At 41.7% G+C, this 72,089-nt stretch overlaps 3 protein-coding genes across 5 annotated transcripts; 2 read left to right on the top strand and 1 right to left on the bottom strand.

Moving 5' to 3' along the window:
- Positions 1–1,662: 1,662 nt before the first annotated feature.
- LOC117521166 (zinc finger protein OZF-like) lies at positions 1,663–3,178 on the top strand. The gene is made up of 2 exons (XM_034182519.1): positions 1,663–3,023; positions 3,093–3,178. The coding sequence occupies exons 1-2, from the start codon at positions 1,670–1,672 to the stop codon at positions 3,176–3,178; spliced, it is 1,440 nt and encodes a 479-aa protein (XP_034038410.1). The 5' UTR covers positions 1,663–1,669.
- An 11,041-nt stretch (positions 3,179–14,219) lies between these two features.
- Positions 14,220–45,537, bottom strand: LOC117521615 (gastrula zinc finger protein XlCGF57.1-like). Of its 3 annotated transcripts, XM_034182949.1 has the most exons (4): positions 40,868–40,995; positions 36,536–36,643; positions 15,858–16,266; positions 14,221–15,791 (listed from the first exon to the last, which is right to left on the bottom strand). In XM_034182949.1, exons 1-4 carry the CDS (start codon positions 40,878–40,880, stop codon positions 14,468–14,470), a joined length of 1,854 nt encoding a protein of 617 aa, XP_034038840.1. In that variant the 5' UTR covers positions 40,881–40,995; the 3' UTR covers positions 14,221–14,467. The 3 variants fall into 3 exon arrangements, with proteins under 3 accessions (XP_034038838.1, XP_034038841.1, XP_034038840.1); XM_034182947.1 differs by having other exon boundaries at positions 14,220–16,266; XM_034182950.1 differs by lacking the exons at positions 36,536–36,643; positions 40,868–40,995 and adding an exon at positions 45,417–45,537 and having other exon boundaries at positions 14,220–16,266.
- Positions 45,538–59,457: 13,920 nt separating this feature from the next.
- On the top strand, positions 59,458–64,059 carry LOC117521610 (zinc finger MYM-type protein 1-like). The gene is made up of 3 exons (XM_034182941.1): positions 59,458–60,940; positions 61,038–61,149; positions 62,393–64,059. The coding sequence occupies exons 1-3, from the start codon at positions 59,553–59,555 to the stop codon at positions 62,918–62,920; spliced, it is 2,028 nt and encodes a 675-aa protein (XP_034038832.1). The 5' UTR covers positions 59,458–59,552; the 3' UTR covers positions 62,921–64,059.
- Positions 64,060–72,089: the final 8,030 nt, after the last annotated feature.

The following is a 72,089-nucleotide window of genomic DNA, read 5'->3' as shown; positions in this document are numbered from 1 at the left end:
TAAATTGCACTTGTAGATATAGCAACAACTGTGTTAACTGACAATGGTTTTCTGAAGTGTTCCTGAGCCCACGCGGTAAGATCCTTTCCACAATGATGTCAGTTTTTAATGCAGTGCCACCTGAGAGATCGAAGGTCACGGGCATTCAGTGTTGGTTTTCAGCCTTGCCGCTTATGTGTAGAAAGTTCTCCAGATTCTATGAATGTTCTGATGATATTATGGACTGTAGATGATGGAATCCCTAAATTCCTTGCACTTGAACATTGAGAAACATTGTTCTTAAACTGTTAGACTATTTTTGACGCAGTTGTTCACAAAGTGGTGATTCTCCACTCATCTTTGCTTGTGAATGGCTGAGCCTTTTGGGGATGTTCCTTTTATACCCAGTCATGACACTCACCTGTTTCCAATTAGGTGTTCTTTGAGCATTCATCAACTTTCCCAGTCTTTTGTTGCTCCGTCCCCATTTTTTGAAATGTCTTGCAGGCATCCATTTCAAAATAAGCAAATATTTGCACAAAAACAAAAAAGTCTATCCGTTAGAACATGAAATATCTTCTCTTTGTGGTGTATTCAGTTGAAGAGGGTTTACAAATCTTTGTATTCTGCTTATATTTACATTTCACACAACGTCCCAACTTCACTGGAATTGGGGTTGTAAATAAATGAATTGGATTTGTTTTATAAATACAATAAGTTGTGTTAAGTTACGTGTTCTGTTCCATGCATTTCTGGGTGATTCTTAGACTACGGGCACTTATGTCCTTTGATCATATTGTATGAAAAACAGAAAAAAGGGGAAATTTCACACTTTTATAGTTATCTTTACAATGAAAGTGTGTTAAGAAATTTGTTCTAGTAGTCTATGATGACTTTTTCCACCTTTTTTTTTCAGCATCATTATATGCAAATATTGCCATTTTGTGCTTGTCCCACACCCAGACTTTTGATCTTCAGTGATAAAAATGAATGGTAAAGAAATGTTTTTTCTAATGTTTTAAAATATCTCTGAATAAAATATCAGTAAAATAATCAAAACATAATTGGGGTATTCAATGTCATACAACTGTTGTGATTTTTTTTTAAACAAAATGTAGTTGTCCCACACTATTGCCGTAATTTCCACCACAACACTGTAATGTCCCTTTAAACAGTTTGTATGAAACATTGTTTGGGTAGTTTCTATGGAGATAAACAGTGACATCAGAGCACATGTATATAGCGCCAAATCACAACAAACAGTTGCCCCAAGGCGCTTTATATTGTAAGGCAATGGTGTGGTGGAAACTACATTTACAAGGCCAATAGTGCCCGTAGTTAAAGAATCACCCTTCCATGCATTTCAAAAAAGAAAGCGCTACCAGAACCTTTTACAGGAACTCAAGACTGCAGTCAGCTGCAATGTTCACATCATTTCTGTCCAGTTAGGTACTTACAAGGTGAATTGGAATCAGTTGGACAAAGCATCAGTTATAAAAAATTTTTTTGTTGCAGTCCAGTTCAAGAATGTGTGAAATCAAAACTATGCAGTTGTGATATACACTTCCATCAGCACAGTAGCTGACTGTAGTCAGGTCATGCTCACCTTTCTGCTGTTTTATTTTTGTTGTGATAAGTGTTGTTCTTAATTTATGATTTAGCTTATTACTTCTTTACAGACCTGCCGAAGATGTTAGTAACTAAAGATGAAATGCTCCCTGAACAGCAGGACTTGAATCTGATTGTTGACCAGAAGGTTATTAAAGAGGAACAAGAGGAACTCTGGACAAGACAAGAGGGACAGCAGCTTTACCAAGTGGAAGAAGCTGATATCACCAAGTTACCTTTCACTGTCTTTGTGAAGAGTGAAAATGGTGACCAAAGCCAAACGGAGAACACTGAGGCAGAACCTCTAACAAGCACCTCAAACATAGCACATAGAACACTGACAGCAAAAGCTGATGCAGAGGACTATAGAGGATCACAACCAGGCAGTAACTCTGGTTTGTATAGATGTTTACAATCAGATACTCAGTGCAAATATTCAGACAGTTCTGGAACTGAGGCTAATGATAATTGTGATGTGAAGCACACCAGAAAACTTTGTTCAGGTGTTAACTGCCTGAAAAACTGTGATACCTTTTTTGATGACATCAGGTGTAATTTCTCAAAATTTGGAAAAGCACCGATTCACGTCACCTTTTCAAAACAACAGAGGACAATTCAAGCAAGTGAGAAACATATTAGCCATTCTGATTGGGATAAAAGATTGAGAAGGAAGGGCTGTTTGACCAAAAAAAGGAAATGTTTGAAAGGAAAAGGACTGAAAATGTTTGACTGCTTTCAGTGTGGTAAAAGATGTCGTGTAAAAACCCATTTTAACACCCACATGAAAAGTAATACAGGAGCGAAACAATTTGGCTGTTCTGAGTGTGGTAAAACATTTATACAAAAAATTCATTTGTACACCCACATGAGAATTCATACAGGAGAAAAACCATTTAGCTGTTCTTTGTGTGGTAAAAGATTTCAGCAAAAAGCCAATCTAAGTAGACACATGATAACTCATACAGGAGAGAAACTATTTGGCTGCTCTGAGTGTGGTAAAAGATACAGTCAAAAAGGCAGTTTGACCAGACACATGAGAGTTCATACAGGAGAGAAACTGTTTGGCTGTCCCGGGTGTGGTAAACGATTTAGTCAAAAATGGCTTTTGGGCAGCCACATGAGAATTCATACAGGAGAGAAATCATTTAGCTGTTCTGAATGTGGGAAAAGATATCAAAATAAAACATATCTGAACATTCACATGAGAATTCATACGGGAGACAAACCATTTGTCTGTTCTGAGTGTAGTAAAAGATTTAGAGAAAAAGCCCATTTGGACAGCCACATGAGAATTCACACAGGAGACAAACCATTTGTCTGTTCTGAGTGTAGTAAAAGATTTAGAGAAAAAGCTTATTTAAGCAGCCACATGAGAATTCATACAGGAGAGAAACCATTTGGCTGTTCTGAGTGTAGTAAAACATTCGGAGAAAGACGCAATCTGAATAGACACATGAGAATTCATACTGGAGAGAAACCATTTGTGTGTTATGTGTGTGGTAAAGGATTTGGAGATAAAAGCAGTCTGAATAGACACATGAGAATACATGGAGAAGAGAAAGAGGAAGCTATATCACAGGAGGTGCAATAAAACCGGATATTGTCATTTGGAATAAGCAAAAAAAAAAAAAAAAAAAAAAGCCAAAATGATCAATATGACAGTCCCCAATGACTATGGCCTCAATACAACTAAAGGGGTGGGGGGGATCACAAAATACCATCATCTGAAAGAAATAGACACAATGCCAGTTGTGGTGGGAGCCACAAGGCTTAGGAAGAAAAACCTGAACCTTGAGGTACCCCCAAATGCCCATGAGGTGCAGTTATCAGCAGTTAAGGAAGCAGTCACTATGTTGAAGACTGATCTCTGATACGATGCCTGCAATATTCAGGGTGCAACTATAGACACATAGTCTGGGGCACATTGTATTCTGTTAAAAAGAAATCCAAGTATAAATGAAAAAAAGACACCATTTGGCTTAAAAATCTGAAAATACAACTCAATCACACATAGTCTGTTTGAGGTGCCTAAGAGAGTGGACTTGCACTTGTTGCAGAAAGCAGTCCAACCATCTATCTGGGTGATTCTTAGACTACGGGCACTTATTATGTCCTTTGTTCATATTGTATGAAAAACAGAAAAAGGGGAAATTTCACACTTTTATAGTTATCTTTACAATGAAAGTGTGTTAAGAAATTTGTTCTAGTAGTCTATGATGACTTTTTCACCTTTTTTCAGCATCATTATATGCAAATATTGCCGTTTTGTGCTTGTCCCACACCCAGACTTTTGATCTTCAATGATAAAAATGAATGATAAACATTTTTTCTAATGTTTTAAAATATCTCTGAATAAAATATCAGTAAAATAATCAAAACATAATTGGGGTATTCAATGTTGTGTCTGTTGTGATTTTTTTAAACAAAATGTAGTTGTCCCACACTATTGCCGTAATTTCCACCACAACACTGTAATGTCCCTTTAAACAGTTGGTATGAAAGATTGTTTGGGTAATTTCTATGGAGATAAACAGTGACATCAGAGCACATGTATATAGCGTCAAATCACAACAAACAGTTGCCCTAAGGCGCTTTATATTGTAAGGCAATGGTGTAGTGGAAATTACATTTACAAGGGCAATAGTGCCCGTAGTTAAAGAATCACCCATCTATGTGAAATTATCCACATATTAATTTATCACTGTCATCAGAAATATGTTTTAAGTGGTCATGAGATGCATAAAAGCTACAAGGGCATAATTTTTAAGGTTGGCAACAATGATTTGCTTTTATTTAGGGCTTGACTGCTGGGGCCTTATTAGTATTTGGAATCCATGTATAGTTTTTGTGACAAGTTTAATGGGATTTTTTTTTTTTTTTTTTTTTTTTTGCAATTTGATGCAGTTCTCAAAGACGAGCAAAGTTTAGAGCTTTTAATGTTCAACTGTGCTAAAGGTTGTGAAAAAGTGACATCATCCTTTAAAGTGCAAGTGACTGTTTTATCTTAAACTCAACTTTGCAAATACGTTAAAAAGGAATATGAATAATATACTAGAATAGATATGAATTGTACAGCTTAATTTTCATCTGTATTTAAGGTGAAACAGCCCTCTCATGCACTGCCTCTTTAAGCTACGTTTGTCCAGGGGGTGCACCTCGAATTTAAGATTTGGGGGGGGATATTGCTTATTTTCAAACTGTGGTGCACAGAGGCAAAACTACAAAAACTGCATCACTGTCTTAGTACTTGTGGACCTGACTGTACGCTTGAGGGGGTTTTGTTTCCCCCCATGTCAGTCAATTTCTGCTGAATTGTGATTGAAGAATATTATATTATGTAATTTCACAAATACTACCTCCTCTTTCAGCCAGATTTAGTCAGCAAAAGTTACATTCAGTTCTTAGTGACAGTGAAATAAAAAAAGTTTTCTCTGAAATATCTAATTTAAAGAAAAATGAATGAGTTATGTTGTACAGAAATATCAGTGCCCAAGCTTGGTTATGCTATCATTCCAACATTATTGAGCAAAGAATTTATTTTGTTTGCCTAATCAAATAAATGTTACTGTATGTCATATTTCATGGTGTCCACACCCTCAGTTTGATTTGGCCCATCACTTTGCCCAGCATGAACTTTAATCACGAAAGAGGTATTCTGCTCCAACAGTGTACCCTGCCTCATATCCTATGACTGCTGGGATTGGCTCCAGCCACTAAGTGGGTGTAGAAAATGGATGGATTCCCCAACGGTGGCCTTGTAAGGCTTGTTGCAATTCCGTGTCTGAGCAGTTTTACATGTACAAATTGTATGTTGCTGTGGAGTTTCTGTGATGGTCAACTTCATGATTTTTGTTGGTTTGGGGGATGGGGCGAACACTGCCATCTAGTGGGCTCACTGAAAAACGAGCATGTTTTCCAATAACTGCATATTTGAAAAATGTTCTGCATGGTCTGTAGGGGCATTTTGTAATGTGTTTAAAAAAAACCACGCTGACTGCTGTTTCTGTACACTCTATTATTCAACGCCAAGTGACGCCGCTAGACACATTTCTACCAGACCATGATTCAGCAAAGTGTACCAAAGGTTACTTTTTTACCTGTGGAAATTTTCAAATGTTGCTTATCATCCTGTCAGCATCACATTTACGTTTGTACAGTACAAGTAAAAAAAAAAAAAAAGGGTTATAAAGTTTCTTTTGTCTGTGATGCATTTTGTGATAAAATATGCAGGAAATGGCACCTAAAAATTTTAATAATTTCCTCATTCACAAATACACCACCGTCACCACCATTACAAAATCCTGGATCTATCCCTGGTATCCAGTACATATGTTACTGTTGTTAAACTGATCTGAAAATGCATTTTTGTGTGACATGTGGGTGCAGCAACACGCTGACAAAGTATAGTGGAGTGAGCTTTCATAAGTATGTATTATATGTAATACTGACATGGAGAATTGACTAAAACTGCTGAATCAAGGTTAGAAAATGATTTTGTGTGTGTTCTGTATTCTGATTCGATTAGAAGTCTCTGTTTCTGCCTCATTCACCTTAAGGACTCCTAGACGTGAACGTCACATGATGTGATCTAAAATAGCATGGGGAAAGAATGGATTCAGCAGAGGCAAAAAAAGAAAATAAAAATTAACTGTCTCGGAAAGTCATTTCCAGTTTGCTTCTGCATCAGTTAGTGTCCGCTTCATCCACCTAAAGCACCCCTAGAAGTGAAGATCACGTGATGTGATCTGAAATAGTATGGGGGAAGAAATCATTTTTGCAGCGGCAAAAAAAAAAAAAAAAAATTGGTTGTGGAACATCACTTCCGGTTTGCTTCCGTGTCAGGTTAGTGTTGTCCTCATTCACCTAAAGCGTCCGTGTAACCGAAGGTCACATGATGTGATCTAAAATACTGTGGGGGAAGAATTGAGATTAGCGTCGTCACTTCCTGTTTGCGTCAGCATCTTTATTCGTTTATTTTTTTCTTTATTAAATTGAATACGAGCTTTGTGAGATTTGAATCTGAACCATGGACTCCAAAGTTCTATCATTGTGTAAATGACCGTATTTTATGCTAAAAAATGAGGTTCAGGTTGTTAAACGTGGCGTTTCTCTTTTAATTCGGGCTCGTGTGTGTGTATATATATATATAACGTGAAGACTGAAATACAGTTAATTTACGCCTCTGCTCTATAAAACCTGTGTAACCGCTTAATTTTTCTCTGAGTGACACCAGGATCATGCATTTCACTTAAAAATACACATGCCAGTGTTTCAGCTGCCCTCAAAAGTATTGGAACACTTGGTATTTCACACATTTTAATTTGTTTATGCTATTTCAAATAAATAAAGCTAAATTTATCTTCCTTAAACTCAAACTGAAAGCAAATGTCCACCTTCATAAAAATTCATTAAAAATGTAAAATACAACTTCCTGATGAAGTGGCGTAGAGGAGGATTGTCGGGGTGAAGCGTGTCAGCTCCTCTCTGTAACTATGAGCCATCACTTTCGAACGGCAGCCTGGAAGCTGTTTTCGGATGGAGCAGGTTCATTACCCTATGTCAGTCAGTCATCGGGATGTTTCTGTTTTGCTAATAATTGCATCACACACTGAAAAATGCAGAGAATTGCAGAGAGACTTTTCCAGAAATGTACCTGTTAACGCTCAGAGTGAGAGGAATAAAATACATCAGCGATCACGAATTATTAGCACGTGTGCAGAGAGACTTACAATCATGAGTACTTTTATGTTGTCTTGCTAACTGGGATGTTAAAAACCGTGCAACATGCCCTTTAACCAAGGTGATATGAGTTGACCAAGCATGTGCTATGAGTTGGTATGCTGGAAGTTGGTAGGTGATACGAGTTGACCTGATACCATTCTGATGCCGCTCTTTGCTTTAAGAGGAGTAAAATGAAACAGTGCTTCAATTCACCATTTTCAAAATATAGATGTGAAAGCTGTTAATAAGGCTCATACAGTGGTTTACAAAACGGTAATTGCACAATCAGGTGTACCACTAGTGTTTCACTTTTGGCGAAAAATGAAATTCAGTATAATGCTTAATAGTTTGTTTCACAATGATAACATCCCAAGGGATCTTCATGCAGAATTTCATGAGCAAATACCATTTAGATTTTTTTCAGTGACAGACTGAGTGCTTGATCCTTGTGAACAAAAACAGGTACTAGGGAGACTACATTAGGTTTGTGAAGAACTTTTATTTCTGTGTCCTATAATGTGAGTCAAAAGACTGGACCAAAATTTTTGCTGTAAAACCTCCATCATAGTTTTACAAGTGCTTCCAGTATAGAGCTACTACTACGGCGACTACAAGGCTCTATGGAGACTACATTTGGCACAAATTGTCATTCTTGAGGTACAAAAAATATCACTTCCAATTTCTAGATTATGGTTGAGACAAAGACACTCTAGTGAAATATATTGGTATCATTCCTGCACCTAGTGTTGCCTCTCTTGCTACTACGGAGACTACAATATTTTTGGGGGACATCCACACCCCTGATTATGTGAATTTCCCAGAAGTTCCAGCAATAAAACTGAAACAATTACTAGCACTGTTTTGTAGGGGATCCATTTAGGTGTCAAATCTAATAAACAGGAATTATGAAATCAAAGGATTTGTGTTTAGAACGGAGTGTTTTCTCAAATAATGAGCAAATTTCACATGAAACGAGGTAACATGCAAAAAAAAAAAATTGCATTTTTTCACCATATATTCACCATTTTTGAGGTTTTTTTTTATGCATTTACAAACTGTAAAAAGCAGGGCACAGATAAAGGTATGCCCAAGGGTCCTTAGCAATAGCTTCTAATGTCCCTAATGGCATTATTTTATGAGATATAGGTTGGTAACATTTCATTATTAAAATGGTAAAACCTGATTGTGCACTTACCAAAAAGTATTCAGCCCCTTGGTATATCACATATTTTAATTTGATTATGACATTTCAAATACAAAAAGTAAATCAGGCTTCTAAATATAAAAATTTCTAAAATTATCGGCCTTAGACTCAAACTGCAAGTAAATCTCTACAACTTCAGAAAAATTAATTAAAAATATAAAAGCCAAGATGATGGGATGCATACATAATGACCCCCTTTAATACTTGTAAATAATCAATTTAATTGCCAGTTTTGTTCAGACAAATGGAATGGATACAGTAGTGTTCAGAATAATAGTGCTACGTGACTAAAAAGATTTATCCAGGTTTTGAGTATATTTGTTATTGTTACATGGGAAACAAGGTACCAGTAGATTCAGTAGATTCTCACAAATCCAACAAGACCAAGCATTCATGATATGCACACTCTTAAGGCTATGAAATTGGGCTATTAGTAAAAAAAAAAAAGTAGAAAAGGGGGGTGTTCACAATAATAGTGTGGCATTCAGTCAGTGAGTTCATCAATTTTGTGGAACAAACAGGTGTGAATCAGGTGTCCCCTATGTAAGGATGAAGCCAGCACTTGAACATGCTTTTCTCTTTGAAAGCCTGAGGCAAATGGGACGTTCAAGACATTGTTCAGAAGAACAGCGTAGTTTGATTAAAGAGGGGGAAACTTACAACCCCTGGCAATAATTATGGAATCACCGGCCTCGGAGGATGTTCATTCAGTTGTTTAATTTTGTAGAAAAAAAGCAGATCACAGACATGACACAAAACTAAAGTCATTTCAAATGGCAACTTTCTGGCTTTAAGAAACACTGTAAGAAATCAGGAAAAAAAAAATTGTGGCAGTCAGTAACGGTTACTTTTTTAGACCAAGCAGAGGGAAAAAAATATGGAATCACTCAATTCTGAGGAAAAAATTATGGAATCATGAAAAACAAAAGAACGCTCCAACACATCACTAGTATTTTGTTGCACCACCTCTGGCTTTTATAACAGCTTGCAGTCTCTGAGGCATGGACTTAATGAGTGACAAACAGTACTCTTCATCAATCTGGTTCCAACTTTCTCTGATTGCTGTTGCCAGATCAGCTTTGCAGGTTGGAGCCTTGTCATGGACCATTTTCTTCAACTTCCACCAAAAATTTTCAATTGGATTGAGATCCGGACTATTTGCAGGCCATGACATTGACCCTATGTGTCTTTTTGCAAGGAATGTTTTCACAGTTTTTGCTCTATGGCAAGATGCATTATCATCTTGAAAAATGATTTCATCATCCCCAAACATGCTTTCAATTGATGGGATAAGAAAAGTGTCCAAAATATCAACGTAAACTTGTGCATTTATTGATGATGTAATGACAGCCATCTCCCCAGTGCCTTTACCTGACATGCAGCCCCATATCATCAATGACTGTGGAAATTTACATGTTCTCTTCAGGCAGTCATCTTTATAAATCTCATTGGAACGGCACCAAACAAAAGTTCCAGCATCATCACCTTGCCCAATGCAGATTCAAGATTCATCACTGAATATGACTTTCATCCAGTCATCCACAGTCCACGATTGCTTTTCCTTAGCCCATTGTAACCTTGTTTTTTTCTGTTTAGGTATTAATGATGGCTTTCATTTAGCTTTTCTGTATGTAAATCCCATTTCCTTTAGGCGGTTTCTTACAGTTCGGTCACAGACGTTGACTCCAGTTTCCTCCCATTCGTTCATTTGTTTTGTTGTGCATTTTCGATTTTTGAGACATATTGCTTTAAGTTTTCTGTCTTGACGCTTTGATGTCTTCCTTGGTCTACCAGTATGTTTGCCTTTAACAACCTTCCCATGTTGTTTGTATTTGGTTCAGAGTTTAGACACAGCTGACTGTGAACAACCAACATCTTTTGCAACATTGCGTGATGATTTACCCTCTTGTAAGAGTTTGATAATCCTCTCCTTTGTTTCAACTGACATCTCTCGTGTTGGAGCCATGATTCATGTCAGTCCACTTGGTTCAACAGCTCTCCAAGGTGTGATCACTCCTTTTTAGATGCAGACTAACGAGCAGATCTGATTTGACGCAGGTGTTAGTTTTGGGGATGAAAATTTACAGGGTGATTCCATAATCTATTCCTCAGAATTGAGTGATTCCATATTTTTTTCCCTCTGCTTGGTCTAAAAAAGTAACTGTTACTGACTGCCACAATTTTTTTTCTTGATTTCTTATAGTGTTTCTTAAAGCCAGAAAGTTGCCTTTTGAAATGACTTTAGTTTTGTGTCATGTCTGTGATCTGATTTTTTTTTTCTACAAAATTAAACAACTGAATGAACATCCTCCGAGGCCGGTGATTCCATAATTTTTGCCAGGGGTTGTATACGCAGGTGCAAGAAATTATAGGCTGTTCATCTACAATGATCTCCAATGCTTTAAAATGGACAAAAAAAACAGACGTGTGGAAGAAAATGGAAAACAACCATCAAAATGGATAGAAGAATAAGCAGAATGGCAAAGGCTCACCCATTGATCAGCTCCAGGATGATCAAAGACAGTCTGGAGTTACCTGTAAGTCCTGTGACAGAAGACGCCTGTATGAAGCTAATTTATTTACAAGAATCCCCCTCTGTTAAATAACAGACGTGCAGAAGAGGTTACAATTTGCCAAAGAACACATCAACTGGCCTAAAGAGAAATGGAGGAATATTTTGTGGACTGATGAGAGTAAAATTGTTCTTTTTGGGTCCAAGGGCTGCAGACAGTTTGTGAGATGACCCCCAAACTCTGACTTCAAGCCACAGTTCACAGTGAAGACAGCGAAGCATGGTGGTGCAAGCATGATATGGGCATATTTCTCCTACTATGGTGTTGGGCATATATATATATATATATATATATATATATATATATATATATATATATATATATATATATATATATATATATATAATCAGGTATCATGTATCAGTTTGGATATGTCAAAATACTTGAAGAGGTCATGTTGCCTTATGCTGAAGAGGACATGCCCTTGAAATGGGTGTTTCAACAAGACAATGGCTCCAAGCATACTAGTAAACGAGCAAAATCTTGGTTCCAAAACAACAAAATTAATGCCTCGCAGATGTGAAGAAATCATGAAAAACTGTGATTATACAATAAATGCTAGTTTAGTGATTCACAGGATTGCTAAAAAAGCAGTTTGAACATAATAGTTTTGAGTTTGTAGCATCAACAGCAGATGCTATTATTGTGAACACCCCCTTTTCTACTTTTTTTTTTTACCAATAGCCCAATTTCATAGCTTTAAGAGTGTGCATATCATGAATGCTTGATCTTGTTGGATTTGTGAGAATCTACTGAATCTACTGGTACCTTGTTTCCCATGTAACAATAAGAAATATACCCAAAACCTAGATTAATCTTTTTAGTCACACAGCACTACTATTATTCTGAACACTGTTGTAAATGTGTTGAAAATTACTTGTTCTGTAAAAAACGAAAACAAAAACGTACTTGGGAAAATTTTTAAAGAAAACACTGTTTCATGGCAGGGGGCAGTAAATTTGTCCTCATCTGTACTTATGCAACCTGTCATTTTGGGTTTATTTTTTTTATTCAGCTGATATCACAGCATAGAATTTAATTTTCACAATGAGTTAGGGCACCCTTCTAGAAATTTGTATAAACAGTCCAAATTTTTTCTATTGGGTGTCAGTTCAACATTGAGGCTTGTCATCGCTCAAGATTTAAAACTTCTTGCCACTGCAAAAGTGGACAGCATGAACTATGACAAACTATGTTTTTAACAAAATAAATTATTTGTTGAGCAAAGGTGAAATGACAGCATGAGACAAGCATTGGAACTGATAATTTATATACAACTTAACTTGTTAAACAGGGTTTTCCATTAGACATCTCACAAGACATTTTTAATTTCAGTGTTGCTTTTGTAATAACTAACATTATACACCATATTACATCATCAAAATGTGATTGTCACTTTACTTAACAATTCAGCATTTTTCAGTGGGTATTCAGGGGAAAAATATAGTTCTTGTGGAACAACAGTCAGACAACTGGCAAAAAAAAAAACTTGGGCATGGCTCCCCATCTTTTGTATTCTGAGAAACCAACATTTCTTGAGAATGTGTAAAACTTTTGACCCACTGCGTGCAATGTTACAAGTCAAAACTTCTCAATCGCCTCCTGTACATTCAGGTAGGGGGGTGGCAAAAACCATAAACCATTTAGGAATCACAAGTTTTCTACATTGGTCCTCCATTTTCAGAAACCATAGGTATTTAAATCACTTTTTGCAGGCAGTTTTCATTTATCCATCTTTTTTTTAGGGTGCACAACCTGTCACAGCCAGTGCAACCTCTAGTCTTGACCAACAGAGCTTATAGACACAGCGCAGGGGGTCATTTCTCCTGAAATACTGATGAAAATTAAGCTGTACATCAATATTTATATTCTTTTTTTCATGTATTAGCAAAATTGTGTGTTTGAGAAAGCAGTTTTGTGTCACCTTCTTGCAACCTTAGTCCGAATAAAGTACGATCAAAATCTCTGCATATTCTAATTATCTTTGATCATTGTATCAGATGCAGAAAACCCCATTCTACAAAAACATGTCATGAAAAGTAAAGACTACTACTTAGAAAACACATTTCTGCCGAAAATAAAATTAAAATGCAGGCTATTTAAAGGCATAGTCACTAAGGGTTTTAAGATTTATGTCATAAAAATAATTTTCTTTGGCACTACTATAATTTTATTTATTAGCCTTTAAATAGGGTATTCATAATATGACAATGCCAATATGAGCAAAATTTGCAGTCTACAAAAAGTTAATAAATAGTCCCCCTAAAGGGGAAAATTTCAAAAGAACAGAGAGCCTTGAACTGGACATCAGCCATTTTCCGGCAGATTTCACTTTTAACAAGAGATTTTGTCATGGAAAGCCGCGCGTATTGACGAAGCCGCTGATGGAACGAGACAAAGAACACCTCCGTTTTGGAGTGTCAGAGGACAAGTTGGGACATGCCTATCTCGGCTTTCAGTGGCTTACCAGTCGAGTGAGTTTAAGAGAAATTGTGGAGAGCTGGGCATGTCCCAACTTGTCCTCTGACACTCCAAAACAGAGTCGTTCTTTGTCTCGCTCCATCAGCGGCTCCGTCATGACGCGCGAAGTCTCTGCGCAGCTTTCCATGACAAAATCTCTTGTTAAAAGTGAAATCTGCCGGAAAATGGCTGATGTCCAGCTCTTGTGATAACCAGAGGAATTGCACACGACGGTCCCGGATCGACACAGCCATCCATTTACAAATGATCTGGTGGTTTCTGCCTGTCGATCGCGGCTCGGAGCACGCCGTGCGCCATTGTGGGCCATCCTTAATGCGGTAGTAACACTCAATCTCTGTGAAGCCTATAAAATTTTCACCGAAAGCCATGTGAATTTTCCGAATGGTTTCCAGCTGCCTGTCTCTAACAGTTTCTGAAAAGGTTCTGATGGAACAAAGCCCAAATCATTCCGCCATTTCCTCGCAATGAAAAAACGACGAGAGGGGTGGACCAGTGCTCACTCAAAGCCTGCCCACAGGCGAATGACGCAACCGACAGGCGCAAAAAAACTCACGCATGCGCACGAAGGTTCAAGCTTGGCTGACATAAAAACATATGAATCAAATCCATATATTTTATGCATAAAATATAATGGTTGGATACTTTTCTCACAGACCTCGTATTTATTATGGAATTCCACCCAGGAAAAATGTTTTTATTCAAATAAGCTGTAATTTTGCAACACATTACAAAAATAAACATTCTAATGCTTGGATTTCAATAGAAACTACATTTTGGCAGTTTTGTGATATCTGAAAGGCTGAATAGCTATGCATAAGTACAGCTGGAGTGCATTCTGCCACAAGTGTAATTCACCCTTCCTCGCTATTTAAAATTGGACATGAATGGCTGAGTTGCATTTTCAGGTCTTAAAACCAAATTCGCTCTCTTGGATTTCTTTTTTATAGAATGCAATGGGCCCCAGACCTGGGGGCTGTTCTGTATGTGTTTGCATGTGTCTGTTCAGACCACGCTTATCTCCAAATCCTTTACTACACAGAGAACAGGCAAATGGTTTCTCTCCTGTATGAATTTTAACATGTCTGGTCACATCACCTTTTCTTCGAAATCTTTTTCCACAGACAGGACAGCCAAATGATTTCTCTCCTTTATGAATTCTCATGTGGTTATCCAGATGGCCTTTTTGACGAAATCTTTTATCACACACAAAACAGCCAAATGGTTTCTCCCCTGTATGAATTCTCATGTGTGTGTTCACTTCTCCTTTTCCTCCAAATCGCTTACCACACTCAGAACAACAAAATGGTTTCTCTCCGGTATGAATTATCATGTGTCTCATCAAACTGTCTTTTTCGCGAAAACATTTAATGCACTCAGAACAGCCAAATGGTTTCTCACCGGTATGAATTTTCAGGTGTCTGTCCAAATGGGCTTTTTCTCTAAAGGTTTTACTACACTCAGAGCAGCTAAATGGTTTCTCTCCTGTATGCATTCTCACGTGGCTGTCCAAGTAGGCTTTTTCTCGAAATCTTTTACTGCACTCAGAGCAGCTAAATGGTTTTTCACCTGTATGAATTCTCATATGTATCTTCAATTGGGCTTTTTCTCGAAATCTTCTACTACACTCAGAACAGACAAATGGTTTGTCTCCTGTGTGAATTCTCATGTGAATGTTGAGATATGCTTTATCTTGAAATCGTTTACCGCACTCAGCACAGGCATGTGGTTTCTCTCCTGTATGAATTCTGATGTGTTTGTTCAGATTGTTTTTATCTTGAAAGCTTTTACCACACTCAAAGCAGCTAAATGGAGTCTCTCCTGTATGAATTCTCATGTGGTTGTTCAAATTGCTTTTTACCCCAAATCTTTTACCACACTCACAGCAGCAAAATGGTTTTTCCCCAGTATGAATTCTCATGTGTACATTCACATTATTTTTATCTCGAAATCTTTTTCCACACTCAGGACAGCCAAATAGCTTCTCTCCTGTATGAATTCTCATATGTCTGTCCCGATCGCTTTTATCTCTGAATCTTTTACCACATTCAAAGCAACCAAACATTTTCGCTCCTGTATCACTTCTTTTTCTGGTCAGGTGGCCCTTTTGTCTCCACATTTCATCCCACTCAGGAGAGCCAAAATGTTTTACACTGGCTTGCATTCTCCCATGTTCCTTTGAAAAGTTCATGTGATGCAATGCTTTTTCACATTCAGAGGAATTATTCCTGATGTCACCAGAGATGTCACTGTTTTTCAGGCAGTTAAAACCTGAACAATGTTCTTTGATCTGCTTCCTTTCACAATTATCGGTCGTTTCAGAACTGTCTGAAGGCCTGAACTTAGTATTTGGTTGTAAACAACTATATGGACTCAAGTTAGTACTTGGTTGTGGTCCACTGTTGTCCACTTCATCAGCTTTTGCTGTCAGTGTTCTATCTGCATTTAAGCTACCAATTAGAGGCTCCGTCTTTGTGTTCTCAGTAAGTATGTGAAGAACCTTTGGTTTTTCTTCAACATTTTCACTCTTCATAAGGACAATAGTGAAAGGTAACTTTGTGTCAAGCTCCTCCAGTTGATGAACCTGATGTCCCTCTTGACTTGTCCACTGTTCCTCTTTAATGTCCTTCTGGTCAACGATCAGATTCAACTCCTCCTGTTCAAGGGGCATTTCTTCCTTATTCACCAACATCAGCCGCATGTCTGTAAAGAAATTCATACTCAAATCAGAAAAAACGGTATAAGGAAAATGCAAAACACATTTTTACACACAAACATACAGGAGTGTTCAGAATAATAGTAGTGCTATGTGACTAAGAAGATTAATCCAGGTTTTAAGTATATTTCTTACTGTTACATGGGAAACAAGGTACCAGTAGATTCAGTAGATTCTCACAAATCCAACAAGACCAAGCATTCATGATATGCACACTCTTAAGGCTATGAAATTGGGCTATTAGTAAAAAAGTAGAAAAGGGGGTGTTCACAATAATAGTAGTGTGGCATTCAGTCAGTGAGTTCGTCAATTTTGTGGAACAAAAAGGTGTGAATCAGGTGTCCCCTATGTAAGGATGAAGCCAGCACCTGTTGAACATGCTTTTCTCTTTGAAAGCCTGAGGAAAATGGGATGTTCAAGACATTGTTCAGAAGAACAGCATAGTTTGATTAAAAAGTTGATTGGAGAGGGGAAAACATATACACAGGTGCAAAACATTATAGGCTGTTCATCTACAATGATCTCCAATGCTTTAAAATGGACAAAAACAAACAGAGACGCATGGAAGAAAACCGAAAAGAACCATCAAAATGGATAGAAGAATAACCAGAACATTAGAAGAATAACCAGCCACATTTATGTCCCTTGGGGAAAAAAACCTGTACTTTAAAATTAACCCATTTTCCTACAATCCAGCACTCTAAATGCCACCTTAAAATGGATTTGGACCAATGTCACATGACATGGGAATGAACTTTGCCACTCACGATGAACTATGGGTCATGATGCATTTTTAGTTTCTGGTTACTTGCTTAAGTCATCTTGGTTTTTGCATGTTTGGCAATTCTTTGTTGTACTTTGTGTTGTTTTTAATCTTTGCTATTGTTAATATGGCCAAAAATGTTGATCACTACTGAGTCTGGTCTACTTTAAGTTTCTTCCTTTTCAACAAAGGGGGATGGGAACCCCATCTGCATATATGTAGGTTGCTCATGTGCAGGAGGTTGTAATACATGTACATGAAGTGGCCAATACAGTTTCACTGGTGCCCGGCCCTTGTCACATAAATACTGGCAGACTCACTCTGCATTTATTAACATGGGGGGAGAATCGGAAAATTAGCAGATTTGATATGTGCAAGTGGTTGTATTAAAAAAAAAAAAAAAATACTGGCACATCTCAAAAAAAATGGTCACATTTTGTACCATTTGGGGGCAGTCTTGAGCCCCGAGATTTCAAATTATTTTTTGTTGAACAACACCCATGCGCACTCTGGCTCACCTTACGAACATTACCAAAGCAGGCATAAGTTACAGGTTGAGCAGACCCAAAGTTAATCAAAATGGTGGCTATCATATGGATTGGCACACAACTGGAACACATTTAAATTTTGTATTCTTTAGAGATTGAATTAGGGATGTCTCAATTAGGTTTTTTTTTTGGGGGGGGGGGGGGGGGGGTTTTGCCTGCAATCACAGTAATTTGATACTATCTCTTGATCCAACGTGCTGATCAGAATATTGGGCCGGAATTGGATCGGAACATGCGGTGTGTATAAATTACCAATCTGAACCGGCAGTAAGGATTCAAAGAGTCACATTCAAAAACTTTGAATCATCAGGAATCTTCCGCACCGACGAACCCTTCATCACGGACATGCAGCAGCTGGAGGAGGGGAAAAAAAAAAGATTCTGAACCCACTCCAGATGAAGAGCGTTTATTAACATTATTAACAAGCGCAACAGCGAACTGTCTGTGCCTGCCAACTCTCCCCTCTGCAGTCAGTCTTTTATACTAGCGCGTAGCACCCTCTGCTGGTGACAATTCACTACACCTTTACCACTTTCAGATCCCACAGAATCACACTTCAGCTGGCCAAAACTATGGTGTGAATGCCATAGTATGATTTTAAGGTTTTTTGTTGTTTTTTTTTTAACTTATTAACTCATGGTTTCAAATAACTCTCAGCCTGATTTTGTGGGCTCCAACTTGTGGGAGTTAATGGGGCTCACCCGTAATATGTGCTAGTAATAACAAACAGACTTGGTGTGCCAACAGGCCATTATTTATGATGGAATCACCAGACAGTTGTATGTACAGGTTTGGGCACCCCTGATGATTTCAATGATTTTCCTTTATAAATCATTGGTTGTTTGGATCAGCAATTTCAGTTAAATATATCATATAGCAGACAAACACACTGATATTTGAGAAGTGAAATGAAGTTTATAGGATTTATAGAAAGTGTGCAATAATTATTTAAACAAAATTAGGCAGGTGCATAAATTTGGGCACCCCAACAGGAAAAAAAAAAAAAAGTCAATATTTAGTAGATCTCCTTTTGCAGAAATAACAGTCTCTAAACCAGAGGTGGGCAACTTGTTCCAGAAAGGGCCAAGAGGGTGCAGGTTTTCTTTGCAGCCAGTGACTCCACCAGGTGATTTCACTGATTAACTGATTCCATCTGCTCATAGTGATATTAATCAGTGAAATCACCTAGTGGAGTCAGTGGCTGCAAAGAAAACCTGCACCCTCTTGGCTCTTTCTGGAACAAGTTGCGCACCCCTGCTCTAAACGCTTCCTATAGCTTCCAATGAGTCTGGATTCTGGCTGAAGGTATTTTAGACCATTCTTCTTTGTTGTTTTTGGAGCATAGACAGCCCGCTTAAAATCACAAGACAGATTTGCAATAATATTAAGGTCTGGGGACTGAAATGGCCATTCCAAGAACGCTGTACTTGTTCCTCTGTATGAATGCCTTAGTAGATTTTGAGCAATGTTTAGGGTCGTTGTCTTGTTGAAAGATTCAGCCCCAATGCAACTTCAACTTTGTCACTGATTCATGAACATTATTCTCAAGAATCTGCTGATATTGACTTGAATCCATGTGACCCTCAACTTTAACAAGATTCCCAGTACCTGCACTGGCCACAGCATGATGGAACCACTTCCAAATTTTACTGCAGGTAGCAAGCGTTTTTCTTGGAATGCTGTGTTCTTTTTCAGTCATGCATACCGCCCCTTGTTATGTCCAAATAACTCAATTTTAGTTTCATCAGTCCACAGCACCTTATTCCAAAATAAATTGGCTTGTCCAAATGTACTTTAGCATACCTCAAGCGACTGTTTGTGGCATGTACACAGAAAAGGCTTCCTCTGCATTACAGCAGCTCTTTGTGCAAACTGCGCTGTACAGTTGAATGATGCACAGAGACACTATCTGCAGCAAGATCATGTTGTAGGTCTTTGGAGCAGGTCTGTGGGTTGACTATGACTGTTCTCATCATCCCTTGCTTCAGCTTATCTGAGATTTTTCTTGGCCTGCCACTTCGGGCCTTAACTAGTACTGTGCCTACGGTCTTCCATTTCCTCACTATCAATTCAATCAATTTTTTTTTTTTTATATAGCACCAAATCACAACAAACAGTTGCCCCAAGGCGCTTTATATTGTAAGGCAAGGCCATACAATAATTATGTAAAACCCCAACGGTCAAAACGACCCCCTGTGAGCAAGCACTTGGCTACAGTGGGAAGGAAAAACTCCCTTTTAACAGGAAGAAACCTCCAGCAGAACCAGGCTCAGGGAGGGGCAGTCTTCTGCTGGGACTGGTTGGGGCTGAGGGAGAGAACCAGGAAAAAGACATGCTGTGGAGGGGAGCAGAGATCGATCACTAATGATTAAATGCAGAGTGGTGCATACAGAGCAAAAAGAGAAAGAAACAGTGCATCATGGGAACCCCCCCAGCAGTCTACGTCTATAGCAGCATAACTAAGGGATGGTTCAGGGTCACCTGATCCAGCCCTAACTATAAGCTTTAGCAAAAAGGAAAGTTTTAAGCCTAATCTTAAAAGTAGAGAGGGTGTCTGTCTCCCTGATCTGAATTGGGAGCTGGTTCCACAGGAGAGGAGCCTGAAAGCTGAAGGCTCTGCCTCCCATTCTACTCTTACAAACCCTAGGAACTACAAGTAAGCCTGCAGTCTGAGAGCGAAGCGCTCTATTGGGGTGATATGGTACTACGAGGTCCCTAAGATAAGATGGGACCTGATTATTCAAAACCTTATAAGTAAGAAGAAGAATTTTAAATTCTATTCTAGAATTAACAGGAAGCCAATGAAGAGAGGCCAATATGGGTGAGATATGCTCTCTCCTTCTAGTCCCCGTCAGTACTCTAGCTGCAGCATTTTGAATTAACTGAAGGCTTTTTAGGGAACTTTTAGGACAACCTGATAATAATGAATTACAATAGTCCAGCCTAGAGGAAATAAATGCATGAATTAGTTTTTCAGCATCACTCTGAGACGAGACCTTTCTGAATTTAGAGATATTGCGTAAATGCAAAAAAGCAGTCCTACATATTTGTTTAATATGCGCTTTGAATGACATATCCTGATCAAAAATGACTCCAAGATTTCTCACAGTATTACTAGAGGTCAGGGTAATGCCATCCAGAGTAAGGATCTGGTTAGACACCATGTTTCTAAGATTTGTGGGGCCAAGTACAATAACTTCAGTTTTATCTGAGTTTAAAAGCAGGAAATTAGAGGTCATCCATGTCTTTATGTCTGTAAGACAATCCTGCAGTTTAGCTAATTGGTGTGTGTCCTCTAGCTTCATGGATAGATAAAGCTGGGTATCATCTGCGTAACAATGAAAATTTAAGCAATACCGTCTAATAATACTGCCTAAGGGAAGCATGTATAAAGTGAATAAAATTGGTCCTAGCACAGAACCTTGTGGAACTCCATAATTAACTTTAGTCTGTGAAGAAGATTCCCCATTTACATGAACAAATTGTAATCTATTAGACAAATATGATTCAAACCACCGCAGCGCAGTGCCTTTAATACCTATGGCATGCTCTAATCTCTGTAATAAAATTTTATGGTCAACAGTATCAAAAGCAGCACTGAGGTCTAACAGAACAAGCACAGAGATGAGTCCACTGTCCGAGGCCATAAGAAGATCATTTGTAACCTTCACTAATGCTGTTTCTGTACTATGATGAATTCTAAAACCTGACTGAAACTCTTCAAATAGACCATTCCTCTGCAGATGATCAGTTAGCTGTTTTACAACTACCCTTTCAAGAATTTTTGAGAGAAAAGGAAGGTTGGAGATTGGCCTATAGTTAGCTAAGATAGCTGGGTCAAGTGATGGCTTTTTAAGTAATGGTTTAATTACTGCCACCTTAAAAGCCTGTGGTACATAGCCAACTAACAAAGATAGATTGATCATATTTAAGATCGAAGCATTAAATAATGGTAAGGCTTCCTTGAGCAGCCTGGTAGGAATGGGGTCTAATAAACATGTTGATGGTTTGGATGAAGTAACTAATGAAAATAACTCAGACAGAACAATCGGAGAGAAAGAGTCTAACCAAATACCGGCATCACTGAAAGCAGCCAAAGATAACGATACGTCTTTGGGATGGTTATGAGTAATTTTTTCTCTAATAGTTAAAATTTTGTTAGCAAAGAAAGTCATGAAGTCATTACTAGTTAAAGTTAATGGAATACTGAGCTCAATAGAGCTCTGACTCTTTGTCAGCCTGGCTACAGTGCTGAAAAGAAACCTGGGGTTGTTCTTATTTTCTTCAATTAGTGATGAGTAGAAAGATGTCCTAGCTTTACGGAGGGCTTTTTTATAGAGCAACAGACTCTTTTTCCAGGCTAAGTGAAGATCTTCTAAGTTAGTGAGACGCCATTTCCTCTCCAACTTAAGGGTTATCTGCTTTAAGCTACGAGTTTGTGAGTTATACCACGGAGTCAGGCACTTCTGATTTAAAGCTCTCTTTTTTAGAGGAGCTACAGCATCCAAAGTTGTCTTCAATGAGGATGTAAAACTACTGACGAGATACTCTATCTCACTTACAGAGTTTAGGTAGCTACTCTGCACTGTGTTGGTAATAGCATTAGAGAACATAAAGAAGGAATCATATCCTTAAACCTAGTTACAGCGCTTTCTGAAAGACTTCTAGTGTAATGAAACTTATTCCCCACTGCTGGGTAGTCCATCAGAGTAAATGTAAATGTTATTAAGAAATGATCAGACAGAAGGGAGTTTTCAGGGAATACTGTTAAGTCTTCTATTTCCATACCATAAGTCAGAACAAGATCTAAGATATGATTAAAGTGGTGGGTGGACTCATTTACTTTTTGAACAAAGCCAATAGAGTCTAATAATAGATTAAATGCAGTGTTGAGGCTGTCATTCTCAGCATCTGTGTGGATGTTAAAATCGCCTACTATAATTATCTTATCTGAGCTAAGCACTAAGTCAGACAAAAGGTCTGAAAATTCACAGAGAAACTCACAGTAACGACCAGGTGGACGATAGATAATAACAAATAAAACTGGTTTTTGGGACTTCCAATTTGGATGGACAAGACTAAGAGTCAAGCTTTCAAATGAATTAAAGCTCTGTCTGGGTTTTTGATTAATTAATAAGCTGGAATGGAAGATTGCTGCTAATCCTCCGCCCCGGCCCGTGCTACGAGCATTCTGACAGTTAGTGTGACTCAGGGGTGTTGACTCATTTAAACTAACATATTCATCCTGCTGTAACCAGGTTTCTGTAAGGCAGAATAAATCAATATGTTGATCAATTATTATATCATTTACCAACAGGGACTTAGAAGAGAGAGACCTAATGTTTAATAGACCACATTTAACTGTTTTAGTCTGTGGTGCAGTTGAAGGTGCTATATTATTTTTTCTTTTTGAATTTTTATGCTTAAATAGATTTTTGCTGGTTATTGGTAGTCTGGGAGCAGGCACCGTCTCTACGGGGATGGGGTAATGAGGGGATGGCAGGGGGAGAGAAGCTGCAGAGAGGTGTGTAAGACTACAACTCTGCTTCCTGGTCCCAACCCTGGATAGTCACGGTTTGGAGGATTTAAGAAAATTGGCCAGATTTCTAGAAATGAGAGCTGCTCCATCCAAAGTGGGATGGATGCCGTCTCTCCTAACAAGACCAGGTTTTCCCCAGAAGCTTTGCCAATTATCTATGAAGCCCACCTCATTTTTTGGACACCACTCGGACAGCCAGCAATTCAAGGAGAACATGCGGCTAAACATGTCACTCCCGGTCCGATTTGGGAGGGGCCCAGAGAAAACTACAGAGTCCGACATAAGTTCCTCACAGTGGAAACTGACAACTGAAATCGCTGAGACAGCTTTTTGTATCCTTCCCCTAAACCATGATGTTGAATAATCTTTGTTTTCAGGTCATTTTAGAGTTGTTTACAGGGTCCCATGTTGCCACTCAGAAGAGATGCAAAGAGGGGAAACATTTGCACATGGCCACCTTACATGCCCGTTCTCATGATTGGATTCACCTGTGTAAGGACCAATTTTGTGTTTCAATAATTAGTGCTAAATGTATTCAAATCAATAAAATGACAAAGGTGCCCAAATTTATGCACCTGCCTAATTTTGTATAAATAATTACTGCACACTTTCTGTAAATACTAGAAACTTCATTTCTCAAATATCAGTGTGTTCATCTGCTATATGATATATTTAACTGAATTTTCTGATCCAGACAACCACTGATTTATAAAGGAAAATCATAAAAATTATCAGGGGTGCCCAAACTTTTGCATACAACTGTATTTGGCACAATGGTACTTCTTGGTATACTTTTTGGAAGAAAAAAAGGAGGGGAAGAAAAAATACACAGCCATTTTAATTTCAAAAGTGGTTCCCAGAAATATGAATTTTCGTCATATTTGGAGCATCATGGAGCATGAATTTGGCAAACAGAATGGGGTTGCCTCTGAGGGCCTTCAAATACCCAGGAGGAACTCCAAGTACAATGGCTACTTCTTTGCATCAAAGGGAGCCCAATGAGGTAGTTCAGGCATCTGTTGAGGATGCCCCTTGGTCACCTCCATCGGGAGGTCTTCCAGGCACGTCCAATTGGGAGGGATTATATTTCCTAGCTGGCTTGGGAACACGTCGGGATCCCCCAGGATTTGTCTGTGGATAGGGAAGTGAGAGATGAGCTGCATGGTCTAATGGCACCACAACCCAGACCAGAATAAGAAGCAAAAAATGAACAAATGAATGAATGCTTTCAAGACTTCATGTAAACACACAGCTGCATTCCCTCCAATCACAGCGTGATTTTTACTGGAAATTCATTGAAAATAATGCAGTTATTTAAAAATAAGTCACATGACACAATAGCACGTAAACTTTGCAATTCATTTGCGGCTCACATGCATGCCGTACTGTGGGGTAGTCTGTGTGGATCACAGATCAACAATGATTCATTACAGCACTAATTATGGCTCTGTGTTGGAATCAATAACAGCATCAACTGCCTCCTTGCTCCGCTGACATCCTGACTATGAAAAAAAGCAAGGCGATATATGCACTTACATAGTGAATCAGGTTTAATTTATTTCTTTCCAAATCAATCAAAAAAAAAAAACCATCTTTATCAAGGTGACTCAGAAAAGATTCAATCAGATCAGGACATCCCTATATTTAATCATAATGTTAGATCACTGTACGCATGATGTTGATTGGGGTGGTTCAAAAAAATAAAAGTTGGAAATTCATTACTCTCACCCCTTCATTTTATGATGCTTTGGGAAAAAGCATCATAAGCATCACGCCTGTGTGAAGCTAATTTATTTGCAAGAATCCCCCGCAAAGTCCCTCTGTTAAATAAAAGACGTGCAGAAGAGGTTACAATTTGCCAAAGAACACATCAACTGGCCTAAAGAGAAATGGAGGAATATTTTGTGGACTGATGAGAGTAAAATTGTTCTTTCTGGGTCCAAGGGCCACAGACAGTTTGTGAGACGGCCCCCAAACTCTGAATTCAAGCCACAGTTCACAGTGAAGACAGTGAAGCATGGTGGTGCAAGCATCATGATATGGGCATGTTTCTCCTACTATGGTGTTGGGCCTATATATCGCATACCAGGTATCATGGATCAGTTTGGATATGTCAGAATACTTGAAGAGGTCATGTTGCCTTATGCTGAAGAGAACATGCCCTTGAAATGGGTGTTTCAACAAGACAATGACCCCAAGCACACTAGTAAATCAGCAAAATCTTTGTTCCAAACCAACAAAATTAATGCCTCGCAGATGTGAAGAAATCATGAAAAACTGTGGCTATACAACTAAATACTAGTTTAGTGATTCACAGGATTGCTAAAAAAGCAGTTTGAACATAATAGTTTTGAATTTGTAGCATCAACAGCAGATGCTACTATTATTGTGAATACCCCCTTTTCTACTTTTTTTTTTTACTAATAGCCCAATTTCATAGCCTTAAGAGTGTGCATATCATGAATGCTTGGTCTTGTTGGATTTGTGAGAACCTACTGAATCTACTGGTACCTTGTTTCCCATGTAACAATAAGAAATATACTCAAAACCTAGATTAATCTTTTTAGTCACATAGCATTACTATTATTCCGAACACTACTGTATATTCTGACTGGAACGGCAGCAAGTCTTGCTCATGATGCATGCAACTTAAGTATCATTATCATGTAAAGGATATTCTCTTATGTTACACAGCTGTATCAACAATCAAACATTGTTACAAAATCTTTGCTACCCAGTATGTAGGTATTGTAGGAGCATGATACATGTACCTGAACTGCATCTCACAATTCATGTTTTAGTGTTTACTATTTTTATGGGATATGAAAAGAATTGATTTTCCAGTGTATTGCCATAATTTCTGTCCTGACATATGAATATTAAACTGACAGAAATAATTTGGAAATAACTATACTATATATATGACAAAGTTACTGCGAGCAAAATCTTTAAGGGATGTGTGCTCCCAGTAAATATTATTAGAGTTTTATGAAATTGTACATGATGTGTTTTTATGTTAGGTACAACAAATTTAGAGGGTGAGACATGAAGTTTTTGAAAAAAAAAAATTTTTTATGGATGTTGATCTTGTCCAGACAGACAACTGATGCAAAGGCTTAACACTCCAGAGAATTTCCAATTACGTCAGACAAGCAGACAACGGTGAATCTCAAGAAGGATCACTGCATTTTTTTTTTTTATTGCACTTTGCATATCATCCCACCTGGTCTGATTTGGTATTTTTCTGTCTGTGTCCACACACAAACACACACTACATAAAGCGCATCCAGAAAGTATTCACAGGGTTTCACTTTTACCATATTTTATGTTACAGCCTTATTCCAAAATGAAGTGAATTTTTTTTCCCCTCAAAAATATACTCACAACACTCCATAATGACAACATGAACAGTTGTTTTTTTCCTTTTTCAGCAATTACAGCCTCAAGTCTTCTTGAGTATGATGCCACAAGCTTGGCACACCTATTTTGCAGCAAGCAAAATAGGTGTGCTCCATCAGGTTGGATGGGGAGCATCAGTGCTCAGCCATTTTCAGATCTCTCCAGAGATGTTCAATCTGATTCAGATCTGATCTCTGGCTGGGCCAACCAAGGACATTCACAGAATTGTCCTGAAGCCACTCCTTTGATATCTTGGCTGTGTTCTTAGGGTCATTGTCCTGCTTAAAGAGGAACTGTCGCACCAGCCTGAGATCAAAAGCACTCTGGAGCAGGTTTTCATGCAGGATGTGTCTGTACATTGCTGCATTCATCTTTCCCTCAATCCTGATAAGTCTCCCAGTTCTTGCAGCTGAAAAACATTTTCACAGCATGATGCTGCCACCACCATGCTTCACTGTAGGGATGGTACCCGGTTTCCTCCAAACACGATGCCTGGCATTCACACCAGAGTTCAATCTTTGTCTCATCAGACCAGAGAATTTTCTTTCTCATGGTTTAAGAGTCCTTCAGGTGTCTTTTGCAAACTCCAGGTGTGCTGCCATGTGAAATTTACTAAGGAGTGGCTTCCGTCTGGCCACTCTACCATACAGCAGGCTTGTGCAAAATTCAGAAGGTGGAATTTCAATTCAATTCATGTTAAGAATTGAAATTTGAAATTACAGGAAGTGGAATTAAATTCATTGCAATTCAGAAAAAAATCCTTATAGCCAAGTAACAAGAAGAATTTGTCACTTAAATACTAAAAATACTTTCCAAACACTAAAATTAAACAAATTCTGTCCATTTTGAATGTTTTGTAATATTTTTTCATTGAAAATAGGGTAACATCGCAGCATTTAATAAATTAAACAAATTGTCCCTTTTTAATATTTTGTAATATTCTTTTTCACTGAAAATGGGGTAACATTGTAGCATCTAATTGTCATAAGTTCCTCAAAGGTTTTATCACCGAGATGACATCTTTCTGGTCAGAATATCTTTTCTGCAACACTAAAGATCTTCTCAATAGGCGCAGAGGATGCAGATATTGCGAGATATTTGCAGCCAAGTGCAGCTAGGATTGAAAAATTGCTCCGGTTTTCTTTCTGAAAACACCAAAGGATCAGCATCCTCTGTCAGGCATGGTTTACTCAGGTAGACAGGGAGTTCATGCAAGCCTGTGTCAACTGGCACAGTAGCTGATTGGCTTTCCATACCAGAAAAGAGTATGGGGTGTTTCCTTGTCTGGGTACTGATGTCAGAGGTGGCATGGACTTTTGGGGAAGTGGATTAGATTTTTGCAGAGAGGAGATATTTTTATTTAGCATGTGCTCTTCACCAATATCAGTCCAGTTTGAATCTGGGATCAAGCGTAGCAGCCAACTGGAAGCACTCCATGCCCTCAAATTTTTGAAAACGTTTATTAAGTGAAGTTTGTAAAGTGGGCACAAACTTTTTGTTCCCAGTCATCCTCACATCTTTAATTGTATGTTGCAAGCCTCTGATATACAGTAGGGGAAATAAGTATTTGATCCACTGTCAATTTTGCAAGTTTTCCCACCTACAAAGAATGGAGAGATCTGTAAGTTTTATTGTAGGTACACTTCAACTGTGAGAGAAAGAATCTAAAAAAAAATAAAAATCAGAAAATCACATTGTATGATTTTTAAATAATTAATTTGCATTTTATTGCATGAAATAAGTATTTGACCCACTAGAAAAACAGACCTTAATATTTGGTACAGAAACCTTTGTTTGCAGTTACAGAGCTCAGACGTTTCCTGTAGTTCTTGACCAAGTTTTCACACACCGCAGCAGGAATTTTGGTCCACTCCTCCATACAGATCTTCTCCAGATCTTTCAGGTTTGGAGTTTCAGCTCCCTCCAAAGATTTCTTATTGAGTTCAGGTCTGAAGACTGTCTAGGCCACTCCAGGACCTTGAAATGTTTCTTACAGGGCCACTCCTTAGTTGCCCTGGCTGTGTGTTTGGGGTCATTGTCATGCTGGAAGACCCAGCCACGACCCATCTTCAATGCTCTTACTGAAAGGAGGAGGTAGTTTGCCAAAATCTCGCAATACATGACCCCATCCATCCTCCCTTTAATACAGCACAGTCATCCTGTCCCCGTTGCAGAAAAGCACCCCAAAAATGATATTTCCACCCTCACGCTTCACGGTGTTCTCATCCTCCAAAGAGTGAGTGGAGTTGATACCAAAAAGCTCTATTCTGGTGTCATCTGACCACATGACCTTCTCCCATGCCTCCTCTGGATCATCCAGATGGTTACTGGTGAACTTTAAATGGGTCTGAACATTTGCTGGCTTCAGCAGGGGGACCTTGTGTGCCCTGCAGGATTTTAAACCATGACAGCATCGTGTGTTACTAACGTAATCTGTGACTGTGGTCCCAGCTCTCTTAAGGCCATTGCCCAGGTCCTCCTTTGTTGTTCTGGACTTTCTCAGAATCATCCTTACCCCATGAGGTGAGATCTTGCATGGAGCCCAAAACCGGGGAAGACTGACAGTCATCATGTGTTTCTTCCATTTTCCAAGAATTGCACCAACAGTTGTTGTCTTCTCACCGAGCTGCTTGCCTGTTGTCCTGTAGCCCATCCCAGCCTTGTGTGTGTCCCAGTTTTGTCCCTGGTGTCCTTAGACAGCTCTTTGGTCTTAGCTTTGGTGGACAGGCTGGAGTGTGATTGATTGAGTGTGTGAACAGGTGTCTTTTATACAGGTAACAAGTTCAAACAGGTGCAATTAACACAGGTAAAGAGTGCAGAATAGGAGGGCTTTTAAAGAAAAACTATCAGGTCTGTGAAAGCCAGAATTTTTGCTCGCTGGTAGGTGAATACTTATTTCATGCAATAAAATGCAAATTAATTATTTAAAAATCAGACTGTCATTTTTCTGATTTTTTTTTTAGATTCTGTCTCTCACAGTTGAAGTGTACCTACGATAAAACTTACAGACCGCTCCATTCTTTGTAGGTGGGAAAACTTGCAAAATCGACAGTGGATCAAATACTTATTTTCCTCACTGTAAGGGATCATCACAAAGCTTGATGTCACTGATTTCTCTGCCTGAAAGCAGTCTGCAGCTTCCTCAAAAGGTTCTAACACTTCACAACGCTCCTGGATGACTTTGAATTCACATGCAGACAGCTGGATAGGGCAGTTGAGTTCAGCAAGGACTGACCTCAACATCTTTAGCTGACTATTCCAGTGGGTGACATTAACAAGACTGAAGTTTATGAATTTCTTCCAGGGGATTTATGGAAAAAAGATACAAGTTTCTGAACTTTATCTAGGAGGGTTTTTAATGGAGCCGGCATCCTCTACAGCATCACGGACCACTAGTTGTAGACTATGGGCAAAGCAAGATGTTCTTTCTAGAGGAAAGTATGCAATTTCCTCCTCCACACTGACCACTTCTAGATCAGCGGTGTCATCCTCCTCATCCTCTTCACTCTCAACATGAATTGGTGGAAACAGTGTGAGTGCCTTTATTATATTTGAAACGTTTTCAGTTGCAATGAAAGAGACCTTGTTCTGAATTTTGAAATTCTCAAGAGCATCCACATAAACTTGGCAAATATTCTCAGCTGTGTGCCTGCCTTTACAACACTGACAGTTGTCAGTGTTGCTTGTCACTTGCTTGCCTCTACTGGTGGTTGGCTCTCACTGCGGTATTGTATCACTTCCTGTTCCGGAGCACAGCGGTGTTTTGCTGTATCTGTTAGCTGTTTAATCTGCGCAGTTAGATTGATCTAGTTATCTAGATTACGATTTGTTTCCCAGTGTAATCTTTACGTGTCTTAACTAAAGCACTCCTTCTGCTGAATCACCTCTAAATTATTTACACATTATTCACTTTGCGTGTTTTTAGGAATCCGCTAGCTTAGCGTAGCTACTAGCTCTTAGCCGATTTAGCATGGCAGCTTCTCCTGTCTCTCCCGCACTTTTCTGCTCTGGGTGTGAAATGTTTAGTTATTCCTCGGCCTCCTTTAGCAGTAACGGTACTTGTAATAAGTGTAGCTTATTCGTAGCTTTGGAGGCCAGGCTGGGCGAATTGGAGACTCGGCTCCGCACCGTGGAAAATTCTACAGCTAGCCAGGCCCCTGTAGTCGGTGCAGACCAAGGGAGCTTAGCCGCCGTTAGTTACCCCCTGGCAGATCCCGAGCAGCCGGGAAAGCAGGCTGACTGGGTGACTGTGAGGAGGAAGCGTAGTTCTAAACAGAAGCCCTGGGTACACCGCCAACCCGTTCACATCTCTAACCGTTTTTCCCCACTCGACGACACACCCGCCGAGGATCAAACTCTGGTTATTGGTGACTCTGTTTTGCGAAATGTGAAGTTAGCGACACCAGCAACCATAGTCAATTGTCTTCCGGGGGCCAGAGCAGGCGACATTGAAGGAAATTTGAAACTGCCGGCTAAGGCTAAGCGTAAATTTGGTAAGATTGTAATTCACGTCGGCAGTAATGACACCCGGTTACGCCAATCGGAGGTCACTAAAATTAACATTAAATCGGTGTGTAACTTTGCAAAAACAATGTTGGACTCTGTAGTTTTCTCTGGGCCCCTCCCCAATCAGACCGGGAGTGACATGTTTAGCCGCATGTTCTCCTTGAATTGCTGGCTGTCTGAGTGGTGTCCAAAAATGAGGTGGGCTTCATAGATAATTGGCAAAGCTTCTGGGGAAAACCTGGTCTTGTTAGGAGAGACGGCATCCATCCCACTTTGGATGGAGCAGCTCTCATTTCTAGAAATCTGGCCAATTTTCTTAAATCCTCCAAACCGTGACTATCCAGGGTTGTGACCAGGAAGCAGAGTTGTAGTCTTACACACTTCTCTGCAGCTTCTCTCCCCCTGCCATCCCCTCATTACCCCATCCCCATAGAGACGGTGCCTGCTCCCAGACCACTAATAACCAGCAAAAATCTATTTAAGCATAAAAATTCAAGAAGAAAAAATAATATAGCACCTTCAACTGCACCACAGACTAAAACAGTTAAATGTGGTCTATTAAACATTAGGTCTCTCTCTTCTAAGTCCCTGTTGGTAAATGATATAATAATTGATCAACATATTGATTTATTCTGCCTTACAGAAACCTGGTTACAGCAGGATGAATATGTTAGTTTAAATGAGTCAACACCCCCGAGTCACACTAACTGTCAGAATGCTCGTAGCACGGGCCGGGACGGAGGATTAGCAGAAATCTTCCATTCCAGCTTATTAATTAATCAAAAACCCAGACAGAGCTTTAATTCATTTGAAAGCTTGACTCTTAGTCTTGTCCATCCAAATTGGAAGTCCCAAAAACCAGTTTTATTTGTTATTATCTATCGTCCACCTGGTCGTTACTGTGAGTTTCTCTGTGAATTTTCAGACCTTTTGTCTGACTTAGTGCTTAGCTCAGATAAGATAATTATAGTGGGCGATTTTAACATCCACACATGCTGAGAATGACAGCCTCAACACTGCATTTAATCTATTATTAGACTCTATTGGCTTTGCTCAAAAAGTAAATGAGTCCACCCACCACTTTAATCATATCTTAGATCTTGTTCTGACTTATGGTATGGAAATAGAAGACTTAACAGTATTCCCTGAAAACTCCCTTCTGTCTGATCATTTCTTAATAACATTTACATTTACTCTGATGGACTACCCAGCAGTGGGGAATAAGTTTCATTACACTAAAAGTCTTTCAGAAAGCGCTGTAACTAGGTTTAAGGATATGATTCCTTCTTTATGTTCTCTAATGCCATATACCAACACAGTGCAGAGTAGCTACCTAAACTCTGTAAGTGAGATAGAGTATCTCGTCAATAGTTTTACATCCTCATTGAAGACAACTTTGGATGCTGTAGCTCCTCTAAAAAAGAGAGCTTTAAATCAGAAGTGCCTGACTCCGTGGTATAACTCACAAACTCGTAGCTTAAAGCAGATAACCCGTAAGTTGGAGAGGAAATGGCATCTCACTAACTTAGAAGATCTTCACTTAGCCTGGAAAAAGAGTCTGTTGCTCTATAAAAAAGCCCTCCGTAAAGCTAGGACATCTTTCTACTCATCACTAATTGAAGAAAATAAGAACAACCCCAGGTTTCTTTTCAGCACTGTAGCCAGGCTGACAAAGAGTCAGAGCTCTATTGAGCTCAGTATTCCATTAACTTTAACTAGTAATGACTTCATGACTTTCTTTGCTAACAAAATTTTAACTATTAGAGAAAAAATTACTCATAACCATCCCAAAGACGTATCATTATCTTTGGCTGCTTTCAGTGATGCCGGTATTTGGTTAGACTCTTTCTCTCCGATTGTTCTGTCTGAGTTATTTTCATTAGTTACTTCATCCAAACCATCAACATGTTTATTAGACCCCATTCCTACCAGGCTGCTCAAGGAAGCCCTACCATTATTTAATGCTTCGATCTTAAATATGATCAATCTATCTTTGTTAGTTGGCTATGTACCACAGGCTTTTAAGGTGGCAGTAATTAAACCATTACTTAAAAAGCCATCACTTGACCCAGCTATCTTAGCTAATTATAGGCCAATCTCCAACCTTCCTTTTCTCTCAAAAATTCTTGAAAGGGTAGTTGTAAAACAGCTAACTGATCATCTGCAGAGGAATGGTCTATTTGAAGAGTTTCAGTCAGGTTTTAGAATTCATCATAGTACAGAAACAGCATTAGTTAAGGTTACAAATGATCTTCTTATGGCCTCGGACAGTGGACTCATCTCTGTGCTTGTTCTGTTAGACCTCAGTGCTGCTTTTGATACTGTTGACCATAAAATTTTATTACAGAGATTAGAGCATGCCATAGGTATTAAAGGCACTGCGCTGCGGTGGTTTGAATCATATTTGTCTAATAGATTACAATGGGGAATCTTCTTCACAGACTAAAGTTAATTATGGAGTTCCACAAGGTTCTGTGCTAGGACCAATTTTATTCACTTTATACATGCTTCCCTTAGGCAGTATTATTAGACGGTATTGCTTAAATTTTCATTGTTACGCAGATGATACCCAGCTTTATCTATCCATGAAGCCAGAGGACACACACCAATTAGCTAAACTGCAGGACTGTCTTACAGACAAAGACATGGATGACCTCTAATTTCCTGCTTTTAAACTCAGATAAAACTGAAGTTATTGTACTTGGCCCCACAAATCTTAGAAACATGGTGTCTAACCAGATCCTTACTGTGGATGGCATTACCCTGACCTCTAGTAATACTGTGAGAAATCTTGGAGTCATTTTTGATCAGGATATGTCATTCAAAGCGCATATTAAACAAATATGTAGGACTGCTTTTTTGCATTTACGCAATATCTCTAAAATCAGAAAGGTCTTGTCTCAGAGTGATGCTGAACAACTAATTCATGCATTTATTTCCTCTAGGCTGGACTATTGTAATTCATTATTATCAGGTTGTCCTAAAAGTTCCCTAAAAAGCCTTCAGTTAATTCAAAATGCTGCAGCTAGAGTACTGACGGGGACTAGAAGGAGAGAGCATATCTCACCCATATTGGCCTCTCTTCATTGGCTTCCTGTTAATTCTAGAGTAGAATTTAAAATTCTTCTTCTTACTTATAAGGTTTTGAATAATCAGGTCCCATCTTATCTTAGGGACCTCGTAGTACCATATCACCCCAATAGAGCGCTTCGCTCTCAGACTGCAGGCTTACTTGTAGTTCCTAGGGTTTGTAAGAGTAGAATGGGAGGCAGAGCCTTCAGCTTTCAGGCTCCTCTCCTGTGGAACCAGCTCCCAATTCAGATCAGGGAAACAGACACCCTCTCTACTTTTAAGATTAGGCTTAAAACTTTCCTTTTTGCTAAAGCTTATAGTTAGGGCTGGATCAGGTGACCCTGAACCATCCCTTAGTTATGCTGCTATAGACGTAGACTGCTGGGGGGTTCCCATGATGCACTGTTTCTTTCTCTTTTTGCTCTGTATGCACCACTCTGCATTTAATCATTAGTGATCGATCTCTGCTCCCCTCCACAGCATGTCTTTTCCTGGTTCTCTCCCTCAGCCCCAACCAGTCCCAGCAGAAGACTGCCCCTCCCTGAGCCTGGTTCTGCTGGAGGTTTCTTCCTGTTAAAAGGGAGTTTTTCCTTCCCACTGTAGCCAAGTGCTTGCTCACAGGGGGTCGTTTTTGACCGTTGGGGTTTTACATAATTATTGTATGGCCTTGCCTTACAATATAAAGCGCCTTGGGGCAACTGTTTGTTGTGATTTGGCGCTATATAAAAAATTGATTGATTGATTGATTGACAGCTCAGCACAAAGCTCCGCAAATCGAATCAACAATAAAATGGCCCGTCATTCCATAGAGAACCTCATTGCTCGATTTGACCGTAGATCTATTGTCAGGCACATGTGGTGAGCTTTTCCCATCAGACTAGCCAGATGTGCTTACACAATCTGAGCATTTTGAGACAAAGTTCTGGCTGAGAGCTTTTCAGGATGGCATTGTGAAGGATGACTGAGCTAGCTGAAATATATTCATAAAATCCCTATTTTCAACAGTAGAAAGGAGGAGCAGACTATTTGAAATGTATGTCATAATGCTATCGGTGAGAGCAACTTGACTTGTATCGGTTGTTCACCACTTGGAGCTTGAAGATGTTGCTGGAGGATATCATCTGAATTTTGGTTTGTTTGAGTTGTGTGACTGCTGGCTGCAGACTCAATTAAGATTTCAGGATGTTTCCATTGTACGCAAAAAGCTGTATTATTAATGCCGACCTAAAAGGTTCTCAATAGAGTATAGTGTAATGCATTCTACAAATTACTTGGTTACTTCATAAATATGGCCTACAGCATTTGAGTCATAATAAAAATTGATTTACAAGTGCATACCTACACTGTACATTTTATATTTACTGTAGGATGCAATGCCTTACTTTAATTACATTTGGCTGCAACACAATTCAATAACACCTTACTGTTCTAATTTCACTAATGTTACACTCCCTAGCACTGTATGTGGAGACTACTGGATTCTCTGTGTTAGTCTTCCTAGTTGCTTAATAGGACAGCGCAGTCTCATTTGAACCCCTGCGTGACATCACGGGATTTGACCACATCCGGGGACAGCCAACACAAACATGGCAGAGACTAATCACCAGGCAGAGAGTGGGAGTTTCAGCACAAACCATTCGGCCCGGCTCGGTAAACTTAAAAGCATACTCTGTCACCTAGTGGATGTGCCAGTTGAAGATGTGCTAGTTTAAAATGCTTTCTGCTGAAACCTCCATCCTCTGAATGGTGAGTAAATTAGTTTTTGAATTATGATCCCAACACTGATACCAAAGCCATGGTGATCAAAATAAAAGTCAAATAACAAAACTTCTAACTGGTGGGCAGGTCTAGGAAGAGTCTTGGTAAATCTGAACTTTTTCCATTTACCGATGATGGAGGACACTGTGCTCATTGGGACCTTTCAAGTAGCAGAAATGTTTCTGTACCCTTTCCCAGATGTGTGCCTCGAGACAATCCTGTCTCAGAGGTCTACAGACAATTCCTTTGACTTCATGCTTGGTTTGTGCTGTGACATGCACTGTCAACTGTGAGAACTTTATATGTAGACAAGTGTGTGCCTTTCCAAATCCTGTCCAATCAACTGAATTTATCCCAGGTGGACTCTAATTAAGCAGCAGAACCATCTCAAGGCTGATCAGTGGAAACAGTATGCACTTGGGCATGGCAAAGATTGTGAATACTTATGCATATGTGATTTCTTAGTTTTTAATTTTTAATAAATTTGCACAAATCTAAAAAAACAAAAGCCTTTTTCACCTTGACATTTTGGGGTATTGTGTATAGAATTTTGAAGAACAAATTAATTTCATCCATGTTGGAATAATGCTGTAACATAAAATGTGGCAAAAGTGAAACGTTGTGAATACTTTCTGGATGCACTAGATAAAATTTTCCAGGGGCCAACTCACCAGACTGCAGAAGATGGCTGTCAGAAGCAGATTTCGGGAAGGTGACAGGCATCTCTGGTTTGTTCTCTTCAGAAAAAACTTCAAAAGCAGTTTTAGAGTCTGGAAAATCTGAGTGAGAACCAAGAAAACGGTTGGTTTTCAAGGTCAAACAAGGGTGACATCCATTGGGTTCTATGACACAGTATGACGTGTTGCCTCGTAATGTGATAACTAAGCATGACACATGGTGCAAACTATTCCTTTTTACCAAAATTAGAGCACGTTTTGACCATGTACACACTGAAATTGACCTTTGTAACCATTTTTGTTGTTTTCACCCCATAACATTCTTTTATAGACAGTCCAAACTATACCTTTTTGGAATCTTTATGATCAGACAAATAATACAGAATACTTTTCAATATGACTGTATTGTGGCCCACTTGTCTTTCCTCAGCTCAAACTCAGGATAGGTAGGCCACAATACACGTTTGTTTTGTGTAACACATAGGGGAGCAACTTTATTCTTGAACGGAAATTCGTAAAATATTGTTGTTCAGAAAATGTACAACCCCAATTCCAATGAAGTTGGGACATTGTGTAAAATGTAAATAAAAACAGAATACAATGATTTACAGTGAGGAAAATAAGTATTTGAACACTCTGCGGTTTTTACAAGTTCTCCCACTTAGAAATCATGGAGGGGTCTGAAATTTTCGTCTTAGGTGCATGTCCACTGTGAGAGACATAATCTAAAAAACAAAAACAACAAAAAAATCGGAAATCACAATGTATGAATTTTTAATAATTTATTTGTATGTTACTGCTGCAAATAAGTATTTGAACACCTACCAACCAGCATGGACCTGGTCAATGATCTGAAGAGAGCTAGGACCACAGTCACAAAGATTACATTAGTAACACATGATGCTGTCATGGTTTAAAATCCCTCTGCTCAAGCCAGCACATGTCCAGGCCCAGAAAACCATCCCAACCGTGAAGCATGGGGGTGGAAACATCATACTCTGGGGGTGCTCTTCTGCAAATGGGACAGGACAACTGCACCATATTGAAGGGAGGACAGATGGGGTCATGTATTGCGAGATTTTGGCAAACAACCTCCTTCCCTCAGTAAGAGCACTGAAGATAGGTCATGGCTGGGTCTTCCAGCATGACAATGACCCCAAACACAGCCAGGGCAACTAAGGAGGGGCTCCGTAAGAAGCATTTCAAGGTCCTGGAGTGGCCTGGCCAGTCTCCAGACCTGAACTCAACAGAAAATCTTTGGAGGGAGTTGAAACTCCAAACCTGAAAGATCTAGAGAAGATCTGTATGGAGGAGTGGGCCAAAATCTCTGCTGCAGTGTGTGACAAACTACAGGAAACATTTGACCTCTGTAATTGCAAACAAAGGCTACTGTACCAAATATTAATGATTTTCACAGGCGTTCAAATACTTATTTGCAGCAGTAACATACAAATAAATTTATATATATATATATATATATATATATATATATATATATATATATATATATATATATATATAAATAAATCATACATTGTGATTTCCGGATTTTTTTTATTTTTTTTTTTTTTAATGTCTCTCATAGTGGACATGCACCTAAGATGAAAATTTCAGACCCCTCCATGATTTCTAAGTGGGAGAACTTGCAAAACCGCAGGGTGTTCAAATACTTATTTTCCTCACTGTACAAATACTCTTCAACTGAAATTCAATCGAATACCCCACAAAGACAAGATATTTAATGTTCAAACTGATACATTTTATTGTTTTTGTGCAAATATTTGCTCATTTTGAAATGGATGCCTGCAACACATTTAAAAAAAGTTGGGACAGTGGTATGTTTACCACTGTGTTACATCACCTTTCCTTCTAACAACACTCAATAAGCGTTTGGGAACTGACGACACTAACTGTTGAAGCTTTGTAGGTGGAATTCCTTCCCATTCTTGCTCGATGTACGACTTCAGTTGTTCAACAGTCCGGCGTCTGTGTTGCTGAAATAAGCAGGGATGTCTCTGAAAAAGACATTGCTTAGATGGCAGCACGTGTTGCTCCAAAACCTGGATGTACCTTTCAGCATTGATGGTGCCATCACAGATGTGTATATTGCCCATGCCATGGGCACTAACACTCCCATACCATCACAGATGCTGGCTTTTGAACTTTGCGCTGGTAACAATCTGGATGGTCTTTTTCCTCTTTTGCCAGGAGGACACGACGTCCATGATTTCCAAAAACAATCTGAAACATGGACTCAGACCACAGCACACTTTTCCACTTTGCCTCTGTCCATTTCAAATGAGCTCGGGCCCAGAGAAGGCGGCTGCATTTCTGGATGTTGAGGTATGGCTTTTGCTTTGCATGATAGAGTTTTATCTTCCACTTGTAGATGTAGCGATGAACTGTGTTAACTGACAATGGTTTTCTGAAGTGTTCCTGAGCCCACATGGTAATATCCTTTACACAATGATGTTGGTTTTTAATGCACTGCTGCCTGAGGGATGGAAGGTCACGGGCATTCAATGTTGGTTTTTGGCCTTGCCACTTATGTGTAGAAAGTTCTCCAGATTCTCTGAATCTTCTGATGATATTATGGACTGTAGATGATGTAATCCCTAAATTCCTTGCAATTGAATGTTGAGAAACATTGTTCGTAAACTGTTGGACTATTTTTTTACACAGTTGATCACAAAGTGGTGATCCTCGCCCCATCTTTGCTGGTGAATGGCTGAGCCTTTTAGGGATGCTCCTTTTATACCCAATCATGACACTCACTTGTTTCCTATTAGCTGTTCTTTGAGCATTCATCAACTCTCCCAGTTTTTTGTTGCCCCGTCCCAACTTTTTTGAAATGTGTTGCAAGCATCTCACCGCCAGTGGACCTCACCGCAGACTGAGGTCCACTGGCGCCCTCTCTGCGGTGCTGGTATAGCCTTTTATGTAAAGGTTGCTTCGTTTCACCTATGTAGTGTTCGTTAGTTTCCCCCCCGGAAAACTTTACACAAAAGGCTATACCAGCACCGCAGAGAGGGCACCAGTGGACCTCAGTCTGCGGTTCATCTCCACCTTAAAGACACTAACCACACGTTTGAGGACAAGGAAGTTAAAATATTAGCCAGAGAGAAGAAATGGTTTGAGAGAGGGGTCAAGGAGGCATTCTTTGTGAAACGTTTGAAACCCAGCCTTAACCGGGGAGGGGGTCTGAGACACACTTTATCCCCTGTTTACAATGAGGTACTCAGGTCAAAGGAGTTTCAGTCTTTTGTTCATGGTAATGAGTTATTCACGTCATCAAGGGAGCCATCAGAAAGGCATCCATCCCATCATTAGAGGGACAGCTGTCCTGTCATTAGGTGTGCTAACTAGAGCACAATAGTTGCTAATTAGAGCTATTGTTTAGTCACTAGCCTATAGCAGTCTGCCTCTCAGTAGGAGGGGTCTGGTTAGGTTTAAAACTCCAGCTTTTGTTGGCTTCTGTTTTATTCTTCTCTAGAAGAGTCAGACAGAAGTCAGACTTCCAGAGCAAGAATTTTAGCTGAGGAAGCTTCTGCGATTTGAAGCGAAACATCCTCGCGTCAAGCAACCCAGTCCAGTTGAAGATTCAAGCTTCTCTACTATGGAAACCACCTGGACAACTGAGAGCCTACACAGAAACTTTGCCACCAGAATCTTGCCGTGCGAATAGTGAAGTGAGAGTTATGGACACGGCCAAATAAAAAAAAAAAAAATAATAATAATCAAAATCGGACAAATATTAAAGGAGTTGCCACATCTTGAATGCAGTATGTTTGTTTATAAAAGTAGTTCCAAGTTTTGCCACCAGAGTCTTGCCGTGCGAATAGCCAAATGAGAGTTACGGCCACGGCCAAAACATTAACCAAAATGCACTTGATGTACCATAGGAAAACACGCGTTTTCATAAATTTAACGTCCTGTTCAGGGACACATTTCCTACAAAGCCATACCAGTTTTAGGTTGCCCCCCACCCACTGCTGCACGAAAATATAAAGCTAGGCTTGTACATATCACAATGGTCTAAAGGCCGTTAAAACGAACAGATAGCTGTATTTGCGCGACACAGTAACCAACACTTAAAATATGTTGCCCGCAGAGGTTGTAAACGTACCATCGCTGAATGCCTTTAAAACAACACTCGATAAACATTGGCAACAGCACAAATGCAGGACGTTTATAGCCCGACAGGCCAAAACACTCAAGAGCTAATTCAATAAACAGCTAGCAAAGTTCTAAGTTTCTTGTTGGAAGCAATCTTTGAAATATGAATCTTCAACACGTCATATACTACCAACAATACTGTAGTCTCACCTTGAACCTGCATGTCGCCAAAACTGTTTGTGACCAAAACGAAGAAAAAACTAAGCTAACGTGCTACTTCCATCTCACTGCAGTGACTCAGGCTAACTGTCGATCTCGTTCTAGTATCACGAGATCTGTTGTGATGAGTTCAGGGTCATTATGTTTGTTCGAGATGGTATCTGCGTCCCAACAGAGAACTCCTCAGTTGTGTCTGTAAACTTACAGCGTTTTCCTTCCTTTAAAATGTATTATATGTGCCCGTTTTATTTATGTATTTTCATGGTGGTTAAAGAAATATGAAGAATAAAAATATGAGCAGCATAGACATTATTGTCACACCAACAGTCTTCTTGGGGGGAGCTTTTTTCCGCCGCCTTGCTGAAAATGCATTGTCATATGTAACAAAATAAACAGCTGCTATAAGATTACATAAATTATGTCCCGCTTGGTAGAGATATGAGAGTTTATTTTCTTACTGTGCCTGTTTTTTAAACCAGTTAAAAAAGAAAAAGAATTACTGGGGGGAAACAATTTATGAACACAAATGAGGGCATTTCAAGCACACTAAACAAACAAACAAGCAAACAAACAAACAGTGCCTACAATATCGAAGGAAATCAACAAACAGTTTAGCATTGGGAGAAGGGATATTTAAAGGTATATGTTACATGAAATAGAAATATTAAAAACTACAAGCATTATAAGTCTGGATTATTTTTCAATTTATAATGCTGAACACAGTGAACATATATTTCCCAATTTCCTTGACCAGAGCAGAAAAGAATGGCTTATTCTCATGGATTTTAAGTTGTGTAAAATGACTTTAAAAAATAAAATAAAGGATTTATTGGCACCCTCACAGTGCATTTTGTTTATTATTATTATTCAGTTTAGGCAGTAGAAGCATAAAAATACAGATTCAGATACAGATTTCATATATATCAACCACTGATCAATGTTGTTTTGTTGTTCTTGAATTGTCAATAAAGTTGTTTTGAAAAAAGAGTCAACCACTGATCTGTATAACAGATCAGATCAGTGGAGTCAATCAAGCCAACTTTTGCCACGCGTGACCTGATGCTTCTCTCTGACTGGCTGCATCAACTTTATTGACAATTCAAGAAGAGCAAAACAACAACACTGAGAACACAATCCAAACACAAATGACATACCACAGCAAACCACAAAGACACTGGGACACACACACACACACACACACACACACACACACACACACACACACACACACACACACACACACACACACACACACACACACACACACACACACACAGAAACAACAAAACAAATTAGAAAAAGAACAAGAGGTTACATGTACTCTAGGCGTTTTCATTAGATTTACAGTATAACAAAATTATACAATTTTATACCATTTTTCTTCTTCATAAATTTAAGTGATTGAAAGAATAGACAAAACTCTTTGTGAAAAACATTGAAGTTTGGTTTGGTCTTCATATATTTGTTTTTGTGAATGAAAATTTTCCCCATCATTAATAAAATATTCAAAGCTAAATCTTACAGTCCATCATCTACAGCTATACCAAATAAGACATTCTCTTTGTCCAAATTTTGATGAACACCACAAACAGAAGTCCTCCAAGAAAACATTCACAAATACACAATCAAAAAAGAAGTGATCAACAGTCTCAATTTCACATTCACAAAAGGTGCAATAATTCTCTTCAAAACCAAATCAAAGTCTCAGAAATTCTTTGGAAGGATATATGTCATTGATCATATTGAAATGAACCTCCTTTATTTTTGGAGATATAGGAAAATTTATATATTTACATCTTAACTTGTTTACTTCCTCTTTGGAAAAGTATTTAGAAATCAGATTTCTGTGAGATGATATAGGATACAATTATTTGACAAACAACGTATGAAGGTACTGGGCAAATTTGGATTAGAGACAGACTGTCCATTAAATAACAGAGAAGGAAGCTTCATTGTTGTGAAAGTGTAGGAACACGGACCCACAACAGGGGGCGCAAATGAACGGGCAATGGATAAGCCAAACAGTAACAATTTAATGTTGTAAATTGTGCACAACGGAATACAGACAACAACAAGTTTGGAACTACAGTCAATTACACGTTGGGTGACGTGTGGGCAGGCTTGAGGATGGAAGACGCCCGTCCTGAACCGAGCCGGATCCCACACGGCCCTCACCGCCAACGGATCTGAAGAACACCGGAGCCGCCAAGTCCTGAGTCCCCAGGTGGCCACCGTCTCCAGCTGTCAGACCTCGCACTGCTGGCAGAGAACAAAAAAGCACAGGTGAGTGTGAGTACGCACACTCAGTTATACCACACTCTGTGTTCTTTTGGGAGGGAGCACCTCCACCTCCAATCACACACTCGTGCAGCTCCTGTTTAACCACTTATCTGGTTGGGACGTGAGGCGAAGCCGTTGCTGATCACACCAAACGCCAATCCAGCAGATAAGGAAACACCACAGGAAAACGGCTGCAAAAGAGTTCAGACTATTATTCAGTTTTAAGTCAGCAGAGAAATTACCTCCAAGGTAGCTGATTTCTCGGTGGGGAGGTGGAGTTGCAGTCCGGCCTTTAAGGTGGTAGTGATGTGGATGAGTGACAGCTGGTGCTGATGACGAGTGACAGCTGTCACTCCCGGTTGCTATGACGCCCTCTCATGCTTGAAGCCCGCACTTCAAGCAGGGCGCCATCTGGTGGTGGTGGGCCAGCAGTACCTCCTCTCCAGCAGCCCACACAGCATTCATCTGAGCATGACTGAGTAGTAAATTATGTTACAATAGGATCAATGGCTGAGGAAGTGCTTTGATTACAGTGTTATGTTGTTTTCTGTCATTTAACAAAAATTTAGAAGAAAATTTTTCAAAAGAAGAACATTTCAGAATCATCAAGAATATGCATCACTGACCATATACCTCAATCCAACAATTCCTGTAAAATAAAGATTTATTTCTAAATAACACATATCGGGAGTTCCAGAGCGGGGTGTTGTGGGGAGTAAAATTGTGCTTAAATATTAATTTCCAGGAAAGAACACTTGTTGATGAAAGGAAGAAATTTTAATAGGCAGTTTTTTAGGGTCAAAATTGCATTTAACGAGGAAGTTAATACCTCCTAAATCCATAAAAATTTTGGAGGGGATATGAAACCAAAATCCATTTTCATTTTTCAGAAAAGATCTAACCCAATTCATTTCAATTGTACCACCTAAACACTAAAAATCTATGGTTTTAAAACCTCCATCCTCATACTCTGTAATCATTGCTCCTTTCCTAAAATAGTGTGTTTTGTTTCTTCAGATATAGTTAAATGTTGTGTGGGCCGCCAGAAGAGGAGGTACTGCTGGCCCACCACCAGAGGGCGCCCTGCCTGAAGTGCGGGCTTCAGGCACGAGAGGGCGCTGCCGCCACGGACACAGCCGGGGGTGACAGCTGTCACTCATTATGCATACCTACACTGTACATTTTATATTTACTGTAGGATGCAATGCCTTACTTTAATTACATTTGGCTGCAACACAATTCAATAACACCTTACTGTTCTAATTTCACTAATGTTACACTCCCTAGCACTGTATGTGGAGACTACTGGATTCTCTGTGTTAGTCTTCCTAGTTGCTTAATAGGACAGCGCAGTCTCATTTGAACCCCTGCGTGACATCACGGGATTTGACCACATCCGGGGACAGCCAACACAAACATGGCAGAGACTAATCACCAGGCAGAGAGTGGGAGTTTCAGCACAAACCATTCGGCCCGGCTCGGTAAACTTAAAAGCATACTCTGTCACCTAGTGGATGTGCCAGTTGAAGATGTGCTAGTTTAAAATGCTTTCTGCTGAAACCTCCATCCTCTGAATGGTGAGTAAATTAGTTTTTGAATTATGATCCCAACACTGATACCAAAGCCATGGTGATCAAAATAAAAGTCAAATAACAAAACTTCTAACTGGTGGGCAGGTCTAGGAAGAGTCTTGGTAAATCTGAACTTTTTCCATTTACCGATGATGGAGGACACTGTGCTCATTGGGACCTTTCAAGTAGCAGAAATGTTTCTGTACCCTTCCCCAGATGTGTGCCTCGAGACAATCCTGTCTCAGAGGTCTACAGACAATTCCTTTGACTTCATGCTTGGTTTGTGCTGTGACATGCACTGTCAACTGTGAGAACTTTATATGTAGACAAGTGTGTGCCTTTCCAAATCCTGTCCAATCAACTGAATTTATCCCAGGTGGACTCTAATTAAGCAGCAGAACCATCTCAAGGCTGATCAGTGGAAACAGTATGCACTTGGGCATGGCAAAGATTGTGAATACTTATGCATATGTGATTTCTTAGTTTTTAATTTTTAATAAATTTGCACAAATCTAAAAAAACAAAAGCCTTTTTCACCTTGACATTTTGGGGTATTGTGTATAGAATTTTGAAGAACAAATTAATTTCATCCATGTTGGAATAATGCTGTAACATAAAATGTGGCAAAAGTGAAACGTTGTGAATACTTTCTGGATGCACTAGATAAAATTTTCCAGGGGCCAACTCACCAGACTGCAGAAGATGGCTGTCAGAAGCAGATTTCAGGAAGGTGACAGGCATCTCTGGTTTGTTCTCTTCAGAAAAAACTTCAAAAGCAGTTTTAGAGTCTGGAAAATCTGAGTGAGAACCAAGAAAACGGTTGGTTTTCAAGGTCAAACAAGGGTGACATCCATTGGGTTCTATGACACAGTATGACGTGTTGCCTCATAATGTGATAACTAAGCATGACACATGGTGCAAACTATTCCTTTTTACCAAAATTAGAGCAAGTTTTGACCATGTACACACTGAAATTTACCTTTGTAACCATTTTTGTTGTTTTCACCCCATAACATTCTTACTCATTATCTCTTGACAGCTGTCACCCATCCATGCTTCATCATCTCACTCCATAAAACCCGGACGTCATCTCCACCTCATTGTCGAGATATCGTCGAACCGTTCAGTACCAGATCCGACATTCGGAGGCGGTGGCCACCTGGGGACTCGGGACTTGGCGGCTCCAGCATTCTCTGGGTTCGGTGGCGGAGGAAATCGTGTGGTTCCGGTTCATCTCAGGACGGACGTCTTCTATCCTCGAGCCTGCCCACACTTCACCCTTGTGATTGACTGTCTGCAAAATTTCACATTCCTCTGTGTTGTGGTTGTGCTCATTCACAACAGTAAAGTGTTCATATTCGACTCTTTCATTGTCCGTTCATTTACGCCCCCTGTTGTGGGTCCATGTCACTACACTTTCACAACAGTTAAAATTAGCTTGGTTCATAGCTTTAATTGCAGGTTTAGGGAAGGACATGGAATATGCTGGATAAATGAATCTTGATAGACATTCCATTTTTGTAAGAAAGATTCTACCAAAAATAGAAATGTCATGCTGAGACCACAAATTAAATTGAGCTTACGCTTATTTAGTTTTCCAAAAGTTCATTTCTTCCACTGATTTGGTGTCTTTGGTAATGTGAACACCAAGATATTTCACTACAGTTTTAACAGGGATGTTGTAAATAACTGTCTGCGAAGAGTCATGTATTATTTGTAATAATTCACATTTCCTGAGGTTTAATTTCAGACCAGAGGCCCTGGAGTAAAATTCTATTGACTGAAGGTTTTTGGTACTTGACTGCTGTCTGTCATGAATATGGTCATATCACCCACTAGTTGAGTGATGGCTGGGTGTTTGCCTAAAACATGAAGTTTTTCAAAATCCAATTTTTTTATTATTCCAAAGTGTGGAACATGAACTCGTGCTCAATGGTATCGAATGCTTTAAAGAAATCTAAAAATGAAGCCTTCATCTTCAGACTTCAGACAACTTTACTGATCCCTAAAAGGGCAATTACGCAGACAAGATACAACAATTAATCCACAATTATTACTTGTTTACCATAATAATGGCACACATCAAAATTAAAGACAACACATATATGCGGAGAGATACAGAATTCCATTTACTGCGCCTCTGACCATCTAGAGTCCAAATTTATGAAGAATATTCTCCAGTCCTCAGCAACACATTCCTTTGCAATGCAGCGATTTGCTCCGAGATTGTATCCATTTTGCGTTTGAGTTCAAGAGTTCATGCAGTCTGAGATTACACAGCATTGCCCAACTCATTAATTATGACAGACAAATGATGGGATGAAATTCTGGATGCAGCCATCTTGCTAATATTCCTGTGGGTCAGGACAGCGCACAAACCAATCAGTGCCAAACCTCCCACCATAAAAGCAAATAGGAATGAATCCTCAACATCTTCCATAGAGAGTGGAGCCAAGCATGTCTCACCCCATCTTTCTCAGGTGTCGAGAGCATAGCCCGCTGGGTAGATTCCATCAGGGCACGCAGGGTCCCCCAGCCCTGATTCCTTGTCGAAAAAAATTGTGTCAATAGCGTTGAGAGACCAGCTGATCAATTCCATGGCTAATCCAAATTTTAATTTGAAGAATTCACAGTCTGGTCAAGCTGAGACTTTGAAGGTCAGAGCAGAGATGGAGAGAAAGGAGGAGAGGAGAGGGGAGGAATGCGACTGTCCTTGCCAGAGTCCCAAGCTGTTCAATTAAGTTACTATAATCTAGCAGGTCAAATACAAGAGGGATATTTTTGTGAATTGATCATCCTTTCAGAAAGCCTGATTGTATGTCTGAAATAATCTGAGGTATCCCAGTTTTCAGTCTGGAGGCATATATACAGGTTAAAATTTTATAGCCATTATTAAGCAGGGTTATTAGTCTCAATTTATCAATTAATCTAGAATCTTTCCCCGGTTTAGGGATGAGGCTGATGATACCTTGCTTCATGGTAGTTGGAAGAGTGTAAGAATCAGAAATCTCTTTTAATACCAGGAAGAAAAGGTCTTTCAGGTGTTCCCAAAAGTGTCTCTAAAAATTAATAGTCAGACCATCTGAGCTGGGAGATTTATCTAAAGATAAGCATCTCATGGGTTTTTCTACTTCCTCCATAGTGAACTCTGCTTCACAAATCTCTCTGACGACATCATCCACTTTGGGAACCAGGGGCCTCATGTACAAAGCGTGCTTATGCACAAAAACCTGGTGTACGTCCATCTCCATGCCAGCATTCAGATATCAAAAGTGAAATGGCTGTGGAAATGTGCGGTGCATCACGGAAAAATCCTGGCTGGCATACGTACGTTTCTACAGCTATCGTTCCACTGTGCACATGTAAAGGTGATGCTGGGAACCGTTAATAGTGTGAAAACAAGAAGTCATCAGAGTGATGTGCACATCAGCGGCACATCACTCACATTCTTCCCTGCAGCCCGGGCTTGCTTCATCTTTGGCCTGAGCCTCCTGGTCAGCTTTACAGAAGTCTGGCTTGAAGAGAATACCCAGATCATTGCAGGTTTTACAGTTTTTGGACATCTTCCCGATAGCATCCCTGTGGTATCTCATGACCAACTGCATGATAACCTGACAATGTCTGCCCTCCTCTTTTCTTCCCACTCGATGAATCGAGTCGACCACCGTTTCTATCGTTGCCGCCCACTGTGGCGCTATCTTGGACAGGATACTGGTGACAATTTCACAGATGTTTTCGTCATCTTTTTCTTTCAAACCTTGAATTTTTAAGTTCCATCGCCGCTTATATTGCTCCAGCTATGCCACTTTTTCTCTCAGCTCTTTGTTTTCCTTGGTGATCTGTGGTATTTCCTTTTCCATTTCTTTAATCTTGACCTTGCATTCCTTTATCGTAGCTGCATTCATTGCCACCAGTCGAGAGATATTCGCCACCATGACCGAGTTCTCTCTTAGTTGGTGTCTGAAGTCGTCGATTTTGGAGGTCAGTTTTTCTATGGCAGCAACCAGAGCCTCCTCTGGCATGGCTGAAGATTCCTGCACATTTTTCATCTTTAATGGTGGAGCTGAAGTCTTTGTGGAGTAGCAGAGAAGGTTTTCTCTTCGTGTTGGTATTGACATCCAACAGGGAGTAGTCGTGATCACACGTGTTTAATACGAGTGTTGTATGAAATTTACTTCCCCTGAAATAATCTGTTTCCCCAGTGTCAGGAGCACGCACAGCAGCTGCCGAGGCAGATTCCAAAGTCTGCATATAACTTTTGATCGGTAAAATGATAGCACGTAATCATTTATCGTGTCAGCTTTCTTATTTTAGTATTAGCACTTTGAGATTCCATGGAATGTAAAGTGCATTACAAATAAAATGTATTATTATTATTATTATTATTATTTCACCTTTGAACCTACTGTTTCCAGTATAAAAATAAAATATGTTCTTGTTTCTGACACATTTTGTGTTTTGGGTCTTTTTTCTTTTCCAACTTGAGTCATGTTCATGTGAACAATAGTTTAACCTGACAGATAACAAAGTCACACAAACACTGTACACTCCAATAAGTAATTCAGTGGCTATGCATTTTAAGAAACAGTAGACGCGCGGAACTACTCCGCACGTCTGTCTTAGTGTGCCGAAAAAGTGCTGATGTCCACGTCTTTTCACAATTCCTGTGCTAGTCAGACGATATACCGGATCAAGACAGCGTCCAGTTTAGAAATGAACGGCACATTCCACTGTTACAGGAGTTTTTGTCATGGAAAGAGGAGCGGAATGGCCGCATGGCGCAAGGCAACGCCGTGATGAAGCCTCACAGGACATGTTGGGGCATGTCCAGCTCATGCTCAATTTCTCGGATAATCACACGACTGAAAAGCAACCGACAGCCGTCTGAAATCCACCTGAAAGCCATCCTGTGAGACCAACACGGAGGTGGTTTTGTGCCGCGTAATGAACGGGTCTGTGGCGCGTCCCTCCGCTTTTCTTTCCATGAAAAAAACTCCTGTAACAGTGGAATGTGCCAAAAAAGTGCTGATATCCACGCCTTCTGCCTTTTTGTGAAAGTCAGACGACGTCCCGGATCAACAAAGCCTTCACGTTGGAAATGATCTGGTTGTTTCAGCGGGGTGTGAGCCTGTCGATCGGTGCTGGGAGCGCGGCGCGCTCTCAGCAGTTGTGGGCCGTCCTTAAAGCGGCAGTAACACTCCTTAATCTGTGTAATCCCCACAAAATTGTCTCTGAAAGCCATATTAATTTTCCGAACGGTGTCCACCTGGAGGTCTCTCACATTTTCTGGAAAAAAATTGATGCAGCAAAGCTCCAAATCGTTCAGACATTTATTCGCAATAAAAAAACGACGAGAGGGGTGGACCAGTGCTCACACAAAGCCTGCTCACAGGCGAATGACGCAACCGACAGGCGTGAAAAATCTCACGCATGTGCACGAAGGTTCAAGCTTGTCTGATGCAATCACACGTGATTCAAATCCATATAGTTTTTGAAAAAAATAAAAAGGTCGGATACTTTTCTAACAGACCTCGTAAACACGAAAAATCAAGGTTGCTGAAAATACCAGTTTTAATCACTTTAATAATCTTTTAATCATTATGTGCTTTGTACCTTAAAATCATCTGCTCTAGCAGATGTATTATTTAAGTAACTAAATTTCTTCTGCTCATCACACACAACTGTTCCTGTGAATCTGAAGACATTTGCTCTTTCCTTACCAAAGTTACCTGGAGGAACAGAATATTTCAGCCTGACTTTCTCACTCTGAAATCATCTGTTCCCCCTGTATGAACATCCTGGAGCTGACCTCTAATGAGCTACAGGGGTCAATAAAGAATTATACAAGGGTCAAAATTTTAAAATGCTCCAATCATGTTGAAAACTATACCACATTAGTTGTCTGATCATAACGGTTCCAAAAAGGTATAGTTTGGACTATCTATGACTAAATTCCATGGAGTTATGATGTGATGATCTAGTAGTTAAGATGTTGGGCTTGAGACTAGAAGATCCTTGGTTCAAGTCCCAGCCTGACTGGAAAATCACTAAGGGCCCTTGGGCAAGGTCTTTAATCCCCTATTGCTTCCGGTGTGTAGTGAGCGCCTTGTATGGCAGCACCCACACATCGGGGTGAATGTGAGGCATTATTTGTAAAGCGCTTTGAGAGTCTGATGCAGATGGAAAAGCGTTATATAAATGCAGTCCATTTACATTTAATTATGAGGCTAAAAACATCAAAAATGGTGACAAAGTTCACTTGAGTTTATACAGGGCCAAAAGTTAAAGTTGCTCCAATTTTGTCAAAAAAAAAAAAAAAAGATGCAAATTATTGGTTGAGTTTGTTGGGGAAAGTGTAGTGACACGGACCCACAACAGGGGGCGCAAATGAACGGTCAATAGATGAGCCAAAAGGTAACAATTTAATGTTGTGAATGTGCACAACGATTATACAGACAATCACAGAATCTGATAGCAGTCAATACACCAAGGTGACGTGTGGGCAGGCTCGAGGATAGAAAACGTCTGTCCTGAGAAGAGCCGGGACCACACGATTTCCACCGCCACAGAACCTGGTGAATACTGGAGCCGCCAAGTCCTGAATTCCCAGGTGATCACCGTCCCCAACTGTCAGATCTGGTACTGCTGGCGAGGAGCACAAACAGTGAGATGTGGGTGTGTGCACACCCAGTAACAAAAACAGTCAGAAGGTGGAAAGTCACCTCCACCTCTAATCACACACTCGTGCAGCTCCTGTTAAACCACCTATCTGGTTTGGGTGTGAAGCGAAGCCGTCGCTGTTCACACCAAACGCCAATCCAGCAGATAAGGCACACCACAGGAAAACGGCTGCAAAAGAGTTCAGACTATTATTCAGTATTAAGTCAGCAGAGAAGTTACCTTCACAGGTAGATGATATCTCGGCAACGAGGTGGAGATGACGTCCGGTCTTTATGGAGTGAGATGATGAAGTGTAGATGGGTGACAGCTGTCAAGAGATAATGAGTGACAGCTGTCACCCCCGGCTGTGTCCGTGGCGGCAGCGCCCTCTCGTGCCTGAAGCCCGCAATTCAGGCAGGGCGCCCTCTGGTGGTGGGCCAGCAGTACCTCCTCTTCTGGCGGCCCACACAACAGGACCCCCCCCTCAACGGGCGTCTCCTGGTGCCCGACCCGGCTTATCCGGGTGACGGCGGTAGAAATCGGCCACGAGGGCCGGATCCGGGATGAAGCTCCTCTTTACCCAGGAGCGTTCTTCGGGTCCATACCCCTCCCAGTCCACCAAATACTGGAACCCCTGGCCCATCCGACGGATGTCCAGGAGCCGGCGCACGGTCCAAGCCGGCTCCCCGTCGATGATCCGGGCAGGAGGCGGCGCCGGTCCGGGAGCACAGAGGGGTGAGGTGTGGTGAGGTTTGATTCTTGACACATGAAAAACCGGGTGGAAGCTGGGAGTCGGAGCTTTACTGCAGCAGGACTGAGGATTTTGTATGGTCCAATGTACCTGTCCTTGAGCTTCGGGGAGTCCACCTGGAGGGGGATGTCCTTCATGGATAGCCACCCCTCCTGCCCGGGCTGGTAAGCAGGGGCCGGGGACCGCAGGCGGTCTGCATGGGTCTTCGCCCTCGTCCGGGCCTTCAACAAGGCAGAACGGGCGGAGCGCCACACCTGACGGCACTTCCGCAGGTGGGCCTGGACCGAGGGCACACCGACCTCTCCCTCCACCACGGGAAACAATGGGGGCTGATACCCCAAACACACCTCAAATGGGGAGAGGCCGGTGGCAGAGGACACCTGGCTGTTATGCGCATACTTGATCCAGGCCAGATGTTCACTCCAGGCCGTCGGGTGTGCGGACGTCACACAGCACAGGGCTTGCTCCAATTCCTGATTGGCCCATTCTGCCTGTCCATTGGTCTGCGGGTGATACCCGGATGAGAGGCTCACGGTGGCCCCCAGTTCCTGGCAGAAGCTCCTCCAGACATGTGAGGAAAACTGGGGACCACGATCAGAGACGATGTCGGTAGGTATCCCATGCAGACGGACGACGTGGTGGACCAGGAGGTCTGCAGTCTCCTGGGCCGTGGGAAGCTTCAGGAGGGCCACAAAGTGGGCCGCCTTGGAGAATCGGTCCACTATCGTGAAGATGGTCGTCATGCCCTAGGACGGCGGGAGGCCCGTGACAAAATCCAGACCGATGTGGGACCAGGGGCGATGAGGCACAGGAAGTGGCTGAAGAAGTCCCTGTGCCTTCTGGTGGTCTGCCTTGCCCCTGGCACAGGTGGTGCAGGCCTGGATATATTCCCGGACGTCGGCCTCCAGGGACGCCCACCAGAAGCACTCCCGGACCACTGCCATGGTCCTTCGCACCCCCGGATGACAGGAGAGCTTAGAACCGTGACAGAAATCCAAGACAGCAGCCCTGGCCCCTGGTGGGACGTAGAGCTTGTTCTTCGGCCCAGTTCCGGGGTCCGGGCTCCGTGCCAGGGCCTCCCGGACGGTCTTCTCCACGTCCCAGGTGAGGGTGGCCACAATAGTGGACTCCAGAATGAAGGGCTCCGGTGGATCCGACAGCTCAGTCTTGACTTCATCTTCATGCACCCGGGACAAGGCATCCGATCGCTGGTTCTTGGTCCCGGGGCGGTAGGTGATTCGGAAGTCAAAACGCCCAAAGAACAGTGACCAGTGGGCTTGCCTGGGATTCAGCCACTTGGCGGTCCTGATATACTCCAGGTTCCGATGGTCAGTGAAAACCGTGAACGGCACAGACGCTCCCTCCAACAGGTGTCTCCACTCCTCAAGAGACTCTTTCACCGCAAGGAGTTCTCGATTGCCGACGTCATAGTTCCGTTCAGCTGGGGTCAACCTGCGAGAAAAGTAGGCACACGGGTGAAGAACCTTATCGGTCTCTCCGCTCTGGGATAGCACGGCTCCTATCCCTGAGTCAGAGGCGTCCACTTCAACCACAAACTGGCGGCTAGGGTCGGGCTGCACCAGAACTGGTGCAGACGAGAACCGGCGTTTCAACTCCTTGAACGCGGCTTCGCACCGATCCGACCAGGTGAAGGGGACTTTTGGAGAGGTCAGGGCTGTCAGGGGGCTAATTACCTGACTGTAGCCCTTAATGAACCTCCTGTAGAAATTTTCAAAGCCGAGGAACTGTTGCAGCTTCCTACGGCTTGTTGGTTGGGGCCAATCTCTCACCGCTGCAACCTTGGCCGGATCAGGGGCGACGGAGTTGGAGGAGATGATGAACCCCAGGAAGGACAAAGAGGTGCGGTGAAACTCACACTTCTCGCCCTTCACAAACAGCCGGTTCTCCAACAACCGCTGCAGGACCTGACGTACATGCTGGACATGAGTCTCAGGGTCCGGGGAAAAGATGAGTATGTTATCCAGATATACGAAGACGAATCGGTGCAGGAAGTCCCGCAAGACGTCGTTTACCAATGCTTGGAACGTCGCGGGGGCGTTAGTGAGGCCGAACGGCATGACCAGTTACTCAAAATGACCTAATGGGGTGTTGAATGCCGTCTTCCATTCGTCTCCCTTCCGGATCCGAACCAGGTGGTATGCATTCCTAAGGTCCAGTTTGGTGAAAATTTGGGCTCCATGCAGGGGCGTGAACACTGAATCCAACAGGGGTAAAGGGTATCGATTACGAACCGTTATGTCGTTTAGCCCCCTGTAATCAATGCATGGACGGAGTCCGCCATCTTTCTTGCCCACAAAAAAGAAACCTGCACCCATCGGGGAGGTGGAATTCCAGATCAACCCGGCAGCTAATGAGTCCCGGATGTAGGTCTCAATTGATTCGCGCTCAGGACGTGAGAGATTGTACAGCCTGCTGGATGGGAACTCAACGCCCGGGACCAAATCAATGGCACAATCGTATGGACGGTGCGGGGGAAGGGTGAGCGCCAGATCCTTGCTGAAGACGTCAGCAAGATCGTGGTACTCAACCGGCACCGCTGTCAGATTGGGAGGGACTTTAACCTCCTCATTAGCATTTACACCGGGAGGAACCGAGGATCCTAAACAATTCCGGTGGCAGGTTTCGCTCCACTGAGCCACAACCCCAGACGGCCAATCAATCCGGGGATTGTGTTTAATCATCCATGGGAAGCCCAAAATCACGTGGGAGGTAGAAGGAGTTACAAAAAACTCAATCTCCTCCCAGTGATTCCCAGACACTACCAGGGTTACAGGTAGTGTCTTGTGTGTGATAAAAGGGAGAAGAGTGCCATCTAGTGCTCGCACCTTCACTGGTGAAGAAAGCGCCACCAGAGGGAGCCCTACCTCCCTTGCCCATCTGCTATCCAGCAGATTCCCTTCTGACCCCGTGTCCACCAGTGCTGGGGCTTGAAGGGTTAAATCCCTGCTCAGGATTGTAACTGGGAGTCGTGTTGAAAGATGTGTATGACCCACGTGAATGTTTTGACCCCCCCTCAGCCCAGTCTCTAAGGGCGGGCGTTTGTGTTTTGACCGTTTGAGGCAGTCTCTCTGCTGATGCTCACTCGAGCCACAGACAAAGCACTCCGCGCGAACCAGCCTCCTCTGTCTGAATGTGGCCCTGCTCGTGTCCCTAGCATCGTCAGCAGGGGGAGCTGTAGCCACACGGAGCGCTGTGGCTGTGGAACGTGGGAAAGACGGCTCCCTTTCAGACCCGGGAGGAAGAGGGACGGCTTGTGCCTGACCACGCCCTTCGCCTCGCTCCCATCAGCGTTCTTCTAACCGACTGTCCAATCGTATAACCAAATCGATAAGCTCAGCCAAATCCCGCGGTTCCTCCTTAGCCACCAGGTGCTCCTTCAGGACCGACGACAGTCCGTTTATAAAGGCGGCGCGGAGCGCAGTCATATTCCAGCCAGATCTCGCAGCCCCTGTCTCATTGACAGCAGCACGGTAGACACGGTTTCGCCTCTGTTAGGGTGATCAAAAACAGTTCTGAGCTCCCTCACAAACCCAGTATAAGAGGCAAGGAGCCCTGAACTTTGTTCCCAAAGCGCTGTAGCCCAAGCGCATGCCTCACCTCGAAGCAAATTAATCACGTAAGCCACCTTACTGGCATCAGACGTGTACATCACGGGACACTGTGCAAAGACGAGCGAACACTGCATAAGAAAGTCCGTGCACGTCTCCACACAACCTCCGTACGGCTCTGGGGGGCTTATGTATGCTTCAGGGGATGGTGGGGGGGGTCGTTGAATGACCAGTGGAATGTCTGTATTCAGCACCGGGTCGGCAGGAGGAGGAGCTGCAGCAGCGCCCTGAGCGCGCGCTTCCACCTGCGCGGTGAGAGCCTCCATCCTGCGATTAAGGATGATGTTTTGCTCAGTCATCATGTCCATCCGAGCGGTAAAGGCGGTGAGGATGTGCTGCAACTCACCAATCATGCCTCCAGCCGACGCCTGTGCACCCTGCTCTTCCATTGGCTGTGCAACAGATGGTTGACGCGACTTCAGCTCGTCCAAGCTGCATGGACTCATCCGCAAGAGGAGCCAGAGGTCCCGTCGGAGGAGTCTCAGTGGGGCGAAGAAGAGGCAGCCCAGACCTGTGTCGGGGAAAGCCCCGAGACAAAAAAACTCGTTCTGATGGCCGTCCTCTCTCGCGTCCACGCTCCTTTATCCGATCATCTAGACGAATCACCAAAGATATTAGCTCATCTAAATCGTTTGGTTCGTCACGGACTACTAGCTCGTCTTTTAATGGATCATTTAAACCATCCACAAACACTCCGCTTAATGCTGCGGCATTCCAACTGGACTGAGCAGAAAAAATTCGGAAATCCACAGAATAATCTGCCGCACTCCGTCTCCCTTGCCTGAGATTCAGCAACCGTTGGGCAACGGTATAAGCAAAAACCAGAAAACATTGCATCAAAAACGGAGCACAGGCTTCAACGTTTCCCGCATAAGGCTCCGGACGACAAATAATCAGTTCGGAAGCCGAATCTCTGGGTGACGGAGTTATCTGCACCGGTATCGATGGTGCCGCAGCTGGAGCAGCAGGAAGCGGAACGGCTTGCACTGCAAGCTCCATAACCGTCTGTTTGTTTAGTTTGGTTTGCGAGATGCTGTAATTGCTCCCATATTTTCTCCAAGTGTTCTTGAACTCTTTCGGCAAATGGAACCGCTTCTGCCGCTGGGTCCATTTTGGAATGGCCATGAACTACTGTTATGTGTCGACGCGGGTTGAGGAGCGGACCTGCGTCTGATGGAACCCAGCGCTAAAACAACCAGAAAGCGGTTCCAATAACAAAACAATTTATTTTCCCCCTTCTGTGCAATACAAAGTGTACAAACATAAAAATGCGTCTGTCTGGCGGAGTGAAGGACGGCACGCTCTCCAGCGCCCAAAAGGATCGAAGCCCGGCGCTTCTGGACCCACGTTCACTGTCAACACCCCCCCGGTGGACACGACAAACCGACTCTCTGATGTGTGCTGACAGCATGTGTCCCTCACCCGTCCTCCTTCACAGGCACGATGTGTCAAACCCAGGCGCGGTCCTCAGCGTCTCACAAATGAACATCACAAGGTCAAGTTCCCGGCAATTCTGCTTGAATCACACATGGCTTAAATGCAGAACGCCATCTCATTATCTGCTTCAGCTGAAAGTCTTTAAGGTTGCACGTGAGCACCATCCACAGGTGCTGCACATCACGTTGATGAGGGTGAAGGACTCTTCTGCCAGCACCTTCTCCACAGACAATAAATCAGTTTGCATACCACCTGGAGAGCAAAGAAAAGAAAAGAACACCAAAATGTCCAGCCAAACCCCCCCCCCCCCCAACACACAACACCCTTCGCGGGAACGCGCATTTGAACCTCGTCGCCTTAAACTCACATTTAATAGCACAGATACACAATTTGCGCCAAAAATGTACACAAATCAATATGATTCTTATTCTATGTCACGTTCTCTCCAGATATGTGGGAGTGAAGAGAATATGTTCATATTTACGAGCACTAATTGTCTGCTTTTGTTTAGTCGGAACGAAGCGTCTGCTATTATCATATTTATTCTATGACGTTTCATCACACATGATGGTGTTTGTTTTAGTGTTTATTGCCTCCGCCAAGGAGGTTATGTTTTCGGTCGCGTTTGTTTGTCTGTCTGTCTGTTTTTCAGCAGGATAACTCAAAAAGTTTTGAACGGATTTTGATGAAATTTTGTGGAGTGGTTGGAAATGACAAGAAGAACAAGTGATTAAATTTTAGTGGTGATCCGGATCACGATCCGGATCCAGGAATTTTTTAAAGGATTCTTCACCATTGCGGGATAGGGGGAATTTTGACATTCAAGCTCCTAACTCCACAAAAACAAGGCAGAAAGGCTTGAAAAAAATTAGGGTGTAACATAGTCAAATGTTCTATCAAACAACAAAGTTTGGTGATGATCGGATCCAGATTCCGGATCTGGTGATCCAGAATATGCAAAAATATAGGGAAAATAGAAAATGTGTCAGTGTGAGGTGACAAATGAAGCTAGAGATGCACAATTAACACCAAACTGTAGCTGAATCTGTACTGATTGAGTAAGGTGTCATCAGATTTGATGTAGCTTCAAATGTTATGGAGTTAGATCCAGAAGAAAACCGCCATTACCGAAAAATCGTTTTTGGGTGATTCTTAGACTACAGGCACTTATTATGTCCTTTGATCATATTGTATGAAAAACAGAAAAAAGGGGAAATTTCATACTTTTATAGTTATCTTTACAATGAAAGTATGTTAAGAAATTTGTTCTAGTAGTCTATGATGACTCTTTCACCTTTTTTCAGAATCATTATATGCAAATATTGCTGTTTTGTGCTTGTCCCACACCCAGACTTTTGATCTTCAATGATAAAAATGAATGGTAAAGAAACGTTTTTTCTAATGTTTTAAAATATCTCTGAATAAAATATCAGTAAAATAATCAAAACATAATTGGGGTATTCAATGTCATACAACTGTTGTGATTTTTTTAAACAAAATGTAGTTGTCCCACCCTATTGCCATAATTTCCACCACAACACTGTAATGTCCCTTTAAACAGTTTGTATGAAAGATTGTTTGGGTAGTTTCTATGGAGATAAACAGTGACATCAGAGCACATGTATATAGCGCCAAATCACAACAAACAGTTGCCCCAAGGCGCTTTATATTGTAAGGCAATGGTGTGGTGGAAATTACATTTACAAGGCCAATAGTGCCCGTAGTTAAAGAATCACCCTTTTATACAATAACTTTTGAACTAATAAAGACATAAAAGTGATTCCAAGTTCTAGTGGTATGTTTTCATGGTCAAGGATGTCAAATATACAGGAAAGAAAAGTGTATGTATCATAGTTTTGGTTGTAACACTGAATTGTTGAATAGATCACTGTGCCAAGGAGGGAATCTCTGGCCTTGGCGGAGGTTTGCACTCTGTGAGTGGTTCTAGTATGTTAAAATGATTTTAATTTTATTCACTGTCTTCAGGACGCATAGGACACTCCCATTTTAATTGACAGCGAATTGCATTTTTTTAAGTGTTTCTTGTCCTCATGTGATTGGACAAGGAACGCTGTCAATCATATACACGTCGCTCACCGCAGCCGACGTCATAGACGCCCGATACAGAAGGTGGCAGCAACGCAACAATAAGGATGCCGGCTGCCTTTACACACGACGAAGACGCTCGTACGCGCCCTTTCTCTTACCCACCGATGTGAAAAATGTCAGCTACTATTCGATTCGCAGAAAACTCGGTTATTTCATTACAAAATAACCCGTTCTCAAGACGTTCACTGGAAGAGAAAAACAGGATAAAGGAGCTTGGACCTGACCGACCTGATTTACATATGCAGCAGCAGGCGAGTGATCGGGGGCGAGCTTACACCCGGGTATTCTCCCGCTCATACTATGCTAAGCGGAGCTGGCTAGCAGGCTGCTGTGTGAGTAACGCTTTTTATTGTTTCCCGTGTTTGCTGTTTCAAACTCTTGGCACCGATGCGTTGTGGACCACAGCAGGGGTTCGAGACCTCAAACACCTCTCTGAGAAATGCAAACGGCACGAGAGCAGCCGAAGCCATTTAGACAACTGTTTAAGGCTGACTTTTTTTGGACGGCACAGCATAACTGAACAGCTCAATGAAGGCTACAGGATTAGCATCAGGAGGCACAACAAAGAGGTGACCAAAAATCGACATATTCTGTCTAGAATAATAGACTGTCTTAAATTTTGTGGAGCCTTTGAGTTGGATTTACGAGGCCACGATGAGAGCGAGAGCTCAGACGACCCTGGGATTTTCCGTGGCTTGGCGGACCTCGTTGCCTCTCTTGATGGGGTGTTGAAAGAGCACCTGGAGAACGCCACAGTATTCAACGAGACCTCAAAAACGGTGCAGAATGAGCTGCTGGACTGTATGCTGTCTGTTGTGAAGGAGGAAATCATCAAAGAAGTCCAGAGCAGTGAGTTTTTATCCATTCAGGCAGATGAAACCATGGATATGGCCACTCAATCCCAACTTATGCTTGTACTGCGCTACATTGATCCAAGAAACAACCTGCAGGAAAGATTTTTTGAGTTCATCCCCATGCAGTCACCTACAGAAGAGTCCATCTCCACAGCACTGAAAGAGCGTCTTGCCACCATTCTTCCTGATGATCAGAAAAGTAAGCTCATTTGTCAGGCATATGACAGAGCCAGCGTGATGAGAGGTGCCACCGCAGCCATTCAGAAGAAGATACAAGACCTGTACCCCAACGCCCACTACATCCATTGTTACGCACATCAGCTCAACCTGATCATGCCACAAGCCACCTCTCACATATCCAAAGTTAGGATCTTCTTTTCTGACCTTTCTGGCTTTGCCAGCTTTTTTTCAAGATCCCCCAAGCGAACGGGGGTGCTTGATAAAACTGTAGCCCATAAGTTGCCAACATCAAGCCCTGTCAAGTGGAACTTTCACAGCTGTGCCATCAACACAGTGTTTGAGCACAGGGAGGACCTCATTCGCTGTTTTGAGACCATACGGGACTCCGGTGACTTTGACCCCAGAACTGTCAGAGAAGCAGGAGCCTTCGCCATGCTACTGGAGGATCCGGACTTCAAGTTCTTCCTGCAACTTTTTCATCGCATCATGCCACACGTGGACCTCCTTTATGCCAATCTTCAAAATAAAACTATTGATGCGGTCCATGTCAACAGCTGTATCCAGCAGTTTCAACAGGACATCCTACTGATCAGGTGATAATTATTATTATTCTTACGATGATGATGATGATTCACTTTCTGCCTTTATTATTAATCCTCTTAATTTTTGTAAATATTTTGTCATCTTCAGAAATTCTCTCCATTCGATGGTTGAGCTAAGCAGTGAGGAGAGCAGCAGCTGCCGTCCAACAAAGAGACATCGGGTGAGGAGTCCAGAAAACCATCAGAGGATCGCAGAAGAGGTGAGACGGTATTGAAAGAAATCAGTATTCTCAGGTTGACAGCCTCCATTTTTATTCTGAGGATAGGTTGGCTGGTGTGAGCCATCTGCCCTCTTGTGATGCGTGCTTGTAAAAAAAAAAAAAAATCCCCCCCCTTTTTGTTACTGTAAATCTATAAAACATGGATTGCAGTGGTTTACCTTTAAGTTTAAAGCATTTTAATTGTAAACAAGATATCTGTGCTTAGAATCTTTGATCCATTAGACATAGGACACTGTTCAGTTAACATTTTCAGTTTATTTCAATTTATTTTGTTTATATAGCGCCAAATCACAGCAAAGCTGCCTCAAGGCACTTCACACAAGTAAGGTGTAACCTTGCCAACCCCCAGAGCAAGCACACAGGAGATGATGGTAAAGAAAAACTCCTTCTGATGATATTGAGGAAGAAACCTCAAGCAGACCAGACTCAGAGGGGTGACCCACTGCTTAGGCCGTTCTAACAATTACAAGGCTTTTGCAAAGTTTTAACAAAAGATGCAGCATTTAATGACAAGTCCACGCAGGGGCCATCCAGCATTCCTCATGCCATCAGTGGGCCTGTTCCCACGGCAGAGTCAATTCCAAATGCAGACTGCAATGTGCTGCATCAGCTTCAGGCATGGTACCTCACGGTCCGTCTGGTACTCTGCGGGCTGCAGTTGTCGATCCCGCAATCCCACGAGACGTCATCAGTACCTCGGACAGAGAGAAAAGGAGCAGAATCAGTCGGCCAGATAAAAACTACACATAAGATATAATTCATCAGCATTAAATCAACAGGAAAGCAGAGAAAATAGTAAGGTGATAACCGACCACTAATCCTAAGCTTCACTAACAAGCCCCAAATTTAGATGAAGTTAAGGCAGAGACCTGTTCTGTTGCTAATAAAATGACTTTAAAAGGATAGGAATCCTAGTACCATACCATACCAGTATGCTAGCCATACGAGAGGGAGAATAAATGGCTTAAGTCTGGAGTTGAAAGTCTCTGCAGAATTGGACTGTTTTATTGCCGTAGGGAGATCATTCCACAAAACAGGTGCACGATATGAGAAAGCTCTGTGGCCCGCAGACTTTTTATTCACCCTCGGAACACAAAGTAGTACAATTAAAATGGTGAAACTGACAAAGTAAAGCTTTATTTTATGGGAGCAGGTTAAACTTTGGTTGCTTTGGTACTAAGAGGTGCTGTACTCTTTGCCTTTTTTTTTCCTCTTCCTGTAGGTCTGCGACACCATATTAGCACACACGAGGGAACAATTCTCCCTCACGAACCATCTCATCAGTGTCACTTTGCTGCAGGGAGACAGGTTCACACAGTACCACACCATGTTTCCGGAAGATGCCTTCAGCAGCACCTTGAAGGCCTACCCGATGCTCAACGGAAGCAAGCTGAAGACAGAGCTCAGTCTCATCTACAGCAAGGAGGAGTTCAAGGCCTGCTGTGGTGTTGTGGATCTCTTTGAATTGTTCATGGAAAACAATCTTGGAGAGGTCTTTTCAGAGACTGTTACACTCCTAAAGATCCTCATCACTACACCTATGACCACCACAGAAGTTGAGAGGTGTTTCTCCACCATGAAAATAATCAGAACGTTTCTCAGAAACACCATGAGCCAGGACAGGCTGAATGCACTGGCCATGCTGTCAATGGAAAAGGAACTGGTGATGGAGATGATGGACTTTAATCAGAGAGTCATTGAGAAATTTGCAGTCCAGAAAGAAAGGAGGGCAAAATTTTTGTTCAAATAGTGGCTCTGAATGGTGTTGAGCAATAAAGTAGGCTATATTGTGATTTTGATCTATCTTTAGTTTGTTCTTTTGTCGCTCACATATGAAGTGCTTTTTTATTTTGTTTTCTCCAAAGGTGCACCCCCTTAAAATTTTTAGCACCAGCCATCAAGGTATACATTTGTGACTTGGTTTGTATTAAGGCCTCATTAAAAAAAACAGCCCACATGCCGGAATCGGCCTGCATCAATTAATTTATTTATTTTGGCGTATTGCATTGACTGCGGTACAGCTGGTGCAAGAACTGGCATGTCCGCTAGGGGGCGGGTGTGCTTTGCCTGAAGACGTTCAAAGTTTACTGACCAGGGCCCTGTATTTACCACTTGACAATGGCGGTAGCTTGGGCGCTGTAAGTACAACGGTTGCAAGGTGAGTTTTTCCTCGGGGAATTGTAGCGCTGTGCTGACACATTCTATTCCATGTGCCTTCTGGCAAACTAGCTGAAATTTCAGATAGTCTTTTGAAGAAAATCCTCTCTTGCTGTATCAGAAAGCTTAAAAATTCAACATTTTTTTCTGATGTCGGATGATAAAGTTTTTTTTAATGGGGCCTAATTGATCTGGGGCCTGTTTCAGGAAGGGGGGGGGCAACAATCGCTTGCACTCTCTAGGTTGTGGTGGATGTTCTGAACAGGATCAAAACAATTTCACCTACAGTCACCCTTTACACGCCACAAACGCACAGTCTGTGAAAGGCTGAAAAGCATCGGGTTCAGAAACTAAATCCATAATACAACAGGGTGTAGCAGACAGTTAACACCACTGAATGCTGTGCACATGCAGTACACACGCAGAGGTCACTCGCTGGCGAGTGGTGACTATAGCTCGGCAATGGTTGCCACTAACATGCCACCCACATGCCTTCTGTGTGAGTGGTGCCAAAATCATGCAACCATAACCTCAGTCACTGAAACAGCAGCTCAAGTACCTTTTTATAATCTTATGACCCCCTCAACCTCTCTTTTGACATCCGTTAGCTCTGAATAAATTAATTGTAATTTGTTTTCTTTAAAAATATTTTTAGATTGCTGGTGCTTGCAGGTACAGATCTCGTGTCTGTGTCAAGGCACCCTCTGACCTCTGTATCCCACTTTTCTCATTTCAAATTGCTATTCTAATCCAATTACATGTGTTCCGCCAATCTGATTGGTTAATCGTGTGATTTTCGACCATAAAATATTGCGTAGACTGGCAAAATAGTCAACCGTTTCACATTTGATGTATTACTCTGCACCCTGGCTGCATAACTACGCAAATGTCAATAATGGCGCTGTCAGCTGAGGGTGACAGAAACGACGGTGTTGCTACGGTAATTACTTACAGAAAAATAAATTGTGGAAATGATGGAATTGGATTAGAATGGGAATAACCTCCTTGTGTCTGATTTGCAGACGTTAATGCTGTATTACGGTCACAAACATCTGTTGTACCGGCTCCACTAATGCGCTCCCATTTTTTGCTCATCTGCTATTGATGATTTCCTTGAATTTAACCTTAACAAATCTTGTACTTGGCCACTACCTTGGGGAACACTTAAATCATATCTTAGGGGGCAAATTATCTCTTACCCTGCATACTCCAGACTCAGTGAGATTCCATTGGCAATTTGTGCTATAGATCAGAGATGTGCTCTGAAGCCCCCTCCTGAATTACTTAAGCAGTCTTAATTTACAAGCTGAATTTGACCATATTGCTGCCAAGGATGTAGAGCGTTTGCTGTTACGAACTCGGTGCTCTTACTACAAGCATGGAACAAGTCCTTTGTTGGCTCGTCAACTAAAGCAGCAGGCTGCCTCACACCTGATACTCCAAATAAGAAATTCTTAAGTTCTTATCGCTGATCCCACTGAAATAAAAGCTGCTTTTAAAGCTTTTTATCCTGCATTACATTCTTCCGAATTCCCTAAAGATGCAGACAAAATGAAGAAGTTTCTCGGTGGTCTTAAGTATCCTGTCGTTCCTGATTTTACAGAGCAGCTGGATGTACCACATACAAATGGCATTCATTCAGACTATTTTCTGAAACGTACAGAGCAGGGTTGCCCTCTCTCACCCTTGCTTTTTGCTATTGAACCTTTGGCTATCGCTTTGCTATCCTTGCCTTTGTTTCAAGGTATTTCGCGCAATGGCTTAGAATATAAAGTATCGCTGTATGCAGATGAACTCTTGTTATACATTTCCAATCCTATAGCTTGTACTCCTACCATTTTGAAAATTTTGGAGGATTTTGGTTGTTTTTCTGGTTATAAATTAAATTTAGGGAAAAGTGAATACTTTCCAGTTAATGAATTTGCATTGAAGCTTGACCAGTCTTTATTCCCGTTCCAGTTAAATAACACTGGATTTAAATATGTGGGTATTACTGTGATGTGTTCATTTTCATTTGTTTTTAGACAGTGTAACCCCCCCCCCCCCATTTATAGCCAAGATTAAATCCAATGTGAAACAATGGAGTAGTCTTCCACTTTCTTTAATTGGTAGAATTAATGCCAGTAAAATTAATATTTTGCCCAAATTACTTTTTCTGTTCCAATCCCACTTTTTTTTTTTTTTTTTTTTTTTTTACCAAAATATTTCTTTGTCTCTAGATAAGTCCATTTGTTTTATTAAATGGGGTGGAAAATTTCCAAAGGTTTGTAAATGTTTGTTACAGCAATGTAAATTGACTGGTGGTCTTGCTCTTCTGAATTTTCTGTATTATTATTGGGCTGCACATGTTCAAAAACATTGTTTTTTGGTCGGATCACCTAATACATCTCAGTCTAAACTGGAACAGCTTTCCTGCAAGGCGTCCCCGATTCTGGCCTTACTTTATTCATGTTCGCCTGTCGAAATCTCTCAATTCACTGATAATCCTGTAGTGTTGAGTACTTTTAAGATTTGATATCAGTTTAGATGTCATTTAAAATTTGAGGCTATCTCTCTTAGCGCGAATTAAGGGCAATCATTTATTTCCTCCATTTTTGGACACAGCCTTTTCCCTGTGGTATGATACAGGATTTAAAAGTTTGATTTATTTGTTGAGGGAATTTTTGATTCCTTTCCCAACTTGTCCATTACTTATGGACTTCCTGTAACACATTTATTTCAGAATTTTCAAAATCGTAGCTTTATTTCTAAGGCTTTTGTAACTTTTCCATTGATACCCCTAAACAGTCTTGGGAAGCTTGGCTTTCCCTTAATCCACATGAAAAAGGATCTATTTCAAGGTCTTATAATTATATCTTAGCCCTTTTTTTTTTCTAGATCAAGACTTTCTGAGATAGAAGACAAGTGTGATAGATGTCATGGCTGCACTTGCCATTTAAGTCATGTTTTTCATTTGTCCTAACCTGCATAATTTTTGGGTTAGTTTCTTTGGTATTATGTCAAAAGTTACTATAATCACTCTTCAGCCATAACCATATTTAGGATCCCTGATACTTCTGTTTCATTAACCCCCATACAGAAGGATATTGTAGCCTTTATATCATTGTTAGAGAGACGGACCAGCCTCACTGGAAATTAATGAACTGTCCCTCAGTCACACAATGGTGAAAAGAAACCATGTTTTTTATAACATTGAAGAAAATGAAATATACATTGAGAGGCTCTACTGGGAAGTTTTCTGTTGGAGTTATTCTGTAGATACACTGTTTTATTTTATCATGCATGTTTTGTGTTCTCTGCTCTGATAAGGTGTATTGTACTGATGTGATGGGTGAAGGTTACTTAAGATATGTGACATGACGTGTTTCTGCAAGTTGTGGTATCTCTGTGTGCACGCTAAGCTCTTTTTAGGACATGTGAAGATGACTCATGCAGGACGCAGCCGAAGCTGAGCAGTAAGATAAAGAATAGAGAATTGAATGTTCCAACCACAGTGTGATTGTGATACATCAGTCCTTTTGTCAGAAGAAGTGTGATTAATCGTTAGATGTCTTAAACACATCTTAACCGAGCCCAAGATTAAAAAGGTTCTGAACATCCTGAATGTATTGTGCAATCAGCAGTTCTGGGGCAACAGCTCACGCGCTATCACTCTTCCCCTCAGGAGCTGTACCGCCCATGTATGTAGGGAAGTCCTAAATAAAAAGAGCGGGAGCGCAGGCCAGACTTTAGTGTAGCTTTGGTGTACAGCCTGACTGCACTCCTTGCGAGCTTAAATTGAATTCTATCTCACTTGTTTTATTGCCTGGTTGTCTCTTCCTCTTATCAAAGGTACAGTATTCTAAACCCGACATTTTCCATAAATGGCAAACTTTTAGGTTTTACTTTACAAAACTACAGTTGTTCCCAGTTGGCCTCTACTGGTGGTTGGCTCTCACTGCGGTATTGTATCACTTCCTGTTCCGGAGCACAGCGGTGTTTTTCTGTATCTGTTAGCTGTTTAATCTGCGCAGTTAGATTGACCTAGTTATCTAGATATTAGATTTGTTTCCCAGTGTAATCTTTACGTGCCTTAACTAAAGCACTCCTTCTGCTGAATCACCTCTAAATTATTTACACATTATTCACTTTGCGTGTTTTTAGGAATCCGCTAGCTTAGCGTAGCTACTAGCTCTTAGCCGATTTAGCATGGCGGCTTCTGTCTCTCCCGCACTTTTCTGCTCTGGGTGTGAAATGTTTAGTTATTCCTCGGCCTCCTTTAGCAGTAACGGTACTTGTAATAAGTGTAGCTTATTCGTAGCTTTGGAGGCCAGGCTGGGCGAATTGGAGACTCGGCTCCGCACCGTGGAAAATTCTACAGCTAGCCAGGCCCCTGTAGTCGGTGCGGACCAAGGTAGCTTAGCCGCCGTTAGTTACCCCCTGGCAAGTCCCGAGCAGCCGGGAAAGCAGGCCGACTGGGTGACTGTGAGGAGGAAGCGTAGCCCTAAACAGAAGCCCCGTGTACACCGCCAACCCGTTCACATCTCTAACCGTTTTTCCCCACTCGACAACACACCCGCCGAGGATCAAACTCTGGTTATTGGCGACTCTGTTTTGCGAAATGTGAAGTTAGCGACACCAGCAACCATAGTCAATTGTCTTCCGGGGGCCAGAGCAGGCGACATTGAAGGAAATTTGAAACTGCTGGCTAAGGCTAAGCGTAAATTTGGTAAGATTGTAATTCACGTCGGCAGTAATGACACCCGGTTACGCCAATCGGAGGTCACTAAAATTAACATTAAATCGGTGTGTAACTTTGCAAAAACAATGTCGGACTCTGTAGTTTTCTCTGGGCCCCTCCCCAATCGGACCGGGAGTGACATGTTTAGCCGCATGTTCTCCTTGAATTGCTGGCTGTCTGAGTGGTGTCCAAAAAATGAGGTGGGCTTCATAGATAATTGGCAAAGCTTCTGGGGAAAACCTGGTCTTGTTAGGAGAGACGGCATCCATCCCACTTTGGATGGAGCAGCTCTCATTTCTAGAAATCTGGCCAATTTTCTTGAATCCTCCAAACCGTGACTATCCAGGGTTGGGACCAGGAAGCAGAGTTGTAGTCTTACACACCTCTCTGCAGCTTCTCTCCCCCTGCCAACCCCTCATTACCCCATCCCCGTAGAGACGGTGCCTGCTCCCAGACTACCAATAATCAGCAAAAATCTATTTAAGCATAAAAATTCAAAAAGAAAAAAATAATATAGCACCTTCAACTGCACCACAGACTAAAACAGTTAAATGTGGTCTATTAAACATTAGGTCTCTCTCTTCTAAGTCCCTGTTGGTAAATGATATAATAATTGATCAACATATTGATTTATTCTGCCTTACAGAAACCTGGTTACAGCAGGATGAATATGTTAGTTTAAATGAGTCAACACCCCCGAGTCACACTAACTGTCAGAATGCTCGTAGCACGGGCCGGGGCGGAGGATTAGCAGCAATCTTCCATTCCAGCTTATTAATTAATCAAAAACCCAGACAGAGCTTTAATTCATTTGAAAGTTTGACTCTTAGTCTTGTCCATCCAAATTGGAAGTCCCAAAAACCAGTTTTATTTGTTGTTATCTATCATCCACCTGGTCGTTACTGTGAGTTTCTCTGTGAATTTTCAGACCTTTTGTCTGACTTAGTGCTTAGCTCAGATAAGATAATTATAGTGGGCGATTTTAACATCCACATAGATGCTGAGAATGACAGCCTCAACACTGCATAATAATCTATTATTAGACTCAATTGGCTTTGCTCAAAATGTAAATGAGTCCACCCACCACTTTAACCATACTTTAGATCTTGTTTTGACTTATGGTATGGAAATTGAAGACTTAACAGTATTCCCTGAAAACCCCCTTCTGTCTGATCATTTCTTAATAACATTTACATTTACTTTAATGGACTACCCAGGAGTGAGGAATAAGTTTCATTACAGTAGAAGTCTTTTGGAAAGCGCTGTAACTAGGTTTAAGGCTGTGATTCCTTCTTTGTTATGTTCTCCAATGCCATATACCAACACAGTGCAGAGTAGCTACCTAAACTCCGTGAGTGAGATAGATTATCTCGTCAATAGTTTTACATCCTCATTGAGCACAACTTTGGATGCTGTAGTGCCTCTGAAAAAGAGAGCCTTAAATCAGAAGTGCCTGACTCCGTGGTATAACTCACAAACTCGCAGCTTAAAGCAGATAACCCGTAAGTTGGAGAGGAAATGGCATCTCACTAATTTAGAAGATCCCCACTTAGCCTGGAAAAAGAGTCTGTTGCTCTATAAAAAAGCCCTCCGTAAAGCTAGGACATCTTACTACTCATCACTAATTGAAGAAAAAAAAGAACAACCCCAGGTTTCTTTTCAGCACTGTAGCCAGGCTGACAAAGAATCAGAGCACTATTGAGCCGAGTATTCCTTTAACTTTAACTAGTAATGACTTCATGACTTTCTTTGCTAATAAAATTTTAACTATTAGAGAAAAAATTACTCATAACCATCCCAAAGACATATCGTTATCTTTGGCTGCTTTCAGTAATGCTGGTATTTGGTTAGACTCTTTCTCTCCGATTGTTCTGTCTGAGTTATTTTCATTAGTTACTTCCTCCAAACCATCAACATGTCTATTAGACCCCATTCCTACCAGGCTGCTCAAGGAAGCCCTACCATTAATTAATGCTTCGATCTTAAATATGATCAATCTGTCTTTATTAGTTGGCTATGTACCACAGGCTTTTAAGGTGGCAGTAATTAAACCATTACTTAAAAAGCCATCACTTGACCCAGCTATCTTAGCTAATTATAGGCCAATCTCCAACCTTCCTTTTCTCTCAAAAATTCTTGAAAGGGTAGTTGGAAAACAGCTAACTGATCATCTGCAGAGGAATGGTCTATTTGAAGAGTTTCAGTCAGGTTTTAGAATTCATCATAGTACAGAAACAGCATTAGTGAAGGTTACAAATGATCTTCTTATGGCCTCAGACAGTGGACTCATCTCTGTGCTTGTGTTGTGAAAGTGTCGTGACACGTACCCACAACAGGGGGCGTTAATGAACGGACAATGGATAAGCCAAAAGTAACAGTTTAATGTTGTGAAGCGCACAACGACGTACAGACAATAACAATATGGTGACTGTCAATCATACACCAGGTGACGTGTGGGCAGGCTCGACGATAGAAGACGCCTGGCGAGAGAAGAGCCGGATCCCACACAGCTTCCACCACCAACGGAGCTGAAGAACACCGGAGCCGCCAAGCGCTGCGCCCCAGGTGGCCGTTGTCTTCAGCAGTCAGACCCGGTACTGCTGGCAGAGAACAGAGACAGTCCTGATGAGTGTGAGTTCGCACACTCAGTAATCCCACAGTCTGTATACAATTGGGAGGGAGAACCTCCACCTCCAATCACACACTCGTGCAGCTCCTGTCTAACCACTTATCTGGTTGGGGTGTGAAGCGAAGCTGTCGCTGATCACACCAAACGCCAATCCCACAGATAAGGACACACCACAGGAAAACAGCTGCAAAGAAGTTCAGACTATTAGTCAGTGTTAAGTACAGCAGAGAAGTTACCTGAATGGTAGCTGATTTCTCGGCGGGGAGGTGGAGTTGCAGTCCGGCCTTTATGGTGGTGGTGATGAGTAGTGGATGAGTGACAGCTGGTATGGATGATGAGTGACAGCTGTCACTCCTGGTTGCTCCGACGCCCTCTCGTGCTTGAAGCCCGCACTTCAAGCAGGGCACCATCTTGTGGTGGTGGGCCAGCAGTACCTCCTCTTCAGCGGCCCACACAACAGGACACCCCCCTCAACGGGCGCCTCCTGGCGCCCGACCAGGCTTGTCCGGGTGACGGGTGTAGAAGTCGGCCAGGAGGGCCGGGTCCAGGATGAAGCTCCTCTTCACCCAGGAGCGCTCTTCGGGGCCGTAGCCCTCCCAGTCCCCCAGATACTGGAACCCCCGGCCCTTTTGACGGACGTCCAGGAGCCGGCGTACCGTCCACGCGGGCTCCCCGTCAATGATCCGGGCAGGAGGCGGCGCTGGTCCCGGGGCACACAGTGGTGAGGTATGGCAGGGCTTGAGTCTTGACACATGAAACACGGGGTGTATCCGCAGTGAAGCTGAAGCTGCCAGCTTCACTGCGGCCGGACTGAGGACTTTGAGGGTGGGAAAAGGTCCGATGTACCTGTCCTTGAGTTTGTGGGATTCCACCTGCAGGGGGATGTCCTTAGTGGATAGCCAGACCTCCTGCCCGGGCTGGTATGCAGGGGCCGGGCAACGCCGGTGGTCTGCATGGGCCTTAGCCCTCATCCGGGCTCTGAGCAGGGCAGAGCGGGCGGTACGCCACACCCGATGGCACTTCCTCAGATGAGCCTGGACCGAGGGCACCCCGACCTCTCCCTCCACCAGTGGAAACAATGGGGGCTGGTACCCCAAACACACCTCAAACGGGGAGAGGCCGGTGGCAGATGAGACTTGGCTATTATGAGCGTACTCGATCCAGGCCAGATGGTCACTCCAGGCCGTCGGGTGCGTGGAGGTCACGCAGCGGAGGGCCTGCTCCAGTTCCTGGTTCGTCCGCTCTGCCTGCCCGTTCGTCTGGGGGTGGTACCCAGACGAGAGACTGACGGTGGCCCCCAGTTCCCTGCAGAAACTCCTCCAGATCTGGGAGGAGAACTGAGGACCACGATCCGAGACAATGTCTGATGGAATCCCATGCAGATGCACGACGTGGTGGACCAGGAGGTCTGCA

Source organism: Thalassophryne amazonica, chromosome 12 (genome assembly GCF_902500255.1).
Source record: "Thalassophryne amazonica chromosome 12, fThaAma1.1, whole genome shotgun sequence".
Taxonomy (NCBI): domain Eukaryota; kingdom Metazoa; phylum Chordata; class Actinopteri; order Batrachoidiformes; family Batrachoididae; genus Thalassophryne; species Thalassophryne amazonica.
Note: the sequence above shows the minus strand (reverse complement) of the source record. Positions and strands in the feature narration are given on the sequence as shown.

Bases quoted from the DNA above. Each gene is read 5' to 3' on its own strand.
- LOC117521166 (XM_034182519.1), top strand. From the start codon at position 1,670: ATGTTAGTAACTAAAGATGAAATGCTCCCTGAACAGCAGGACTTGAAT. The intron at 3,024-3,092 runs GCAATCTGAATA...TGTGTGGTAAAG, and splicing joins TAAAACATTCGGAGAAAGAC to GATTTGGAGATAAAAGCAGT.
- LOC117521615 (XM_034182947.1), bottom strand. The intron at 16,267-36,535 runs GTGAGTTGGCCC...ATTTCTTTACAG, and splicing joins CAGCCATCTTCTGCAGTCTG to ACATGCGGCTGATGTTGGTG.
- LOC117521610 (XM_034182941.1), top strand. From the start codon at position 59,553: ATGCAGCAGCAGGCGAGTGATCGGGGGCGAGCTTACACCCGGGTATTC. The intron at 60,941-61,037 runs GTGATAATTATT...TGTCATCTTCAG, and splicing joins CAGGACATCCTACTGATCAG to AAATTCTCTCCATTCGATGG. The intron at 61,150-62,392 runs GTGAGACGGTAT...CTCTTCCTGTAG, and splicing joins ATCAGAGGATCGCAGAAGAG to GTCTGCGACACCATATTAGC.